The following is a 69,928-nucleotide window of genomic DNA, read 5'->3' on the forward strand; positions in this document are numbered from 1 at the left end:
TGGCAAAGCCCGTCCCAACCCCACAGCACAGAGCCGAGTATGTAAGTGAGGGTCTGGCGCTCAGACCCAGTAACAGGGCTATCACACCGACAGCTGGGAATCCCATCCGCCCCACATCATTTCTCCTGAGCTGGCGAAACCAGCCCATGACTTTGGTATCTGAGCCCCACCTCACCTGTCAGCCTCTCAGTGAGAGCCTCACTGGCACAGCCCCTGGAACAATCAGCTGTAGTCTTGGGTTGAATTAATTAAGACACCTTGGTGTTGGATTTCTAGCTGAGGTGTATAATAAAAATTTCTTGGTATTTTCCATTCTTGCCATCATTCCTGATATATAGCTGGTACCCCTGAGATGTTTCTTGAATAAAACCAAAGGTATTCACATGTATGCTAATTAAATCAAGATGCTTTTTTGCCTATTAAAGTATTGGCTATCTTTTGAAATAATAATATGTCAATGTTGTTTGAGTGTGGCATTCAAATTAGGTCAACCCTTTAGAAAACAATTAGCGGGGGCGCCTGGGTGGCTCAGTTGGTTAAGCAACTGCCTTGGTTTCGGCTCAGGTCATGATCTGGGGTTCCTAGGACCGAGCCCCCATCTGACTCCACGCTCAGCCGGGAGTCTACTTCTCTCCCTCTCCTTCTGCCCCTCCCCCTGCTCGTGTGCCCTCTCTCTAAAATAAATAAACCTTTAAAAAAAATAGAAAACGATTAGTGAAAAACCTTATCTATGAAGACGTTCATCATTGTTTATATATTGTTTCTATAGCCTGAGAGAGGGAGAGAGGGAGGGAGGAAGCAGCCCACAGATTCTACAATAGGGGAGTAGTTGAGTAGGTTATGAAACAGTCCCTCATGAGTATAAAATGCCTGCATTTAAAATCGGTTATGCAAATAGTGTTGTGCTATGGACAAAAATACTTAACTTTCAGAGAGAGTGGATAGAGAGACACCTGGGTTCCAGTCCTAGAAGGGTCACTTTGCACTGTCTCCCTGAGCCTCGGTTTCTTTATCTCTAATATCAGAAAAATAGCTACTTCGCAAGATTACATTAAGGATTAAATGAGACAGAGAAAACAACCCGTGCAGAGCCTAGCACACACTAGGGTATTTCATACGTAGTGAATGTTTTTCTTATTGCTTTCAGTAAACATGCAGGATGGGAAGGTATAGCGTTTCAGTTCTAATTATATTTAAAAGAAAACTGAAAACTGAAAGGAAATACGCTAAAGTCCTAAACAATGGTTGTATTCAAGTGGTAAAATTATAGATAACTTTTCTCTTTCTGTTTCCCAACTATTAACCACGCAGTTTGGCACTTTAAAAACGGCAAAATATATATCATTTTTAAGGACAGGTGTTGAACAAAACCTTCCAAAGATCAGAACAAGTCATAATTTATGAGCCAGTAAAAAAGTTCAACGTGTTGCCTGCCTACCTGCCTGCCTTTCTTCCTGCACAATTCAGTCCCACGCTATTAGACAGGGGAAGCAGGCATCCAGGCCAGGGTGCGGTAGGGGGTTTCCTCTCCCAACACAGAAGACGGCATCTCTGCTGGGGACAGTGGCTGCAAGGGGAGATTGGTTATACACACAGGGATGATGGAAGGGGAAAACTAGAATGAACTGTGTGGTACTGAAATTGAGATTGAAGGTGTAAGTGTGGACTCGTGGCCTTCAAGATTGACAGGTAGATGAAAATACATAGATTTAAACCATGTCTGTGTATATACATACACACATAGACCTATATGTACATATATTCCTTAACTCTCTCCACTGAAGATGTTTTAGATTCTATAAAATATTACATTTACTTGATATATCATGTATTTCCACTAAAAGTCTCTTTATTTCTACATTGTCCACTACCTGAACAGATTTTCGAATCACTGGTCTGGAACGTTGGTCCAGAGTATTGGAGCCTGAAGGCAACACTCTTTCCTGTCTTAAGGGTCCAAAAATCACTGGCAAGATTTCAAAAGCTATCAGCCCAGATCGTGGTTTCTAAATACCATTCCTCCCAAAAGGAACCAAAGTTCCTTGGAGAAATGGCTAATTCCGGTGCTGGCGCAAAGATACCACAAGATGAGTCAGGATCATCTTGTTCCAGAAAGTTAGGAAGCGTTTCAAGAATGGAGGAGGTACGTCAAAAGAACACCAAAGCCAGCTTAAAGAAGCACCCACGGACCAAAGCCGGGACTATCTGAGCATCAAAATAAATGAATAAAATAGGAATCCCTGAATCTATACTAATATAAATAAATAAATGAATAAATAAGCATGAAGAGAAACAATTTTTTTTCCATACAGAAGATGCTAAACTAACAGATGTAGAAGTAATCATGGATTCGGCAGACATCATAGTAATAATTAAGCCAGAAACATCAGCGATTTTAGAACCAGCAGGAGGTTTAATGAGGTTCGAGACATGTACACAGTCTCAAAGTATCTCTCCACAACATCATTTTAATTACAAAGAGGGAAAAAAGTAATTTATAGTGGTGGAAGCTGGAAGATACCATCTGAATCGAGTCATCAAGTGAAGATCACCAGAAATGGGACAAATTGAAATCTCACACTGCGTGATAAGATGCAGTCACTTCTGTGATATTCCTGACGAAAATGCATAACCCAAGTCTAATCACGATGAGACATCGGACAAGCCGAAACTGAGGGACATTCTACAAAATCACTGGCTTATCATCCTCAGAAGTACCAAGGTCATAAAAATCAAGACTGAGGAACTGCTCCAGACTGAAGGGGACCAAGAAGATTGACAACCAAATGCACTGGCGCATGATTCTGAATGGAGTCCTTTTGCTATAAAGGACATTATTGGGCAACTGGTAAAACTTGAATGGGGTCTCAGTGTTAGATGGCAGTAATGTATCCATGTTAATCTCCTGATTTTAATGGCCATCATGTGACTAAGTGAGAGAGAGAATGTCCTTGTTTGTAGAAGATACACACTAAAGTATTTGGAGGTAAGGGGGCATCAGGTCAGCAACTAACTCTCAAATGGTCAGAAAAAAAAAGTTCTTGGTACTATTCTTACCACTTTTCCATACATTAGAGATGATTCAAAAGAAAGCAAATCCAAAAAGTTTATTTCAGCTGTGGCCAAAAGCTCTGACTCTGTCTTTATCTCACTAAAAACAAAGGCTGTAGCCAGTTTGGTCAGCCAAACCTGTTCATCCTGATGGTCTGGGACAGGCTGCCAGGTGTGGGCTGGGCAAACAGCTCTGTCCAGAGGATCAGGCTGGAGGCTGGGAGGGGGAGGGCTGGAATGGCAGCTTGGGCCGTGGCTTACGCAAGGAACCTCAGCACTGAGCATTCAGGAGGACATTAGAAGCTATGGCCTCTAGGGCTTGGGATAGGAGGAGAAGCAAGCCAGTGTTCCTTCTACACCCCACTAGGACCAAGGTCATCCTATCGGGCCCCAAAGGCTCAGAGAAGGGGGAGCCCAGGGAAGAGAAGGGGAGAGGGTGAGGGAGAGTGAAGAGAGAATATAACCTTTGATTTCTGGTATTGTCACACTGTTGACACATCAGTATGTATTTAATCCACAGAGTCATCAAATTCTGTTGTCCTTGGACCTCCACGCCATTTCCCTGGGCTGTGTCCCCAGCAGGAACAGGCAGGGGCCCTGCTGGTGCAGTAGCCAGAGAAGCCAGAAGAGGGCTGCTGGAAGCAGGGATTCTAGCCACTAGTCACAGGGTTTACGAGGTTTGTTTCCACCCAGCAAAACTGCTGCTTCATTTTTTTGCATATTTTAACAGTTTTCCAAATTTCATAAATGGGAACGCTCAGTGAATGATTTTTTTCTGCCTGTGTGTGTTTCAGTTGACTTTCTTCATGTCAGGGTGGCAGGGACAAGTCGAATCACTATACCGCTTCCCTCCATTTTTCCACCAGCAAAGGCTGTCTGAGGCACCTCATCCTAAATCCCATCATGTATGTGAATGCCTAGAATGGTGTGTTTAGTTACTGAGAGATGGATAAGCCATAGTTAGCTGTCCTAAGAAACCAGTAAGTTCTGGCTCCGGAGATAAGAAGCCAGGCGTTAGTGGATACAAATAGCGTGGCTAAAATATTGACTACTGCAAGGAATGGAGACCCTCCCCACGGGGTGCTGTCCGTTGTGCTGAATGGTCAGTTTGCAGCCACAAGGAAAGATTGACCCCCTGCTTAGAGTCAAGAGTATAGGAGAGTGAGCTGAAAGTAGGGTTTTCCCATCTTAGATACCCACTAAAGCCTGGAGAAAGCTCATCTGGGCCCTGATTGGAAACTGCTAGAATCTAGATAAAGAAGAGAGGCTCTCAGGGAACTAAGATGGGGCTCCAGATCCGGCGAGCTGGATTTGGGAGCTCTGAGGGAGGTAAGGGAGTCCTCAGGGTTTGCTCTGCCCCAGGGCTAGAGGTCCTGTAGCAACAGCCACAGCCATGAGCACAACGCCTTCTAGGGCATGGCCAGGCCCTTTTCAGACTGTTCTATCTGAAAAGCATCTACATATCACAGAGCCCGAGTCAACAACACCTTCAGCCCACAGAGCTGGGGGGTGCTCCGTTCCGCCCCAGGGCCTTGCCTACCCAGCCCTTGAGATCCAGTTACTGGCAACGGACATCACATCCGATCGTGATAAGGTTGCAGCCAGGCGCGTGTCTCTTCCTGCCTGGGTCCAGCATCTGTCCCCAGTGTGAACTTTCTCCTCCCCAGCCTGGTCCTGACTCATGCTTCCAGAATGGGAACCCAGGGATTCCTGCTGCCCAGCAGGAGCTGACTCATTGCTGGTCCAAGGGTAGCTGTGGAAGGGGCTCAGGGCAGCCAACAGCGATCAGGGAGGAGACACCTCTCATTTCCTGAGCACATACCATAGGTCACACTGCCACATTTCATTAGTATAATGATAGGGGGGGATTCTGCCCCTTTTTGGACAAGAAGAAAGTGAGTTTCTGGGGCGCCTGGGTGGCTCAGTAGTTAAGCATCTGCCTTCATCTCAGGTCGTGATCCCAGGGTCCTGGGACCGAGCCCCACATCAGGCTCCCTGCTCGTCGGCAGGAAGCCTGCTTCTCCCTCTCCCACTCCCCCTGCTTGTATTCCCTCTCTTGTTGTCTCTCTCTGTGTCAAATAAATAAATAAAATCTTTTTTAAAAAAGGAGGAGGGTTCCTGGGTGGCTCAGTTTTGGGCATCTGCCTTCGGCTCAGGTCATGGTCCCAGGGCCCTGGGATCGAGCCCCACATTGGGCTCTCTGCTCGGCAGGAAGCCTGCTTCTCCCGCTCTCACTCCCCCTGCTTGTGTTCCCTCTCTCGCTGTGTCTCTCTGTCAAATAAATAAATAAAATCTTTAAAAAAAAAAAAAAGAAGTAATGTATGGGGATTAACATAACAATAAAAAAATTAAAAATAAATAAATAAATAAAAATAAAAAAAGAAGAAGAAGAAAGTAAGTTTCAGAAAGGATCATGCAGAAGTGAATTCAAAGGCCAATCTCTCAGCACTAAGCAACACAGCCACCCACTTAGCCTCAGGGGATGGGACTCCCTGGGGCAACACCCCTGGGAGCTGCCATTTGCTCTTTGTTCCTTAGCCAGCATCTGTGTGGGGCTTCCTGCCCTCTGCTTCACGGCTACTCAGTCCCTGAGGGCAGCCTGCACAAGGCCCACCTAGCTCTCCTGGAGAAGCCACGCTTGGCTGGTGAAGGGGGCACCAAGACAGAGATAGGTATACCCCTCCTTGCTGGCCCGCTGCTCCGGTGGTCGGGGAGGGGGGTCTCCGGTTGGGACTGGAGCATCAGTTGGGCAGTGCGGCCCTACACCCAGCAGGTGCTTCGAGGCAGGAGATGTGCTTGCTCTCCCCTGGCCTTGGCCTCAGCCTGCGGAGGGTGGGCAGGTGGGGGAGGCAGCCTCCTGTCGTTCCTATGGCTTCAGGTGCCTGAGTGATGTCAGGCGTGGGACTCACTGAGTCTGGGGACCGGTTGGAGGCTGAGGCATTTCTTTAAAAGCTTATAAATCACTACTTCCCCTTTCAGCCCAGCCCTACCCCTGGCCTGGGAGGACTCATCTCCACATACACAAAGACAGCTTCCCCCAGGCCCCCCAGGCTGCTCACACGTGTGCTCACGGAACCAAATGGCCACCCTCCTGGCCCCCACACCACAGTGAAAACACATGTACCCGTCAGCCTAAGTCCCACAGGCAGGCCCGTGTGACACGCAGGTGTTGGCGGTGAGCAGCCCTCTCCCTCCTTCACACATACACTCATGTGTCTTCATGCTGTTCCTTGCTCACCGGTGTCCCCAGGCAGAGATGAGATCCCACTGGGCAGTGCCCTCAAGCTCCTGCAGGCACCCACAGAAACGTGTGCCTTTCCACTACTGAACGTGCTCTCGAGTGTACACACTCATAAGTAGACAAGGGGCTTACAGGCAAAGCTCCGCAGAGCCCCCATTCCACTCCCACCTGCAGTGTGCGCTCCAGACTCGCACACAGATAGCAGGCGGGACGTACATACCCGAATCCCACTACCCCACCGGACACACACATGCATGCATGAATGACTGCGCACCGTTCCCACACTCACGTGCATCCTAGACATACAGGTGTGGCCTTGGGGGTGCCTGGGGTGAGAACGGGAGCAGGGAGGGACCCGAAGCTGGCAGGAAGCCACCATCCCCAGCCTGGCCTCCAGGGGCTCCGGAGAGTGAGACCTGGTCTCAGCCGAGCCCTCCCTCTGGCGGGCCTAAGGCAGCAGGCGGCTGGCTGGGCTTCAGGAGGAGACAGACATTCTGGAGAGAAGACAGCCAGACTCCCTGTCTTATGTTGGCTGACCTCCTGCCAAGATGGGCTCCAAGAGGGGAGAATAGGCAGCTTGAACTTGGGAAGGGGAGAGTCAGAGTCGGGGCAAATGAGTAGAAGAGAACCTGAGGGAACAGGGAGGAGATGAGAAAAGGAAGATGAGGAGGTACTCGGGGGGACAGAGAAGCCAGGGGAGGGACGAGGGGAAGAAGGAGAAGAGAGAAATTAAGAGAGCTAGAAAGGAAACCATAGAAAGAGAAGTAAAGGAGGGGACTGGGAGAGAAGAGGAGGGAGAAGAAAAAAAAGTGGAACGAGGATTCACAGAGATGGCGCAAGGAGCCTGAGAGAGTGCCTTTTCCAGAACCAGGAGCCCCTCGTGGGGGTCCTCCCTTTCCCCTCTCCTGGGCTAGACAGACTAGACCACCCTCCACCTTGCCCCACTGGCCTCTATGCCCCGGGGGCTGCATGCTCCCTCAGCACCTTGGCCGGCCCACAGGAGGACAACTGCCAAGGGCCCCAGGAGGGGGGCCGGGGTGCTGGGCCAGAGCATCTTTTGACCCCACTCACTCAGCTGCTCCCCCGGGGTACGGAGAAAGCTGGGACCCCTAAGATGGAGCTGGAAGTTCTTATTGCCTGAACCCACCCCTGCCCCGCTGCAGGTGGGCCTTTTTTCCTCCTATTCCCGGTTCTGTAGAGTCAGAAGACAAGCAGTAAAATGCAAAGATTTGGAGACTTTCAGAGCTAGGTGAGTCCAGGTTCCTCACTTTTTCATGCCTAAACCATCACCCCATCTTCCCTGCCCTCCCAGCCCTGGGGGCCTGGGTAATGAGAGAGCAGCTCAGGTCCCAGAGGGGAGAAGGAGGCCTTGGCCGGGACCGTGTTCACTGTTCTTCACCCTAAACGCTCCCCCAGAACCCCTGTCCTCCAGCCCCTCCCAGAGCACTCCAAGAGCTCGGTCATCATGCCCAGAGCCCACCTCGAGCCATTTTATGGCTAATGGGGAACTGTATGGCCATGGGCTCTGCCCCTCCCCCTTTCTGTACCCTGGAACCAGGCCCAGGTAGAGAAACAGTGTTTTTAATTGGATACTCCAGGTGGCAGGGAGAAAGGGGTTGCACTCTCCATCTCTCAGATGAGAACACTGAGGTTCTGAGAAGCAGCATGTCTGATCTAAGGCCCTGTGGAGCAGACCAGCCTTTGAGGCCTACAGCGAAGAGGTGATGTAGGCAAGGCCACGGTCAGGACACTGGCTTACTCTTCCTCCTCTTCTGCCCCCTGCCTCAGCCCTCCCCTCCATCAGAGCCTGACTCAGCCCCTGCCCCATCCCACCCACACACCTACCTACCTGGGCTCCAAACCCCCTTCCAGGGGAGTCCTACTCCACCCATGTCTCCCACCTGGGCAGGCCCACCTCAGCTCCCCGTTCCAGATTCATACCCACTCCACAATCATCCCACCCCCTCCCCCTCCCCCAGAGCACCCCATCCCCCTCATCACTCCCTCCTCCATGACCACCCCATCCTTCCCCAGTCCCAGAGCACGGCAGCCCTTGTGTCTGACCACATCTCTGCCCTACCTAAAAAGCCTTCAATGGCTCCCACCTCCCCTTGAGACATAGTGCACACTCCTCAGTGTGTGTATTTTACGTAATAGCCCGCGTAATTTTCTGGCCTTACCTGCACCCACTCCCGCCCAACACCCCCAATGCCCTCCAGCCACACAACTGCTCTCAGGCCCCTGGCTCAATCTGCAGAGCTCGGCTACACCTGACTCTTCACCACCATCCTGGGCGGTTCAAGGGCAGCCCTCCGAATGCCTGTCTGAATCCCCCTCTAGGCAGGTAGAACTCCTCAATCTTTGCCCAGTGACTATCCTCAGCACCTGGCACACCGCTCAGCACCTAGTAGGTGTTTTATAAATATTGTCTAATAATGGTTAGACTCTATTCCAGTGATGGTGTGTCTGGCTCCCCTCTCCGCCAGTGCAGACCAAGAAGATGCTCGGCGGGTAGGGTAGCTGGCAACCAGTCTCCCTTCAGCCCCCCACCCCATGCTCCCTCTCTGGGCACCGAGCCCGCCCCTCCTCACGGGCTTCACAAGTGGTGCAGGCCCACCACCAGTGCCTGAGGCCCCGAGCCCTATACCCGGGAGAGCTGACTCAACAGCCCAGCAAGAAAGTTGGGGGCACACCTTGTCAACACCAAGCTCCCTTCGTACCTTAATCCCCTGGGACACTACAATGGGTGGCCAAGGGGGCCTGAGACTCCCCTCCCACCACCTGGCTGCAGGTCTCTGGGCCTCTGCAGAGCCCCCTAGGGGCCCGAAAGGGTAACATCACCTTCTTCTCAAGAGCTCTGCCTTCCTTCACTTCCTGCTGGAGCGGGGAGATGAGGCGTGTGGGTCCTGCCCTTGGGAAGCTTCCAAAGTGAGGAATGAGGCTGTCACCCTGGGCCCAGACAGAACCAGGGACAACACCAGGCCAAGATGCAGGCGGACATGGCATTTGGATGATGACAGCCCACAGTTCTAATGGCTACTCCTCATTAAGCACTTACTAAGTACAAGACTCCAAGCTAAGCAATTTATAGATGTTTTCGCACTTAATCCTTCCCACAAGTCTATGGTGTAGGCATAATCCTTATTTTTGTAGACTGGAAAAGGAAGCTCAGAGAGAGCTAGGAATCTGTGAGGCATCACAGAGTGGGAGAACCGAAATTCAAATCCAGATCTGCCAACTCCAAAGCCTAGGTGCCCTTCTGACCCCATTTCATGGCCACCCCAAACCCGAGGTGGGGGGTTTCCCTAAAAGCCTCAAGGACTCCTCACTGCCAATAGCAGAATGTGTCCCAGCTGAGGTGCCCCACAACCCGGCCCCTGTTTGCCTTCCCACCTTCACCCCCGCCCACACCCACCACACCTCAGATTTCACTCTTGACGTTCTCCAAGTCGGGCCCTCTGAGCTTGCTTCTGCTGTTCACTCAGGCTCAAATGCCTGTCCCATCTTACAGATGAGAAAACAGAGGATTAAGAATTTGAAGTACCTAGCCCAAGGTCACACAGTTGGTTAAAACCCAGGTCATTAGAGCATCAAGTAATAAAGCATTAATTTGTGTCACAGACAATTAGGGAATGGGAAGTAGCAGGATGTGCTGCTCGTGTTGCCAAAGAAAGTAGAGGAGAGAGATTCGGTGAATTCCAGAGCAGAAGGCAAATTCCAGAGCGCAGGGCACCTGGCTAAACTCTGAGGAATGGCAGGATTCGGATGGGCTAACTTGGGAGAGAAAAGTGTAAGAAAAATACAGAGACAGAGAAAAAAGAGAGGGAGTGGAAGGTGTGTCAAAATTAGGGAGGCAGTCGCCTGGGTGGCTCAGTCAGTTAAGCGTCTGCCCTCAGTTCAGGTCATGACCCCAGGGTCCTGGAATTGAGTCCTGAGTCTGGCTCCCTGCTCAGTGTGGAGGCTGCTTCTCCTTCTGCCTGCCGCTCCCCCTGCTTGTGTTCTCTCTCTCTCTCTTTCTCTGACAAATAAATAAAATCTTAAAAAAAAAAATAGGGAGGCAGTGTGACATGGGGAAGGTGCTGTGGCATGGGGGCCAGGAGACTTAATGTGTCCCAAGGATTACTATGTGATGTTGGAAGAGGCCTTTCCCTCTCTGGTGGATGCCCTCTCTGTAAATGAAAGACCGAGGAGACCTGGTGGTCTCTGGAGTCCCACCAGGCCCCGACATCCTAGGATTTTGACTGTGTATGTTGCTACTGGAACTCAAAACCCAAGGTTTAACCCCAGACTCACTGATGTGGGGCACAGACTTGGGTTCCAAGAGCAGGCAGGCGCAACATGGCACCTGACGGGACACAGCTGAGGGTTGGCCCCATACACACCAGGAAGGGTCCAGGGTTCCCTCTTTTCCACTCATCCATGCTAGAAGTATGTTTGGGCTCACCACAGTGGGTCCAGTTCTGAAACAGTGGTGAATGAGTCAAGGTGGAATTGTGGGCTCATGGGGAAAGAATGGGCTATGCCCACCAGTAGCTACAAGCCTCGCCCCAGGGAAAGGGAAAGAAGTGGACGTCCTTGGAGAAGGGGCAGAGAAAACTTTCTGGGAGTAAGGGTGGGGGTGTCAGGACTAGAATAAGTGGTCTGCCAAGTTGGAGGACGTTTGGGGAACAAAAAATGGCCCCCAATTAAGACAGCACTGCTCCCAAATAGAGACTACATTCCAAACCACCCTCCCTTGGTGTCTGCGACACAACACAGGATGCCGCTGGGGGGCTCAAAGCCAGCCGGGCCAGAAAGGGCTTCACTAGAGACTGTGGACACGTGCACACACACACACACACACATCTGCACTAAGACCCCCAGATCAGGTCACCCATCTCCCCCCCTCCAAACTGAGCCCGTCAAACCTCTCTCGCCCTCCAGAGGACATGCCCGTCATGTGCCAGTGACATGGCCCTGAAGTCAGAAGGTCTTGCCGCCCCGCCTTGCTCCCTCTTGCTGCAGTTCTGATGTGATGCTTCCTTTCTGACTCAAGAAGTGCCAAACAGAAACAGGCCCACCCGCCTCTGCGTGGCTGACTCCCACTGTCTGGAATGTGAACTCACCTCTTATCTTTCCTGCCTGTTTGACCTCCAACTCTCGCCCTCAAGAACGCTGTCTTATTCACCACTGAACGCTCAGTGAAGGAATGAGTGAGCACTTGGGAGCCCAACTCACTGGATCCTCATGATGGATCAAAAAGCTGGAGACTCAGGTGCAAGTACCAGCTCCCCCATGTACCGGCTGTGAAACCTTAGTCTGAGTTTCCATGTTCTACAACGTCATAGTGAAGACTATGTAACTGTCTGCAGAGTGCTTAGCACAGAGCCCCAAGTAAGCACAGAATAAGCCTTCGATGAAGAGTGTTACCCTTATTATTGACATGTATCCTTAAATGGAACTCTTCCTTCCTTTGTCCCACTTGCCCATCTCTTGAATGGAAAGTCCTTCTTGAAGTCTAATCTCAAGCCTTCATGACATGGCACAAGCCAGTGTTCCACTTGTGTTAGAATCTGTGGACTGAGGCGGACCAGACGAGGCTGGTTGCTTAGAGAAGCCACCTCCCTGGAAGGGGATGGGGCCAGGAGGGAGATTACAGAGGCGCCGGGCCCAGGGCTCCGCCATGCACCTGCCACGGCTCCAGTGAAGATGAGAAACCTGACAACTTACCCCACCCCATGATCTCATGGCTGTGCTTGCCAGGGCCTGGCTCAGGGAGCAGGTGCTGATGGCAGGGCCTGGGCACAGAGCCCAAGGACAAGAAGGCGGGAAGTCTGTGAGGGACAACAGAGCTGTCTCCAAAGGGCTCAGATGCAAGGTCCCTCTGGCCTCCGTGTGCCGCCTTTAGCCAGTGACCCTCCGGGCTCCTCCTCCCAGGGGCCCACCCGCTGCCCAATCCCCAGAGACAATGGATAAGGGGAGGAGAGGCTCCCTCTTCTTCCCCAAGGGTCAGTCTCTCCTTTGGCATCTCATTCAGCTCCTCTCTGCTCCAAACTGTTGGCCTCGGGCAGGATGCCACTGTTTTAAAGCTCGGAGTTTGTTGGGTGGGAGACAGATGGCCAAATCCTGTCATTCCTGAGGCTGCTGCAGGCACGCATCTAAATGCCAGTTTATAAAGTGACCTTGCAGCCCCAAATAGATGCGTCTGTCCCAGTCTCAGGGCATCCCTGGAGGTGAGCACAGAGCAAGAGTCAACCTCAGTCCCCACGTTCTCCCGTGTCTTGATCCTCAGCCACTCCTTTCCCGGCCCACCCCGAATGCACCTCCCCAGAGCTCCCCTCCACCCACCACGAGATCCACAAAATCCACGGCTGGCGTCAAGAGATGCCTCCACCCAGCCCTGGTTGGATAGGCTGCAGCTTGCAGAATGTAGCATGGGGAAACCTGGTGCTGAGCTCAGCCTCGGCCCTCCTGCTCCCATGGGTGAAGAGTCATCAGGGGCCTGGACCCTCCGGGGCTCCATCTGCCTCTCCATTCAAAGGTGAAGCCCTCAGCCTGGACCCAGAGCTCTGTCCCTCGAGGTGCTCTTTCCGCTCCCCACCTCACTTTCAGCCAGGCTCCCTACAAATCCTCCCTTTCCCCACCAGGGAGCTCCTATCCAACCCTAGGGAAGCCCCGAAAACCACAGCGGTGCTCTTCCTCAAACCCTGGCTCTGTCCTTATCCCCCACCCCCACACACAGTCCGTCCTCCCCTCCCCACTCCTGCCCTCCAAGTCCCTCTCTGTAAAGGAAGGGGGTAAACTGAGGCCCCTCCCGCTCAGGAGCTCCGTGAACCTGGGGTTTCTCTCCACTGCCCCAGGCCCAGGCTCAGCCCGGAAGCAGCCGAGCATGGAGACAGGCTGACTGTGGGTCTGCTGTCTTCCCATTAGCCCCCTGACCCCTTGAGAAAGAGGCAGCAGGCCTGATTAGCAGCCGCGGCACTTCTCAGAATCCCTGTCAGCCTCCCCAGGGGCTCCACACTCCTCCCGCATCTCTCTCCCCAGATATCCCAAGAGAAGATATCTGGATGGACTACAGGCCAAACTGGGCCAAACTCCTGGAGAGAGGACCTGGCTCGAGGCCACCCTGTCTTCCCATGTCATTTCCAAGTGGCACCAAGTGGGCCGGGCAGGCATGTGGCCGGATGATCCTCACCCAGGAGTCAGGGCAGATTCCCAGGGGAGCAGGTCACGAGCCAAGGCTCTGGGGCACGGCTCCTAGGAACTGGCTGGTTCCGGAATGCTGCAGCTGCTGCTGGGGTATGAGGTGCGTGCTGCTCCCCCTGCCTACCCGCACCTCAAGGAAAGCCTTGTCCCTCCCCAGCCTGGTCCACACACACCCCCACCCTTCTCTGGGAAGCTTTCTGCAGCCAACCCCACCCAGCTCTTACCACCGCTTATTCCGCGTCCCCTTGCCACAGATCCAGAGTTTTCCCTGTATTCAGTTGCCCTTGGTTTATGTGTTGCTTTGCAAATGTTCTCATAAAGCTTCATATTCCACGGTCATCACTAGTGTGAGTCCTTCTCTCTGTTAATTAAGCCCATTTTGCTGGGATATTAGTCCCTGCCCTTAAAAGTGCCAAGAAGACTCTGGAATCTAAGTCACATCTCTCTTCCTACATTTTTTTCCTCTTGATAATCAAGCAATCTCACCAACGAAATTCTCAAAAATAAGCAGCTTCTCCCCACGTCCGAGTTCTTGCCTTGGTTGCCAGAGAGACCCCAGACAAGGTGGTATCAGGGCAGGAATCTCTGGGGAGTACCTGGCGGAGGTCAGCTTTTCCTCAAGGGAAGCTTCTCCCTCTGGAGCACTGCAAAGCCTTCAGAGTTCCCTCTTCCTGCCTTCTGGAGCCAGGCATTATTTACGTGCTCTGGACCTTAGTTCCCCCATCTATTTAATGGGCACAATAATAAGAACACTTGAAAAGGTTAGTAAAGACCGGAGTTGATATTCGTAAAGCCGCCTGAAGCAGGCACTGTTGCACCCCCATTTTGCAGAGGACCACGGTGCAAGTCACCTCAAGGTCACATAGCCAGGTGAGGGGGTGCATGCATTAACCCGGAAAACCTTCAGCGAGTCCCCACTGAGCCCGGCAGAGTACTAAGCTCATCTGCTTATCTAGATAAACTTACAGCGGGAGGAGACAGAGCTGGTAGGAACCATGGAGGATGGAGCAGGCTCGAAGCTCACAGAGAGCATGAAGGAACAGGCTGTGGGCTCACAGAAAGCCACCAGCAGCCCCTCCCCAGCTCCCCTATCCAGTCCCAAAGGCTATTGAGTTTCATTTCAATCCTAAGAGACGGATCAGTGGGGTCAGCAAACGAGGCTTCGGCGCTGGGACGCCACACGGGGTGGTTTGCCCTGGACCCTGTGAACTCCTGGGCCATCCAGACGCCCTCATCGTCCAGGGGAGGCCCCAGAGCAGAGCCTCTTGGGCACAGCGGGGCCCGCTCAGTGGCCACCTGCCTTTACAGAAGCGAGGAGGGGCTGGGGGTCTGAAGGGGGAGAAGCCGGCTCTGGTCTATGGGAGCTGATGCAGCCGGGCTGCTGGGGCTCCAGGGCACCTTGCGGGGAGGGGCAGCAGGCGCCACCCAGCCCTGCCGGAGACGGAGGGCAGGGCGCAGAGCTGGAGCTGCCCGCCCAGGAATGCCATCCGCCAGCGGCCGGGATTCCCAGCCCACACTGGGCACCCTGAGGGCTGCGGGGGAGGGGGGGCTGTGCTCCTCCCCGCCCCCTCTGACACCCAGTGGGAAATGTGTTGAGCTCGTCAACATCTCTCTGGCCACAGGCTGAGTGCTCCCGTGGCTCCTAAATGATGGGGCAGAAGCCAGGTCATTAGACAGCGGAGACTGTCATTAGTACGGGTGATGCCACCGCCGCACAGACAGTGACAAACAGTCATTAGTGGCTGTGTCACGGGGCTGGGGCAATGTTGGCGGCGTGCAGGGAGCCGGGCTGGAGGGGCACACGCTTGCACACGCACATGCTCACACCCACAGACAATGAGGAAGGAGATACACTCACGCAGTCACGTGGGGGTGAGCAGACACACATCCGCACACCTGCGTAGTTACACACTTAAACGTTCACACACTCCCAGAGGGGCCTAGGTAGGCAAACTGGCGTGATTCCAACTGGCACGTTTACAAGGGATGTGAATAGACACATGCTGCCACACCTGCGTGCTCACACGGAGACACCTGGGTGCGACTGCACACTTCCCTGCTCACTCGTTTATGTGGGCGTGCAAACAGACACACACTCTCATGTGTTCACACTCACGTACGTGAACATGAGTGGACACACTTGCACACGCACATGCTCACACAGAGGTGTGAGTAGGCACATGTTCACACACTCACATAGAGGTGATACACTCACACATCCATACACTCTCACGGGGGCACAAGAGACACATGTTCTCACACTCACACAGCCGCACAATCATTCATACACACAAGGTATGAGGAGACACACACACCCCTAGGGGCATGGGGAGGCATACTCACACACTCACACATTCATACAGGGGTGTGTGTGGACACACATTCACACACTTGCACAGTCACATGTTCTCACACACACACACACACACACACAGGCGAAGAGACACACTGCCCAGGGGGGCCCACAGGATCTGAGATGCCCCCACACACACATGCCAGAGGGGCAGGGCCCTAGATCCTCCTACAACCAGGTACCCAAATACACAGATATCTCCCCACTGCCTTGAGAGGGACACACAGGCCATCAGGGGCCCCAGGAGAGACTCTCAGACATCCCCTCCCATCCCCCCCACCCCCCGCTTCAAAGGACCAACACCCAGGATGGAGAAACCGGGCAAAGCGCAGAGGCAGACAGGCTATGTGTGCCCTAAGGGAGGGGCCAGGGTTGTTTTAACACTGTAGGCCCCCACACCCCAGCCCTAATGGCTAGCAATGCCCTGCCTTACTTGAACCCTCCAGGAAAGGGGCTACCTTGGGCATGTTTCCAAGAACTCCTGAGCCCCACGGTAGGAGAGACGCAGGAAGGGGAGGCTGGGATCCAAGGAGGAGGAGAGCTCCTATAGGGGAACCTCCGGAGGAGATCTTTGTCCCAGTTTCGACTCCCCTGCCACCCTCCTCCTCAATAGTTTCCCGTGTGCAAGCCGTGGGCCCAGCTTCCAGCTCCGAACCTGAGGGCAGGGATGGGAGGGCAGAGAGGCAGCCTCGAATGGTGGGCAGAGCTTACTCATCAGAAGTGGATGGTGGAAGGGAGCCGAGTGGAGGCTGAGTCCTGGGTTCAGATCTTAGCTCTGCCCCTATTTGGGCATGTTGGTTTCCTGTCACTGCTGTAACTAATGGCATGGCCATGAACTTAATGGTTCCAACCAACAGAATTTCATTATCTTACAGTTTGAAGGTCAGAATTCCAAAACGGGTCTCAATGGGCTGAAAATCAAGGTGCCAGTAGAGTTGCACCCCTTTGGAAGGTATTAAACAAAGAGTCATTCCCTCATTTTTCCCAGCCTCCATCACGAAAGCCCTCCATCATGTGGCCCTCCATCACGAAAGCAGTGGCCAGATGAGGCTGTCCCATAGCGTCGCCCTTCTGCCGCCCTCTTCACATTTAAAGGACCCTTGTGAGGACCCGGGGCCCACTTAGATAATTCCGGATAATCTCCCCACCTCAAGATCCTTAACTTCATCACATCAGCAAAGTCCTGACAGGCTTGAGGATTAGGACAACGACCTTTGGGGGCGTGCACTATGCTGTCTACCACACTGGGAGATCTTGGACAAGTCATTTCACCTCCCAGAGCCCCAGCATCTTCAACCGTGATCTGGAAATCACTCCTACCACATGGGTGGTCATGGGGATTTAGAAGGCCACATGACCAGGAAGGACTGTGCCTCACTGGGGGAGGTAGGGACGGAGAGGGCCAGGTCAACAACACTACCTTCTCCCTTTTGGGCTTCCTGAGGACAAAAGACTCAGCATGCTGCAGGAGAAAGGTGGCTGAAGGGCCGCAGAGGCTAGTGAGGGGGTCTTTGTGGGCTTGGGCAGGGGCTGACATTTGGAGCAAGGACTGGGAGGAGCTGCGGGTGTCTATGAGGGTCCCCGGATCTGGGAGGCCAAATGGGAGGGAAGACCATGAGGGGAGCCACCCCATGAGGCTGGGGGCACACGCACCAGCTGTGACTTGAGCTAAGGAAGCAGGGTGGGGCTGGGCCTGCTGCACCTGCTTGTTCCTTCCTGTCCCTCATCTGCTGCCATCTGTTTGCAGGGCCCCCGGGGCCAGCGGATGGGCAGGAGCCCCAACCCAGGCTGCTATTACCCTGTTAAGTGCAGACGGCAGAACGATGACCCAGGAAGATAAACCCCACATAGAGGAATCGCCCGCTGGAAAACACTCATTAGTCCCCAAATTTGCCCAGTGCTGTTTGCCCGCTTGGGAGGGAGGCAGCAGTGGCATCTCAGAGAGGAGCTGAGGTCATCGGATTCCCACTGGCCGCCCTGCTCCAACCAGTGGCCCAGGCTGGGGGCTGTGTCTAGAATTCCCCCACCTCCACCGCCCCCCCACCCCCGACCCCACCGGCACCTTACTGGCTCAGCCCTACACCCTGCTCCCTCTGCTCCTCTACCCACCCTCCCTTCCCCTCTCTAGCCATGCTACCCCAGCTCTTCTCCCAGCCTCCCAGCAGCACCCCCCGCCCCCCCATGCTCCTCCCAGCTCCCGCCACAACCTCAGGGTTTAACCCAGAGACTCCCATCGGCAGGAGGAAGCCTGGGCTGGGGGCTGCGCGTTTGGAGGCAGAAGATCTGAGTGCAAATCCCACATCCCTGCAAGCAGGCAGCGCAGGGATGGCCGGCCCACTGAGTAGCATCAGGGAGACAAAATCGGGTCACCTGTGTGAGTGCTTTCTGTAAGCCCGAGTACAATTGGAGTTATGGGGGCATCTGGAAGGACTTCGCCCTCCTTTGCTCCCTGAGACACAGCAGCCCGGGCTGGCCTCAGGTCAGCTTTTCACGGACCGTTGCTTTAGAGACTCCCCACATCTACCTGCCTCAGAAGATCCCCAACAGGTGCTAGAGAAGGACACGGAAGAATGGGGAGGGGGAGGACCCAGCAGCGGGCACATGGTAGGTCCCGATAAATAGGTGCTGAGTGCATCAAGTGCAACCACTAAGCTCCCACTGGATGCCAGGCACCGTGCTCAGCGCGGGGGAGACACAGATGGATGAACCAGAACCATCACAGCTCAAGCTTCCGTTCTCTGAGAGCCCCACGGCTCTGAGGACCCCTGGATGGGGGGGCATCCCTGCTGCGGGGCGGCGTGCAGGCGGGTGGCTAGCCGTCCGGCCGCAGCTGCCCAGGGCTGGCAGGCCTCCGGCAGCTGGTTCAGTGCCCAGCGCCACGGCGGGCTGCTGCCGTCCTGGCAGGCTCCCAGAGGCCGGGCACCGATCGCTCGACAGAGAGCAGAATATGGTTTTGGTCTATTATCAGAGCAGATAAAGGGAGCCACTGAAGCTCGGGGAGCAGCCTGGGCTTACAAAGGAGCATCTCCAGATGCCCTACCACTCCCCCATCCTGCCTTTGCCAGCCACCCCAGCCTTCCAGTCCCTCTTTGTTCCTCTCTAAAAGCAGCCCCAGGGAGGGGGACACCTCCTAAATAGCTGTGTGTGGTGCCAGGAAGGGCAGGCTGAGGAGGCTGGAACCAGCCAGGCAGCAGGCCTGGAGGCAGGGGCTAAACAGGAAGATTCCAGAGTTCACAAGGCACTGGCCCCGGGGAGGCAGCGGGGGCCCCAGAGTGGGGGGAGAACAGCCAAGTCACCACCCTGCCTCCTTTGTCTTTGTATTGGCCCCACGGCTCAGCACAGCGACAGGCGACGGGCAAGGCACGCAGGAGAGATGCGGGACGCAGTTCCTGAGTGAAGGCACAGACAGGCAGGGGCAGACAGGGAGGGGGGCTTTCTTCCGGTGACCAGGATTGGGCTGGGGGGGGGGGGGGGACTCGAAGGAGAGGAAATAGGGCTCCAGAGCTTGTCTAGTGGGAGAGGGAAGAAACCTTTGCCCGAGTGAGCCAGAGAAACAAGTGCTAAATAAGAGAAGGCACGCTGGGCATTCGTTCAACAGCTATTTCTTGCACACCTACTATGCGCCACTGATGATAGTGCAGTGGACAAAGTCCCGCCATCCAGAAGGCTGCTTTTGAGAGGTCTCCGGCTCAGAGGACAAGTGAGGGGGCTATTGGGGAAGACTTCCTGTGGGGAGGGAGCTGCCTGGGTGGCGGGGTGAGGCTCTGAGCAGACAGAGGGCTGTTGGAAGAAACTGTCCTCAGGGGTGGAAGGGCCAGACACAGTGGGTGGCAGAGGAGTGAGGGGAGGCCACCAAGACCCCTGTTGCTGGGGGCAGCAGGCGGCAGGTGACAGGGCAGGGTTCTTCCCAGGGAACCAAGGGGCCCCTTGGCCCTCCCTGGGAGGCGGTGAGCCACGGAAGAAGCAGGGCCCTCCCAACAGCTTCCCTATGTGCAATTCTTCTTCCTGCTCCTCTCCACCCAGAAGCAGGCCCGGCAACCATGCCGAAATGCCACTAGCATGAACCCAGCACCCACACAGCCAGACACGGGCTGGGGTTCCCCAGGCAGGCCAGGCCTCCCCTCCCTCAGGACCAGGGGAACCTAGGGCCATGCATCCCACCCTCAGACCCTACAACGAGGGCAGGACTGGGGAGTTTATGGCTTCATCCCTGCTCTTCCCCAATGCATGTCTGACCAAACCCGAGGCCTAATGGAGCTTCTGCCAGCTTAAGCAGGCTTCTTTCTGCCTCTTTCTTTTGCAGGGAGGGCCATCGATCTTCTCGCCCACCTAAGGCATTCGGCCTGGCAGGAGGGCATCAGAGTTTCTACCCAATGCTGAGTGGGAACCGAAGGGACAGGAAGCCAGGCGTCTGGGAGTCAACCCATGGTGGGATGTGGGACACCCCAGGCAGAGAACCCAATGTGAACCCATGAACCCATGCGCCCATCCCAGTCAGCCCAGCTCAGCCTGGCAAGGAGGCAGCCAGGTCCTGGAGGACAGGGGCTCCGGAACCAGCTTCCAGAAACGGTCATCGAGCCCCCACTATTTGCCAGGCACTGGGACACCGAGGGGACAAAACCACCACACACTTCCTGTGCTCACAGAGCTTGGCAGGGGAAGCAGGGACAAATAAACAACCAACAACAAATAATTACAAATTGGGTTAAGTGCTATAAAGACAGGAAAGTGTAATTAGCCTATGCTCACCTCTCCCTGGCCCCCGAGGCCTGCCCTCATTATAGAATACCCACAACTCTGCCTGATCTCTCCAGCACACTGCTGACTGAGAACCTCGCTTCACCCAGCAGAGCGAGGGAGTTGACAACAGTTTGAGGAACATTTGTTGAACAAAATGGGAGGGGAAAAAAAACTTTTAATTAAAAAAACAGCAATCGTCCACGTAGCTTATACAACCGAATTTGAGAGCCACTGAGGCCCAGAGAGGCCAAACATGTGGCCCCAAACCACACAGCTGGCGAGTGACGGATCCCAGACCAGAAACCAGGTCTCCCGTGCCCAAGTTCAGGGCTCCGCCACCACCATGCGGCCCTGCTAGCGTCTCCTGAACCCCTTCCCAGCCTGAAGGAATCTGCAGCCTCCTGGCCCATTCAGATGCCTACTGGCAGGGCAGCACCATCCAGTAGAATCATACTCGAGGATGGAAATGTTCCACACCTGCGCTCTCCAACACGGACTCATGGCATCACTCAGCAGGTTCTGGGGAAATGGGGCCAGTGTGGTGGGGGTGGAACTTGGCAGGGGCTGTGGGGAGAAGGAGGGTAGGAAGGAGATGAGACACAAAGAAGAAGGGCAGTAGGAGCAAAGGATCTTGTTTGATGTCCCAAGGAATCTTCTAGACTTTATCCCATCATCCACAGGGAGCCACTGAAAGACTTCATGCAAAGTAATGAAATGCCTGGAATGCAGCCTCCCTGGGCCCCCAAGGCGGTCACTTGCTCCTCTGAGCTCCGTGGCACCTCTGGAACTCCAGTAATAGTGGCTGTTGTCATTGCCACCGTCCCCGACGCCATCCCTTACGCCACAGCTCTTGCTGCTGTCTCAGCCTGAAACAGCCTTCCCTCCCCTCCTGGACAGCTCTTCCCCTCCCTTCAAGTCTTTGCTCCCTGCCCCCTCTGGGAAGGGATCCCAGACACCCTCACACGGGTCAGGGTCTCTCCCAGGTCTCCGTAGCCTGCCTGGGGTGTGAAGGAGGCGTAAACAGGCATTGTTTTAATTTCTTCATCCTTGCTGTTAGGTCCCCTTTCTTGGCCCTTGCCCCTCCCAAATCTACTCGCAGCTCCCCAACCCCCAGCTCTGGAGCCCTCAGAAATCCTTTGCGCAGAGCCTAGGTCATCCCATTCCCGAGACCTGCCACGGGGCAGGGCCTCCCTCCTGCAGCCTCGGGACAGGCCCGCTCAAAGGGACAGTCCAGAGAAAGGAGGTCGGAGTTTCTAGCCTCATCGGGCAAGAGGGCCCTGACTCAGTGCACAAAGATGTGGATGTGCCTTTGGGAGAGAGGAAGAGACACCAACAGGAACCTGAGCAGGCTCATCTGGGAAGTCTTCCTGGAGGAGTGACCTCGCCTTCCCACCAGGCCACGGAGTGAAACGAAGATTCTTCCCTGCACAGAAAGTCCCTGCCTGTCTCCCCAAGAGCCACATCCCGCCCCAGAGCCCCAGCTGGGCTAAGATGTGTTCACTGGAACATTCATCCAGCAACTATGCATTGCTATTCTGAGTTATTCCAAGCTTGTTGGCTCCAAGGGCCAGGCCTCGGGCCAAACGGGGAGCAGAGCATAGAGCAGAAACTGAAACTGTGACACACGATGCCATCCCCATAAGGCCACCTAGCCAGCCTGTGTGGACCAACTCAGACACCTCTCCTCCCCAGGGCCGAGAGGAGGTGAAGGAGCCCTGCACCTGGACTCTGAGTGGGCAGGACACTCTGAGCGCAATGCGTGGGCAGGGAAGCAAGAGAGAAGAGGCGGATGACAAAGAGGGAGACAGACCCGAGGTTGGGAGGGAGTGCCATGGAGAGATGGAAGAAAGGAAGAAGCAGAGAAAATGAGAAAACCCCCCTTTTCTTCTTTGAGGACCCATTTCAGGGGCCTGCGGGACAGCCCAGCCCGAGCCAACCCCATGCCCTACCTTCAGCCAGCCCTTGCCTCCTGGAGGAGCAGAATTACATCTGTCACCAGTTCCAGGAGACCGGGGGCAAAGGAGGGAGGCTCAAGGCAGAGGGAGGGGGACTGAGATTTCTGTCCCTGGACCATGTAAGGACCAACCGGGGCAGGCCTCCAGAATCCCAGAGGGGCCTGGGACATCCAGATGCTGTCTCACCTGAAACCCAAAGCAGGTTTGTTTGTGAGTACATCTAAGAGGGGTGTGGAGACTGTCCAGGCACCTGAACATCCCCACAGAGACTGAAAATTCCACCCACCTTCCATGTTCCCTCTCCCAACCCCTCCCCTGCCAGGCTTCCTGATCCCTGGGAGGCTTGAAACCCTGGGTGGTTCGGCTCCTAACCAAGGCCAGCTGAGGGTCACATCGGGGCCCCAGTGAGGCTGGGGGCGTGTACAGTCGTCCCCCCGCCCAAGGATGTCAGTGTGGGGCTAGAGGCTGGTGTGGGTGGGGCTCGGAGAGGGAAGGGGCAGAGGCGGGGGGGAGGCGGAGGGGCTGGCTGAACACAGGAGTTGTGTTCAGAGCTTTCTCGCTGCCCTTCCTGTTCGGCAGCCAGAGCTGTGACAGCCAAAGACACCTCCAGGACTGCACCCAAGAGAGACTGCGGGGCCAGAGAGAAGACAGCAGGACCCATGTCCCACCCCCTCCATGCCTCCAAGAGGCCCGGCCACCCCAAGGAAGGCCATGCAGTGCTCGGGGGCCCCAGAGACGGCCCTGGCATGCCGGCCGTGAAGCTCGGCCATTAACTGTGACTTGTTACAACTCAGAGGCTGACAGACGTCAGCACAAGTCAGCAAGAAACGGCAGACTTCAGTGATGCAGAGGCGCTTTTGAGAACTGGGGCATCAGCTCAAAGAAAATGAGGAGGTCCAGCCAAGGCCCGGACAGCGAGAAGACAGTTCCTCTTGTGTCCCCACTGCCCTTTCCGGGGTCTCCAGGCTTAGAGGCTAAGATAAGAGGGAGGGCTCATAACTCCAATGGTCTGCGTTCGAATCTATCCCTGATAAACGATATGACCTTAGACAGGCACTTAACCCCCTCTGAGCCTCAGTTTCCTCCTCTGTAAATTGAGGCTGATGAGAACTAACTTGTCCACCTCGAGTGTCATAAGGACTAAGGGAACTAATCCAGATAAAGCACCGGGGACATACCTGACATGTCAGCCATTGCCTGCCTCCCCTGTCCCCACCGAGCACGCATGGCCGGCCGGGGTGGGGGAGGGTAGGCCACTGAGGTGAACCACATGCCATCCAGATACCAGGTCAGGGAGGCTGCGGTGGGCCAGGCAATGGGTGCTGAGTGGAGAATGGGGCAGCATGTGTCAGAAGTGGGGGACACAGACACCATCACAGTGACCCGGTCACTCAGAAGTACCTGATGCCGGGGACTCAGGCTCAGGATAGAGTCACGGTCTCGGGACAGCTTGCTGTGCCCTGGGGAGCCAGAAGTACCCACTCTGTGGGAAAGAGGGCTGGCCTGGGAGGCGGGAGGCCTGGACTGGGCCACGTGATTGGGGCAGTGGCTCCCCATCTCCAGCCTGTCTCTTCCTCCAGTCCCAGAGGGGCCGAGAGCTCTTCCACCCCTGACCACCTGAGTCTCTCCCTGCTGTGGCCCCACCACCCCAGAGTGGCATGCCAGGCCCAGGGAGGGCACACAGGGCCAGCTGGCCAGGGCAAGAGTATCCAGGGACATCAGGCCAGGGAGGAAGGAAGAGCAGGCCCCAGAGAGCGAGTGACCACGGAAGTGAGAGAGAGGGGCCTCCGGAACCGAGGGAAGGTGGGATGGAGGGGACACTGTGGGCTCACTGAACCTTCTGCCGCCCCACCTGAAGCTCTGTGGGAACCACGTGGCATCTTTTCTATAGATCCTTCATTCTTAAGATGAAACAGGGGAAAGAGAAGGGAGGACAGAGGAAAGGAGGGAAAGGGGTGGATGGGGGTCAGGGACCCTTTCCCATAGCCCTTGAGGAAGAGCTGCATGCAAGCCCCGCCATCCCCCCACAGGCAGGCCCCGGGTCTGAGCCACCATTCACCAAGGGCTTCGTGTCCCGCCCTCCACTAAGTTCTGTGCATACACTGCCTCCCATGGCGGGGGTTGGGGGGCGCCTTTCCATCCCTGACATGGAAGTCAGCTAACCTGCCTGAGGTCACCCCAGCAGCGAGCAGCCAGGCTGAGTCTGGAGCCCGAGTCTCACCTGTCCAAAGCCAAGGGCTCTTGGTCTTGGCCATCTATTTCCTCTCCAGCCTCTGAGACAGTGGGATGTGCTAGTAGGTGCTCAATAAACCCGAGGTCAAAGGAAGGAAGGGGGGGGAGACAGGAAGAGAAGATAAGCCAGGGAGACTCTTAGGCAGCTAGAAGATAAATAAAAAGGTGTTGTTTCCTAGTGCCAGATGGCACGCCGCCCAGGACGGCTGCCCTGCACTCTGGGAGCGCACAGCCTGCGCTTGCCTCATCTTTTCCAGAAGTATGTGAGCCCAGATACGTCAGCCTTCAGGTATGCAGTGAGGTCTGCAGAGAGAGGTGCTCTCTGCACGCCTCTCTCTCCTTCCTCCTGGGGTCTGCCCTTGCTCTGCCACCACCGCACCCCCACCCAGCCCGCTAGCCAGCCCAGCCTCGCCGCCCCCCTCCCTGGAGCCAGACCCAGCTCGATAGGGGGGCCTGTGAACAGCCCCCTCAAGCAGGCAAGTCTCAGGCCCCAGGGAGGAGATGTGTGCGTGGTGCCGGGGGAGGGGCAGGAGCATCGCATCATCTAACAGGTTGGTCGGGCTGGGAGGCGTCCCGCCCTCCTGGAGCTAATGAGCACTGTAGGACAGGTGTTTGCTCCTCAGTCCCCAGCCTGCCCTGCCTGCGACCAGAGCCAGCTGTCTGCCACCCCGCAAAGGCTCACTCACACCCCCGTGCCCTCCCGCGTCCCGGGCCCGGGGGCCGCGATGGCCTGCCGCTCCTGCGTCGTTGGCTTCAGCAGCCTTAGCAGCTGTGAGGTGACCCCTGCGGGCGGCCCCCGGCCTGGGACCTCGGGATGGGGCAGCTGCGGGAACCCCGGGCCGGGCTTCAGCTCCCGCAGCTTCACAGGCTGCGAGGCACCTGGTACCATCCCCAAGGTAACCGTGAACCCCAGCCTGCTGGTGCCCCTGGACCTCAAAGTGGACCCAGCCATCCAGCAGCAGAAGAACCAGGAGAAGGAGGAGATGAAGGTCCTCAATGATAAATTTGCCTCCCTGATTGGCAAGGTGAGCTGAAGTAGGGGGGTGGCGCCTGAAGTAGGACGCCTGCTGGCAGAAGGGTTTGATAACTGAAAACTAAGGACCTTCAGACCTGCGCAGGCGGCTGAGCTCTGTATTTCTGGAGCATCATGCCACACCCCTGACCCCAGCCAATGAGGAGCCGGCAGGCTAGCTCTGAACAGAGAGCTGGTGAGAGAAGTCTCTGAGCCATCCTGGCACTGGGGGAGAAAGAGGCCCCGGGATGGCTCTGAGGGATGTCTGGGTAATAATGTGCTTCGTGGCTTGGGGTCACTGTCCCCCTAGGCTGACACTAGGGAGGAGCTCCAAGTGTGGCCAGGAGGATACCCCCTCGTAGGAATGGCTGATGGAGACATGGTTTGCCGTCCGACTCCAAGGCAGGCGGACAGAGGAGATGAGCTCCCAAGGGTCCGCCCTCCTTTCCAGGCCTTGGCCCTGCTCAGCTTCCGGAGGTCAGAAGTGCCAGCAGGGCCAAAGGGGCACCTGGAGCCTCCAGAAGGAGGCTTTGGATTAGGGATGCCGCAGTAGCATGTCAGGAGATAGGAATGTAGAGAATCGGTGTTGCGAGTCAGAAGCAGACAGGCAGCCAGGCCTCCCCGGCACCCACATGAGAGAGGGAGTGAGTCCCCAGCACCCAGACTTCCTAGACCCCACTGCCGTGGCCGGCATGCTGGTGCGAGGCACTCCTGCCCACCTCCACCCCAGGGCATTGGCTTCAAGAGCTCTGAGAAAGTCCTGCCCACCTCCCGAGCCCACTCTTCATTCACCTCCTCCAAGAGACCTCTCCAGATCGGCCCTCCCAGCTCTGCCCCCCTGCCCTGCCCAGAAACAAGGATCATAATACTAACAGCTGCATTAATTGCTAACTACATGCCAGGCACCGTACTGGATGCTCTACATATTTACCTCAGTTTCCCTCAACAACCTTATGAAAGAAGTCCTTTTATGCCCATTTAACAGATGAGGAAAACTCAACTTCTCCCTCCTACTCAGTACACCAGAGCCCAATCCTTCTGCCCTCACCCTGGTCCTTGTCTGCACTTGTCCCCCTGCCTTGGTGTTCCCCTGCATGTTGCTAGGGTCCCCCGTAAGGCGGGCATCCATAGAGAGGGGCAGAGGGAAGAAGGTAACACGTATGGAGCATCTGCTTGTGCCCAGCTCTCTGCGGGAACTTCACAAATGAGTGTCATTGGCTTACACGGCCACACTCCCCAGTGGCTATTTCCCCTACTGTAGAGATGAGGAGACAGCATCCCAGAGGTTAAGTGCCTTGCCCAAGGTCACACTACCACCAGGCATACAGTCTGGACTTGAACTCAGGTCTGTGGGTTTGTTTTCCCCTCCCCCCAACTCATGTGCCCAGACCAGCGTTCCTGCACCCGCACCCGGGGTGTGACCAGGGTCGGGGCTTGAGGAGGGGAAATGACAGCTGGAGAAGGACAACCATCCACTGAGGTGGCGCGTTCCCTCCCCCGGCCCCGGGCCTGGCCGGCCGTGCAGAGCCCTGCACTGCTGGGCTGTGTGCCCTAGGAAAACAGCCTGCTGCCCTGGGAGGCAGGTCCCTGCAGAGCCACCTCCTCTCGAAACCGCTTTAATCCCTTAAAAGGAATGCTTCGTGAGCTATGTAATTTGGCTCGGATGGGCGGCTTTTCTCTCTGAACGCCAGGGCTGATATCACCCTGTGCCTTGGCCTTGGGGACAGGAAAAATATGTAGGCACAGGGAGGGGGCCCAAGGGGCTGGGGTCCGGTGCCCGGGGGCCAGGGCGACACCCTCTGAGGTCTTTAGCAGAAGTGGAGCCTCCCAACCCTAGAGCCTTGGCCTTGAGACAGATGCTCTTCAGGGTAGGACGCTGGAGCCATGGGAGCCTGCCTCTTGGGGACCCTGATCGCTGGGGCCAAAAAGCCCCAGCTGATCCACCAACCCTACAGAGAAGGTCGTTAGCTCAGTCTGTTAACTTATGTCCTCCCCGTCTCCTTGTAAAGGCCTCAAGGGCCCGAGGGAAAAACCCCATTCCTGGAATTGAATCCGGGTTCTACCTCTGACCAGCTGTTTAATCTCAGGCAAATTATTTGACCTCTCTGCTTCTCAGTATGCATCCGTGTAATGGGCTGGTCAGGATCAAATGGGATAATTTTTGAAAAGCATTTAAAAAGCACTTACCATGTGCCAGATGGGTTCTGTTTGTTAAATAAAAAATATCATAAATGGGCCCAGCCCAGGGAGCTCTTGAACCTAGGTGGCCCCTTGCAGGCAGGAGCCTGAGAAGAGCCTGAGAAGAGGGTGGGAGAGCTTCGTGGGTAGCAGTGGTACACGGGGCCGGGGCCGGAAAGAACTGTATGGGTCCAGGGGCAAGAAGCCATAACCAGCACAGGCCTGGGGGTCTCTAGGCAAAGGGAAGAAACAGACAGGGGCCCTTCAACTCCTCGTCCCCTCTGGGCCCTCTGAGGCACCAAGAGAAATCAGAGCGCACTGAGGAGGAGAAGGAGGAAGTGAAGGAGGAAGAGGAGGATGGGGGTGTTGATCCCCAGGAGTCAGCCGAGGGTCCCTGGAGCCATGTTGGGTCTTCCCTCTGCAGGCTGTGTTTCCTTGAGCAAGCCACTTACCCTCTCTGAGCTTCAGATTCCGCCTCCCTGCTCTGCTCCTGCTCTGTAAACAGCCCTGAGCTCATGCCAGAGGCAGGGTGGGTAGGGGCACAGCCCTGAGAGGAGGGGGAGAGAGTAGCAGCAGTAGGAGGGGAGGTTGAGGCAGGCCGGGAGAAGGCTGCGGTGCCATCCCACAGAGGCACGTGCAGACCGTAGACGGGATGGAGATGGGACAAGAGAAAGGACCGCCAGCAGCCCACCTGAGGAGGCTGTGGAAAGGGGACCTAAGAGGGGCGGTGAAAGGCCCGGGGACAGAGGGATGGGCACAATGTCTTCCCGTGGGCCTGTGCGGCCTCTGGAAGTCACCGGAACCACCACGCAGCGGGCACCTGCTGGCGGGAGGGTCTGATAACCGACAACCACCCCCCATGCCCCTGGGGTCACTGCCGGCGTCTGAGGCCTCCCTCCCCGGGGAGCCCCCAGCCAGGAGCTCCAGCCGCCTGGGGCTGCTCGGTTCCCAATACAGAAAGCACATCTCTCCCCACCCCGGGCTGGGCCTGCTTTTCAGCTGGGCGGTGGGGCTGGGTCACAGTGAGTTCTGTGTTTGTGGGCTTCAGTTTCCTCCCCTATAAAACGGGAGGCAGGTAGACCAGGGGTTTGCTCTCTGAGGCCCCTCCTAGAGTGCTGCCTATGATCTCAGGGCAGGGGGTCAGTCAGAACGGGGAGGAAGGGCACTAAGAGGTGAGTGATCAGCAGCCTTGATAGGTTAGAGCGATGAACTGCTTCCCCAGCCCTCCCCGGGCCTTTGTTCCAGAGAGGGAGGAGCCTTGTGCTGGGAAGGTCCTGGATGGGGGTGACTTTCCATCCCCACCCACTGAGACAACAAGAAACTACCCCCCCCCCCACACACACACACACACACAGCAGCAGGGAAAGGGCTGCCCCATGTCTCACAACCAAAAGTGCTCTCTGGCTGGACTGGTTGGCCAAACGCACACCATCCCCCAGCGGCTGGTACTGAAGCATAGGAAACTGAGGTGAGACTAAGGGAAGGACTTCCTGGCGTAAAGGGTGTTTTGTTGCTTATGGGTGGAGGAGGGAGCCTCACATCTCCCCTCTCACCTCACCCTCAATGTAAACACAGGGCCCTGGCTTGTCAAATCGGAAGGAAGGTGGAGTGAGCAAGGATCCTCCCCACCAGACATCCCTCTCACACACGCCGGTAGGACAGAAACCCTCTTGACTGCCATCCCTACGGAACCTGTTTGGCTGTGACAACAGCAGACTGTAGGCTTAGGGTGGCTGTGAGCTGAACGTCCCAGCACAAATGGGAGCTAAGCAGGGCGATGACAAGCCCACAAGGCCATGGCCCAGGGTTCCTGGTGGCGTTGTCTACTGAGAACGTCAAAGGGGACTTCTCAAGGATGGGAGGGTGTCACGGGAAAACCCAAGAATGTGGGCAGGACAGGAGGAAAGAGGAGGGCCCACCTGGCCCCCAAATTCAAAAGAAATGGGGAGTCCATGAAGGTCCAGAGTGGACAGCGGCCATCAGGTGGGCCTGCCTGAGAAGCTTGGCCACCAAGTCCCTTGACCGCCGTGGGCCCTCACCTCGCCCTCTGTAGATGAAGAGTACAAACCAGTGACCCGAAAGGCTCCTGCTTATGATTCTGGCTCTTTCAGCCGTGATCGCGGGAGCTAGAGCCATCAGCGGGCAGGGGGCAGCCAGCAGCCTGGGGAACCCCCCGGGGCTGGTTGTCACAGCACCCTCGTGACCACAGCCTGACCAGGAGCCAGGCCCCAGCCGTCTCTCGCAGCTGCCCCTGACGTGGGCACCAAGTGGTAGGGATCCCAAGAAGATAGCAGGTGGCTCCCCATCTGACGGGGAGGGTGGGAGGTCCGGACAAGTGAGGAGCAGATAAACTGAGGACCTCAGAAGGAAGGGAGGAGGGGCCTTCTTCTGAGCTGCGATCCTTTTTCTTTTACTTTTCTTTTTTTTTTTTTAAGTTTATTTATTTCAGTAATCTCTACCTACGCTCAATGTAGGGCTCAAACCCACCCACAATCCCAAGGTCAAGAGTCACATGTTTCCCCCCCACCCTCCCCCAATGAGCCAGCAGGGTGCCCTTGAGCTCCGATTCTTGGAGGCTTCCTGCAGGAGGGGAGCTGGGAGCGCAAACGGGGAGGGACGGGGATGGTAGAAAGGACAGTCAGAGGAAGGCTGGAGCCTGGAGAGAACAGGCAGCCTGGGCAGAGGCAGGGGGCCCCCCAGGCTGCCCTGGGCTGGACTGGGTGGAGGGCAGGAGAGGATTCAAGAGGGATCCTGACAGCGTGCAGTGGTTGGGCCGGGAGCCGTGGGAGGCCCTGCAGCAGTGTGAGCGGGGCAGAGGGAAGGAGGCAGTTTGAGAGAAGCAGCTGTGCCCAGAGCCCTCCCCGTTGTCACCCTCAAGGCAACGCCGGCCGGCCCCAACTAGAGGCAGACGTCAGTCCAGGAAGGGCAGGTGGGTCCCAGGGCCGCGGTGACTCCAGCCACAGACAGGAGCCCCATGTTGTGGGGGTTAAAAGAGTCTAAACCCCCACTGCCTTGGATTCCACACCTGGCTCTGCCACTTGCTAATTTTGTGACCTTGGGCCAGTTATTTGGCCTCTCTGTAAAGTGCGGCGGACGACTACACCTAGCCCATCAGGACGTGGGGACTAATGAGGCGAAGATGTCCAGCATCTAGAACGAGGCCTGGCTCACAGCAGGGAACACATAAACACTTGCTAGTATTACTGTTCCGGAGCACGGCCCCAGCTTCCTCTCCCAGACAGCCCTGAGAGGCGGCCAGGGCAGGCCGTGTCAGCCCCGACTTCTAGCTGGGGAAACTGAGGCCTGGAGAGGCTACAAGTCCAGGGTTGTCTGGAGCATTAACAATGAAGTCCTCGCCAGGCCCTGCACTGCTGAGCTTCCACGGCAAGATGAGACTAGGCTTGTCAGGTTGGGGGGGTGGGGGGGGACGGCAGACAGGCCTCTGACACCCTGTGTTTCCTGGGATCTCCCACCCAAGCCCCAGGCGGGCATGGAGGGCCTGTCACCTCATGGGCCCACTCAGCCCCTTCCCTCCTCTCTCGGGCCCCGCTCCTCCCCGAAGAAACCTTGGCTAATTGGCTCCACCCCTTTCTGATTCCCTCCTTATCTTGCCATCTTCTGTGTGAACCATCCGCAATTGGAGATGTGATCCGGCTGCGCCCAGTGAGGCCCCGGGGGGTGAGCGCAGAACAGATGAGCCGCCACTGCCCGGGGAGGCCCCCATGCGGGCCCGCTGGCTGTCCGGGGGCCTCCGCGCCCGACCTGTCCGCGCCAGGCCCTCTCACCGCCGCTCCCCTGCTCTCCCAGGTGCAGGCCCTGGAGCAGCGCAACCAGCTGCTGGAGACCCGCTGGCGCTTCCTGCAAGGCCAGGACTCCGGCACCTTCGACCTCGGGCACCTCTATGAGCAGTACCAGGGCCGGCTGCAGGAGGAGCTGCTCAAAGTGAGCCAGGAGCGGGGACGGCTGGAGGCCAACCTGCTGCAGGTGCTCCAGAAGGTCGAGGAGTTCCGAATCAGGTAGGGTGCGCCCCACTGGGGCTGTGGGCAGGGGCCGAGGGTGGGAACCAACCTGCACCCGGATGCAAGGCCCCGGGCACCCAAGCCAGAAAGCGAGAAGACATCCTTAAAGAACATCTCTTGACTACAGACGTGCTTACTGGGGACCTACTATGTGCCAGCCAGTATTCTAAATATGGGGAGGAGATGGCTGTGAACCCACAGCAACCCTCCCAAATAGTGCCCCTGGCAACCAAGTCAGTCTCAGGTTGACAGACAGCTAAGCCCTGTGCTTGCCGGCCCTGGGCACCATTGCAGTCCCTGTGCCCTGTGCCCTCCTCCCGTGCCCATAAACACACTTGCTCCCGCCCACACATCCCACTGGCAATGGGAGATTGTCACCAGCTAGAACAACAGATGTTTGGAAATTTGATCTCGAGTGGGCTGGAAAGGGAAGGCAGGGGGCAGAACGGGGGGCGGGGGGTCTGTTGGAATAAAGAAGCAATCCCCTGTAGGTAATGCATGCCTGACCTCAGTGGTCGCCTTGGGATCTAGAGAGATGAAAAACCACAGCCCCAGCCTGTGAGGTGCCCATAGACTGGAAGGGGTTCACTCCTGGCCTCCACTCCTCACTAGCTCTGTGACCTCGGGCAAGCGGCTCAACAACCAAACCTCAGTATCCCCCTGTGCGGAGTGGGAGTGATGGTGCTGAGCCATCCTGAGGCTGCCATGAGGAGGAAGTGGGGAGCTCAGCATGGCACCCGGCCACCATAAACGGCAACTCTTCTACCCCGTAGAAGGCTAACAGTAGTCCCTGTTAGCTTGCTAACACAGGCTTGCTGAACTGAACTGGGCAGTGAGGAGAGGCAGACCAGGTGCTTGGGTCCCTCAGAGGACAGGTGACATCTCTGACCAGACAGCAGGAAGGGCTTCAAGGACATGGAAGCTGAGACAGAGCAGAGAGGCTGTGTCCCTGCACTCCTTCCTCTGGTCTGGTGTCCTTTTGAGGAGGCCCTCGGCCTGGGTGAGGGAGGGTGGGATGTACCTGAACCCCTCCCCTCCCTTCCTCCAGCGCTTGGCCCAGCCCCAAGCTCTGCCAACCCAAGGTGAGGCCTGCAGTCTTGGGAGCAGCCAAGGGACTGGGGCAGCCCGTCAGGAGTCCAGTTCTGCGCTGTGGCTCAGCTTGCCCACCACCTCTCCTTATGACCTCCCCTGCTCAGGCCATAGTCAGAGATGGTCACGTGGCAAGTTCTCCCCACTCTGGGGGCTTCAATATCCTCATCTGTGGATCTATCTGGAACTTTCTGGCCAACAAGCATGATCTGCAGCCCTGGCCTGGGCTCCTCCTCATGGCTGGGCCCCTCCATGGCCGAGGGGCCCTCTCCCCCAGCCCGCCTTACCAGTTCCTAACAGAAACCCATGGGGAACCTCACTGCCCGTTCCGAGCTGCCTAGCTTCAACATCTGACCATGATGAGGGGAATCGTGTTGGCACACCAGAATCCAAGAGTTGTTTCACTGATGTCTGGCAGCTCTTTGGCTCTCAAAAAACCAGAGAATGGCTGGATGGGGGCCTGGGATCATCCTTTCATGGGGAAGGAAACACAGGCCCAGAGAGGGCAGGGAGTTGTCCTCAGTCACACAGCCATGTGCGCTAAGCCCATCCGTAACCCCAGCCAGCCGCGGGAGGAGGCTGCTCCTATGAGCCCAGCCAGATCACATCCATGGAAGCACTTTGTAACTGGAAGTTCTGTGCAAACACTACTTGTTGTTTTAATCTGCTTCAGCCTCCTCCGTTGGCCTGTTGCCTGGTTTCCATCTGTGCCTGAGCTTGCTGTTTTGGCTCAGAGCCTCTCTTCCCCTCTCTGGGTAGGAAACCCACCAGGCTTGGGGGAGGTGAGGTTGGAGGGCTTCTAGATCCACAGGCCACAGCCAGGGAAGCTGCAGCCTGGCTGTGTAGAGCCGGGGGGGCCCCAGGAGCCGGGAGACGCCAGGCCAAGCCCTGACAGGGAGGGGTGTGCCCTGCCTGTACAAGGCTGATGAGATCAGCTTCACTCCTAGAAATAAACAAGTGGGGGGGGGGGGGGGGGGGGGGGTGTAACAAGCTGAAAAGGGCTGAGAATGGGTTTGGGAACTGGTGGCTGGCAGACTGGCAGGGGATTGGGAGTGGAGTGGGGGAGATAGCATTTACCTAAGTCTCTATAATGACAGAGACTTCCAAAAGCTTTGATGTAGCCAGGACCCCAAGGATCAGCTAGCTAACCCTTGTATTTATTAAGAATGAAGCAGAGGCCCCACAAGGGGAAATCATTTGCCCAAGGCCACGTAGCAAGTGACTAGGGGGTGCCATATACTGTTGTGCAGGAGGTTCACTGCACAAGAGCTTCTGGTTGAGGGGATGAACTAGGGCTGAAATCCAGTGGAGTTGGTGAAATGGGAGGAGGGAAGGCTATACAAAAGGATTGGAAGGACAGTGAGGGGTAAGGAGGAGGTTTGACACCTCAGAGAACCCCGACCGGACAGCTCTCTCCAAGGTCCTGCCCCCAAGCAGGCAGAACTCTGCTATCCAGATGGGAGGGGAGAAGGGGAGAGCCTTGACCACTGGGCTTACACAGGGAGGGCCAGCCAATGAGGGGCTTCTCAGCTTGGGGCTCTCTAGACCCCCACCCCCAGGGCAGGGAAGTCCTCAGAGGCCACCAAATTCCCAGTGGGAAGTCTGGGATGGAAGTGCAGAGAACCATCCGCTCTCTCTGCCATGAGGCTTCCCATGGTTTGTCTCCAGAAAGGCTAGAGGCCAAGGCAGAGGGAATGAGGGCCAGAGCCTGATGTTAGATAGAGCAGAGCTCAGGTAATAATAATAGCTTTAGCAGGTGCCATGCACTGTTGTAAACACTCCGTGTATTAACTTATATAACCCTCGTGACATCACTATTGTCATGACTGAGGCACGCACAAGCAGCTTAGCCAAGGTCCCACAGCTAGTTAGCAAGGAGCCAGGACCTAAACCCAAGTAGTGGGGCTCTGGAGCCCACTTGCACAGAAAAGGGAGCAAGAAAAGCTTCCTGGGCATATTTTTGGCTCTGGTAGGCCCCAGACTGCAGACCAGTCCCCCTGGCCCACCCTCCACACCACGCCCGCGACCCACATCCTGAGAGCCCCTTGCAGACTCTGGGAAGCCAAAGCAGCAGCCGGGAGTCCGTGCGCTAAGCACACTGAGTCTCAGAGACCCAGTGCCCGGCGGGCTCTTAGCTGGGGCCTGCTCCCCTCAGCTTCTCAGGTAAAGCCTGGTGGAAAGCAAGGCCTGAGTGGTGGCAGGCCCAGCCAGCTGACGTGGGCGAAGGGTGACGCTGCCCCTGCCATGAGGTCAGGGAGCTGGGTGGGCAGGCGACTGTAATTAGAGCCGCCAGTGATTCAGGCATTCCCTGGAAGCCACAGAATCCCCACATCCACGGAGGCAGGCAGGGCTGAGGGCAAGAAGTCTGCGCTGGTAGACACCCACCCCGGGGAGGGCCAAGACAGAGGTTTGATTAGAGCAAGGGGTGAAGGTCAGAAACCCAGAGATGCCGTCTCTCGTCCAACAGTGTCCTTGTTCCAAACACAAGGTGGAGTAGAGAAAGGAGGAGGCAAAGCTAAGAGAGGGAACCCACCTTTGTGGAGTATCAACTATGCACCTCTGTCACTGTACCAGGGGTGGGCTTGGTCCGACCCCTGCACGTGCACACACACACCCCTAACAGACGGGCGAGCCAAGGAAAGAGGGGTGCAGTTACCTGCCCAAGAACACACTGTAGGTCTATCTGACTGCAAGGTCCACACTCTCGCCTTGGGAGGGAACATGATGGAATGGTGTCCTACCAGCTAGCAATGCAGAGGGGAGGCGGGGAGGTAGGAGAGGATGGACCGTGGGCAGACAGCTCGGAGCAGACTCGACCAAAGGCACAGCTTGTAGGAAATGGAGATTCTTGGGGGAGGAGATAAGGAAAAGATGAGAGAACAAAGTTAGGGAGACAGGGCTGTGCAATCAGGAGAGGCTTCCAGGAGGAAGTGGATATGAGGAAGAGCCAGGAAGGGGACAGATGAGCCCTGGAAGAGAACTGGCTGATCATCCAGGAGTGAGAGAATGGTGTCATGGGCTTAGAAGGGATGTGTCATAGGTGAGGGGCTGCATCCACCCGAGGCAAAGGCCACTTTTTTTCTAATTGGCATAAGGCACCAAATGGGACAGCAGAGGCCCTGAGCCCCACTCCAGAGGGTTAATCATACCCCAAGCTCCTGCCACCTGCAGCTGAGCAGCCTCTCTCTCTCTTTCTCTCTCTGCCGCTGCCTCGCTCCCTCCCCCCTCCCAGGTATGAGGAGGAGATCTCCAAGCGCACAGACATGGAGTTCACCTTCGTCCAGCTGAAGAAGGTAGCCTGCCCAGCCTGCCCCAGGGGCTCCGTCCTCATGGACCCTCTGCCCTCGTTCCCTCAGGCTCCCCAAGCAAAGCCCTCAGAGGCTTGAGTCCCGGGACCACAGACAGACATGGGTACCTGTCCTCACCCTGCTGCTTCTCCCAGGCACTGAGCCAGGGCTCCCTTGGGAGTCACCCCCATCTCCCTCAGGAAGATGAGCACCCCACTCCCGCCCTGAGATGCCCCCTCCCCTGGCACTCACCACTGCTCCCACCCCCAGGACCTGGATGCAGAGTGTCTTCGTCGGACCGAACTGGAAACCAAGTTAAAAGGCTTGCAGAGCTTCGTGGAGCTGATGAAAAACATCTATGAGCAGGTGAGAAAATGAGACCAGTGTCCCACAGAACCAAGAGCTGACTCGTCCCCAGGTAAGGGATGCAAGGGAGGGAAGGGTGTCCAGTGAGGCGTGGAACCTTCGGCAGTCATTACAGACATAACACAGACATAACAATCTCCCAACCCCTTCTCGCGCTGCGGTCAATAACCCAACACGTCCCCTCATCCCTCCATTCATGGAGCACTGGCAAGTTCCCAAGAGGCCTCGCGCTCAAGGAGGACCTGTTTCTTTGAGTGTGCTGGGGTGCGGAGGGCATGTCGGGGGCCGGTGCATCCAGGCAAGGGTTGGGAAGTGGCCTGAGAGACAGGGAACCAGGGGGCCTTGAACAGCTGTTCTTATTGAACTCATCTCTCCCCATACCCGCAGCCTAAATGGCAGGCACCCACAGGCCTAGCTCGGACGGACATGCCCTTGGCCCTCCCCTGTTTGGCAGAGGAGACCTGTGGTCAGATTCTTGAGTTCCCAGACAATGCTAGCTTCTGCCGGAACAAAAAGGACCCAGTAAATGCAGAGGAGCCTCCGGATCCCTTTCTGATTGTGTCCCTAAGTCCTTGCCTGAGCCTAGGGGGACCATGACCCCACAAGGCCTAGCCCACGGCCAGGTCAGTCCACAGATGGGCCCTGCTGCTGACTGCGGACGCTCCCCTCCCCTCCACTCTGCCCCCGGGCACCACATCCCCTGTTTCGGGAGTCAGGAGCTAGAGGGGCCATGCTGCAGGTGACCTAGAAGCAGGCCGAGCCACTGTGGGGACGGCAGGACTTGGCAGTCTGTGTGCCGCAAACTACTGGTGCCAAACTATGGCCGTGCGGCCAAGATCAGAGCAGGGATCAAAGTCATCACTGCCATCAAAAAGTTCTGCTAAAATGGGGGCACCTGGGTGGCTTGGTCGGTTAAGGTTAAGCATCTGACTCTTGGTTTTGGCTCAGGTCATGATCTCAAGGTCGTAGGATCGAGCCCCTTCTCCGCTCCGCGCTCAGCAGGGAGCCTCTTGAGATTCTCTCCCTCCTTCTTACTCTGCCCCTCCCTCTGCTCTCTCTCTCTCTCTCTCTCAAATAAATCTTTAAAAAAAATAAAAATGAAATGAAGAGTTCTGCTAAAGTGGCCCTAGGGGTTGCTGACCACAGCTTGGCGGTCTCGTCCTGTGGAGAGGGAGATTGGGCCTCGTAGCCGCATATGGGCCACACTGCTCTCCAGTAGGCTCGGCCCCCGGCGGGGGCTTCCATGGGCCTGAGACCTGTTTGTGGCCATGGGAGGCGGCCTGGCGGAGAGAACAGCGCAACCCTGGGGAGCAGCAGGAAGGTAGCCTTTCCAGGCGGACCAGGACCTCCACCGCCCTAAGAAGCTTCCCGCCCCCGGCTGAGCCCTCTGGGGCTGCGCAGGGCACCCAGCCCACTGACCGGCCTGAGAAGTGGGCTAGGAGTTCCTCTGCCCACACTCCCTATGGAGCCAGGCAGACAGCAGCAGGGCCAATGTTTCAGAATCCGCACTGGGCTCTGGCTCCCAGCCAGGATAGCGGCCCAGCCGGCGTGGAGACTTAACTGGAGGTAGTCCAGGCATGGCCAGCCATAGGCCTGGGCATTGCCAGAGTCACCCCCACAAAACTTCGTGGCCCCTGCTCCATCTGGATTTAGCAGCCCTTGGACCCCAATCCTGGCTCTATCTTCTTTTCTGTTTCTACGACTTTGGGCTAGTTATTTCTCCTCTCTTTGCCTCAGTCTCCTCATCTGTAAAATGGGGAGAGTCATAATACCAGGCTCATTGGGTTCTGCTGATGACTAAATCCGTTCATCCGGGTAACAAATGTTTATTGCTCCCCTGCTGGGTGCCTGGCACCAATATAGCAGTGAGTGTGATGGGCAAAGTCCATGTTCTCGGGGGCTGCCACTGAGCTAAAAGGGGAGACAGGTAATAAGCAAGTCAACAAACATCTCAGCAAGATCATTTGGGAGGGTGAAAAGGGCCGGGCTGCGCAGAACCCGATGATGTGGTAGTGCTGGAGGGGAGGGGAAGTCAAGGTCAGGGGGCATCTCAGAGGAGGTACAAGAGAGGGAAGGCCCAGCCTGGGGAGGGCCAGCCCAGTGGAGAGCTGAGAGGGCTTCGGGCAGAAGGAGGGGCAAGCATCAAGGGCAGGAGTGAGTCTGGTGACGAAGGGGGGAAGGAAGAGCTCTGGCCGGGGTCAGCTCACAGAGGGCCCTGGGCCCCGAGTCGGGGTTTGGATCTTATTCTAAGTGTGATGGGCGGCTCCTGGGGGTACCGGGGGGGCAGGTGGTACAGACAGGGTAAAGGTATGGCAGTGCTGCGGAGAAACGGGACCGCTGCGGACGTGGGGTTGTTCGGTGCATGGCACAGGGGTGATTACTCTGGGGGCAGCGAGGTGCCAAGTTGGTGTCGGGTCATAAGGTTTGCGTCTCTCTTCAGGCAGCGCTGCAGGCTGAGAAGGCAGCCCTGACCCTATGCTAAAAAGAGTCCCCACACCAGTGGGTCTCTACGCTGGCACTAAGAGAAATACAAAGTGAGCCACACATGTAATTGTTTTTTCTAGTTGCCACATTTTAAAAAAAGAAACAGAAAAAATTCACTTTAATAATACAATTTACTCAGCCCAATATATCCAAATGTGATTAGTCAGCAGGTAATCAATACCAAAAAAAAAATTTTTTTAAGATTTTATTTATTTATTTGAGAGAGAGGACAAGCGGAGGGGAGAGGGAGAAGCAGACTCCTTGCTGAGCAGGGAGTCCGATGCGGGGCTCGATCCCAGGACCCTGGGATCATGACCTGAGCCGAAGGCAGATGCTTAACCGACTTAGCCACCCAGGCGCCCAGTACAAAAAATTAATAGGCTGTCTTACAATCTTTTTCTCATGCCAAGTCTTCAAAATAGGTGCATTTTACACCTACAGCTCATCTCAATTCAGACTTGCCACCTTTCAAGTGCCCACAGCCTCATACGGTTCGTGGCTACCACATGGGACCAAGCAGGGCTCAGCAAAAGAAGGTGGCAGCCATGGCTACCTCAGGTGAAGGAAAAACAGGGCAGGACGTGAGTAGCCTCAGGAGGGCTGGACATTCTAGTTTCGACTCTGGAGCAGATACCAGGTCAGAAAAGCACGGCTGTGGAGGCCCACCTTGGCATTTCAGAAAACAGCCCTTTCCTCTTGCACACACACACACACACACACACACACTCACACGCATCACATGGCCAGGATAAATTCTCAGAAGCCAATGGCCATGGGCTGCTCAGGGCCTCACGGATACACCGCAGCTTCCTGGGTAACCCCTCTGCCCCCCACCTCCAGAGACACAAACCGGTGAGAGGACCCAAGAGCTCACACTTCCCCTCAGCTTCCAAGGTACACGCCAGCTCCCAGGTGCTTTTGGGGCCTGGCTGCATCCAGCCAGAATGCCACCTGCCCCACCCATCAGCTCCCATTCCAGGGAGATTAGCTGTGCGATCTCCCGACAACCCCCTGCAGCCGGGCGCACCTCCCAGAATGCCCTTCCCTGCAGAGCGAGCCTGGTGTGTCTAAGCTGCTTTGGCGCCCGCCTTCGTACTGCCAGGGAGGCTGCTCGGCCCCTGGACCCTTCACCCCAGCTTCATCACCTGTTACAATAGTGTCCTTAGCTACTATCTCCTGAGGACCTACTCTACCCCAGGCGCTGTGTGAACGGCTTTCCAGGTGTAATCTCATTTACTCCTCACGGCAACCCTATAAAGGTAGGGGTCCTGATTAGGGGAGCACAAACTTTAGAGCAGCTTGGATTTGGATCCTGGCTCAGTCATTATGTGAACCCTAGCACGTTCTTCTCTCTATATATATCTCAGTTTCCCCATCTGGAAAATGGGGAAAATGATAGAGCCTAGCTCACTGGCCTGTCGTGAGGATCTATTTTGTTAATATATCCTAAAGCAGTGAGAACAGTATCTGGTACATGGTAAGTATTAATAAATGTTAGCTGGTTTCAATTTGATAATCATACCCATTTTACAGATGAGAAAACAGAGGCTCTGAGAGGTTTAAAACCTGGCCAGGGTTACACAGCTACTAAGAAGGGGTAGTATTCAGCTCCTGGTGCCATTAAGCACTACATTTTACCGAGCAGCTCTAAATTACGCCTCAGGGTCACTGCTTCCCCTGAGCCAGAGACCACAAAGAGGGTGGTCCCACCCGCGGCTGTCTCCTCAGGCTCAGGCTCCAAAGAGAAGATTTAAACTTCACCTTGGCTCAATCCTTGCCAACCTGGAGGGCCTGTCCCGTAGTAGCTGAACACAAGCCGGCATTGTTATACCCTCTGCAGCCCAGCGGGGGCCGGCGTGCCTGAACAGGCCTACGGATGTTCTAAACCCTCCGTTTCCTACTCCTGTTTACCAAGCTCACGCTGACCCTGCCTCCTTCCAGAAAGGATCCGAGGCTGCTCCATCAGCTCTGTTTTGCCAATCCCTTCTCCCTGCTAGGAGAAGCCCTGCTCCAGTGCATTCTGACAATGCCCTGGCCTTTTCCTGGCCCATAACAAATGCCACCTCAGGCCTGGGCTAAAGGGCTTTCTCTGGAACTCTCTATGCCCACTGACCCCCCCCCCCCCCCCCCCGCATAACATGTTGACCAAGGAAGCCTCAAAGCTGCATTCCTCAAACTGTCCACAGCCAAGGCCTGCCTGGGATCCTGGTTCCATGTGGGAAATGCCAGTCTGTAAGCATGACCCGGGCAGCAGAGGTGGGACATGAGTCTGTAGGTACCATCGACCTTATTCTGCCAAGGGGCCAGGCCTTCCCCTGCTTTTGCCCAGAGATGTTTGCTAAGTTCTTTTGAAGATCAACCAAAATCCTTCATCTGGAGTCCTTAAGGGGCAGTTGGCCACTAGGCTCAGGGTCCTGTCAGCTCCGGGATGGAAACAGGTTGCCCCCAGCAGGCTTCCTTTTGCAGGAGCCGATCCTTGTCACCAGGGATGCGGGTGGGCAGGGTCAGGCAGCTCGCAGACAGGGGAGGGGCGGCCTTCCTCAGCAGGCCTCCGCAGCCGCCCCTGGGGCTCTAGCTGACCCAGGCCACCCCGCAGGGCACAAGCTGTGGGTCAGAGCACCAGCCTCACTGCTGCAGACTCCAGAGGCTCAACCAACCGCAGCCACTCTGCGCATAAAGCCGGACCGAGGGTCGGGAGGGGGCCCAAAGGTAGCACCCAAGGTCAGAATGCGGTCATGAGACAAAAACTGAACGTGGATGTGAGCAGGCCTCAGCCCCAGCTGCCAGGTCTCAGGACATGCCCGGGGCAGAAGAGCGGGTTCCACACCAGCAGACGGTGCAGCCAGTAAGGTCCAGCCTGTGGGCGCTGCTACGAGCAACCCAGTGTTTTCAGTACGAAAAATAGCAAAGAAGAGAGAGAAGGAGAGAGAGAGAGAGAGAGGTGGAGGCACAGCTATAGGATAAGAGAGACTTAGAGACATATGGACCGATTGCGAGATCGGGATCTGCTTTGGATCCTGATTCAAACAAACAGAAGAAGAACACACACATATATGGTATATATAAATACACACACATATATGAAGCAATCAGAAAAATGGGAACACTGGCCAAAACTTGCTGACTGAAGTACTTAAGTAAGGGTCAGGGTGAACTGTGAATACCAGTAGGAGTAATTGTGTGCCCCACACCCTCCCTCCCCCAGGTGAGCCCCACCCCTGCCTCCCGGGGTGCCTGGCCCCCTCCCTGCCACCTGACTCACTCTGCCAGTACAATGCTGGCCACAGCCCCTCGCTCCTCCTTCCCGCACCAGCCCGGCCCAGGCCTGGGTGGTTCGGCACCTCCAGGGGCAGCGGCCCAGGGCCTGAAAGGTGACACCTGCAGCCCCTTAGGAACACCCTTGTCCCCACCTGCCTCTCTACACACCCCTGAGCGTTCAGGCCCAAAAGCTGGGGCTAGGAAGACAGACCCAGTTTCCGGCTCCTGTCTCTGCCCCTCTAGGGGAGCTTGACGGGAGCAGCAAGGGCTCTGGGGGCCTGCTCTGCGCCCACAGCTGTCTCCCTAACCCCTCCGTGCCGCCGCATCTTTCCTCTCTGTAACCTGGGGCTAGAGGTCATGCGGGCCTGGCGAGGACAGCGGATAGCGGGAAAGCACTTAGCTCGGAGCCTGGCCTGTAATGAGTCCCCCGGGGAAATGAGAAGTTTACCACTTCCAGGGCTCTCTGAGGATGCGGGCTGGCATTTTCTAAGCAGAGAGATGGACAGAGAGGAGGAGGAAAGAGGGATCCTAAAGGATGGGGAGAAGATGAAAATATTGAGGCCAAATTGCGTTGTTGCAGGCGAGCTGGTCAGCCAGATGGGGAGGGGCAACGAGCCTCCAGGGTGACCCTGAACTCACCTTGGCCTCTGCCCCTGGCAGGGGAGCAGGGGGTACAGCCCCACTCCTGCCCCTCATCACTCATGGGCTCCCATTCCAATATGCAAACTGAGCTGCTCGCTTCCAGATGCGGGGGACCCAGAGAGGCCGTGGCTCCCCAGGCCCTCAGGGAGCTCCCATCCAGAGGGCGAGGCCAAGCTGCACACCACTGAACCATAATGGAGCAGAGGGGCCAGACCTCCTGGGCCTTTGCCACACCAGCCAGGAGGAAAGTGTCCCACCCTGGGAGAGGTGGGGACACTGAAGAGAAATCAATAGGCTTGTAGTGAGCCTCTGGAAGCAGGAGTCCCTCGCTGCCCTGTCCCCTCCACCCAGAGAGGGAGGCCAAGCTGCGGATGAGCAGGAGTGGCCAACTGCTTCCCAGGAGTCGGAGCTGAGGGCGCATGGCAGGGAGGCCTTATCATTGGGTCATCTCTCTGGGACACAGAGAGGGCCACTCCCCCTGGGGATGCAGGGACCGTGGCTGGCTGAGGGTCTGGTGCCCCCCACCCACCAGCCCTGAGCCCCCACTCTGTGCCTGGCCAGGAGCTGAAGGACCTGGCAGCCCAAGTGAAGGACGTGTCGGTGACCGTGGGCATGGACAGCCGCTGCCACATCGACCTGAGCGGCATCGTGGAGGAGGTGAAGGTCCAGTATGACGCCATCGCGGCTCGCAGCCTGGAGGAAGCCGAGGCCTACTCCCGGAGACAGGTTCGGGGCTCACGGAGCGGGGCTGACCAAGGGGGCAGGAGGCCGCCAGCCCAGGAGGCGCCGCCCCAGGGAAGGCGGAAGTCACCTTCAGCTCTGAGCGCTGAGAGTCTGTGAGAGGGCAGTGGGGAGCATGGGGCGACGGAGAATGTGAGAGCCCAGCACTGCGGGGGCCGAGGGGCCATGCGGTGGGGGAAAGGCCAGGGTCTGCGCCCTCCAGGAGCTCACAGCGGTGCCACCACCAAGTAACACCAGGCCAGGGGTGGGCCCAGCCAGAGCTGGGCGTGGTGGGTGTCGGAGGGCGAGGCTGGCCTGCGAGTGTAGGGCTGCAGAGGAAGAGGAGGGGCTGGGAGGTGAGAGAAAAAAGGAGCAGCAAGGGGCGAGGGGCAAGGGTGCTGGGAGGGACCCAGTGAACTGCCCCTCACTGTCACGTCCTGCATGCCCTCCAGCTGGAGGAGCGGGCTGCCTGCTCAGCCGACTTTGGGAACAGCCTCCGGAGCAGCCGCAGTGAGATCGCTGACCTCAACGTGCGCATCCAGAAGCTTCGATCCCAGATCCTCTCCGTCAAGAGTCATGTGAGTATCTGGAGGACCCACCTGGGGGTGAGGCAAGGAGGAGTGCAAGGGCACACTCTTTCTCTCTCTCTCTCTCTCTCTCTCTCACACACACACACACACACACACACTGAGTACATGCAAGACCCTGGGCAGGTCACTTACCAGCTCTGTGCCTCAGTTTCCTCTCCTGTCCTCCTAAGATGGCTGTGAGGACCGCGTGAGTGTCGCAGGTGAAGGTGGTCTGTAAACTGGCCAGGGCTGTGGGAACGATACAGAGCCCCACCACCACAAACCCCCAGAGCCCACCTCTTCCCTCCCAGGCCTCGGGCCAACAGTACTAAGAAGGGGCTGGAAGCCTAAGCCCAGCTTCCAGCCAGCACTTTAGAGGAGGCGCCGCCCTGTCAGGACAGCTGGGACAGGCTCCTCTGGGTGCTGTGCATCTTCCCTCCTTCATGGCCTCTGGCAGGGGTCTCCTAAGGTCTAACTGAACTCCCTCCTGCTGCAAGGCGACCCCCTGCCGCACCCAAGAACACTGTTGCTCAGCCCTCCCTGCCCTGCGCACCCCCACAGAGGGCAGAGGCCGGCTCCTGGCCCACTCTCTCCTTCCCCCCAGTGCTCATGAACCCCTTCCCTCTGCAGTGCCTGAAGCTGGAGGAGAATATCAAGGCGGCAGAGGAGCAGGGGGAGCTGGCCTTCCAGGACGCCAAAGCCAAGCTGGCCCAGCTGGAGGCCGCCCTGCACCAGGCCAAGCAGGACATGGCCCGGCAGCTGCGCGAGTATCAGGAGCTCATGAACACCAAGCTGGCCCTGGACATCGAGATCGCCACCTACCGCAAGCTGGTGGAGGGCGAGGAGAGCCGGTGAGGGCTGGGGCCAGCGGGGTGGGGCCGCAGGAAGGCAGGACCAGAGGGCCAGCCCCACACAAAGCCAGCCTCCGCCTCCAGCAGGATACTGTGAGCCAGGAAGACCTGGAATCGTGTCCGGCCTCAGCCACTTACAAACTGGGACCTTGGCCCATTCATTAAATCCTCAGTTTTCCTATCTGGAAAATGGGCTGATCATGACACAGACTATGGTGGGGAGGACTGATACTATTCTGCACACAAATATCTGTCACAATTGAGCGCTCCGTAAATGTTAGCCGTTTGTGCAGGGGAGAAGAAACAGAGGCCCAGAGAGGACAACGTGGCTAGCCAAAGTCACACAGCAGGGCAGCCTGGGGCTGGGAATAACAACCAAGAATTGCCCTCCACCTGCCATTCCGCAGGGCCCCCAGGCCTAGCGGGGGCTTGAGCCACAGGCCCCCTTCAAATGCCCCCATTTCCGTCCTCCCCCAGAATGGACTTGCCTTCAGCCGCCATGGTCAGCGTGGTGAAGTCCACATCCAGAACCGGTGAGTCTACTCCCCTAGGAACCCATGGCGGGGAAGGGGACATGGTGCGGGGAATCATGACCCTAAAGGCATCATTTTAAGTGGCCCCCCAACCTCCAGCCCCTTCCCTGCCCCACCCCTTATGTTCCCTGTAGCTGCCTCCAAGTCTAGCCTTTTGAGAGCCCCCTCCCGGAAAAAGAAGAACAGAAAAGGCCCTGTGATCAAAATCACCGAAATGTCTGAGAAGTTCCTGTCGCAGGAGTCAGAGGTCTCAGAGTAATGCAGCTGGAGCCCAGGAGCCTAGGTCGCCCCCCTGGAGCTGGAGGGACTTCAGCTAGACTCACGCAAGCAGCTTGGGACCTCTGGGTTGGGCGGGGAGGCAAACCTGATCCTGAACTGAAAGGGGGAGGGTTCAAAACCGGGACAGCTTTTCTGTGGGTGGCTGGGGGTGGTACAAGGCTGTCACCAGCTACTAAGAATCATGCCACTCCATCTCAATATCTCAGTCCTACCCTTCTAACCTTCTTGCCAGAGGTCCGACTGGGTAAACTGGAACTGGGGGTCACTTTTCTCTCCACCTCCTTTCTCTTCTGAGGCTCCTCCCCAAACAGAGGGCTTCCACCAAGGAACCTTTTTTGACCCTTTTCGCCCAACCCTTGCCCTAAACTCACTTACCAAGCCTTACCTTGCCTCTGCCTCAGGACCGAGGCTGGTGCCCTCGCTCACCCAGCCCCAGCCAGCCATGAATCAGGGGCTGAGGAGGACTGCCTGGGCACCCTCTCCCCATCTGGAGCTCCTGGGGAAACTGAGTGCTGAGCACCCCTGGGTTTCCCGCACCACCTGGGCACCTCCAGAGACCTGACAGTATTAGGGAGTGAAGGGAGGAAGCTCCCCGGGTGTGTGGGACCTGAGCATGGACCTCTGAGGTCAGCCCAGACCCTGTGCTGCTTCCGTCCTCCTGTGGGGCCCTCATAGAGGGCCAGTCAGAATTGGACAGGCTGCGCAGCCAGCTCCTGGCTCCTTCTCCAGAAGCTATTCTTGCCATGATAAACCCCCTGTGAGAGGGAGGCTAGATGGCAGCCTGAGACCAGGCGGGGGAATTTGGCCCTCCCTTCTCCTCCCTGCCATCCTGGGGTTCACCACCCTGCCCAGGATCCAAGCTCTCTGCCCCCCACCCTCCACACCCCCCTCCCCATGCCTAGGTGTTTCCCAAGCCTGAAACCTGGCTTTGGTAGACCAGGCCCTGGAGACCCCAGCCCCACCCCCAGCACCAAACGCTGGGCCACTTCCCATAAATCCCACCTCTCCGGGTCCCTGCTCTCTCCATCAGGCCAAACAGCCCGGCCCTCCCCTCCATCCTTCCTTGCATTTACTGAGGAGCCCAGGAACACCCCGCACCTGTGGGGTTAGAGCTGCTTCTTTTCTTCCCCTTCTGCCCCCTCTCCCCACCACACCCACTTCCCTGCCTCCCGAGCAGGGGCCATGAAGAAGGCACAGTCCAGGCAGGTCTGGGAGTTTCTGAGCCCTTCCGGTTGGGCTGGGGAACCCCATTGACAACCAAAAAGGAATTCTGCCTCCAAAGAGAAGATATGGTGCTGGGAGGAGCATTCCTCTTTCCTTGTCTTGGCTCTCACCTTTGAGGCTTGCAGGGGGATCCTGGCAGCTCCAGCCGCCCACTCCACCACCCACCCTCTCTCCTTCCCTCCCTGCTCCGTCCCTGTCCCTTGCCTCACTCCTCCGCTAGCCCCAGTCTTCCATTCCTTTATCTCACTTTCCGGGACATCGTCCCCCTAGGCCTTGGCCACAACAAGACCGCAAGGTCCTCCATGCCTGTGGGGGGCACTGAAGGGCTAATGACGCTCAGGCCGGAGGGAACTCGGACGTATACTCATCCCGGAAGTCCCAAAAAGGGCGCTGATTGCTGCTCTTTCTCTGCCTATTTATTGGTTTCCAAGGGAGCAAATCCTCAGTGGGGATACAAGATATATAAAGTATATGTATTATTTTTCGTAACTTATGTGGCTTTTAACTTATTGCTTCCCTTCCTGTTTCTGCCTAATCAGTGCTGTATTTACTCTCTGGGTAGACAACACATATCCCAGCCACTCCACCTGGCTGGCTGACTATCTTGGGGCAATGCCCCCCTTCTCCCTGCCAAGGGATGAATAAAGTGCTGAGATTTGTCCATGGAAAAAGCTGTGTGTTTTTGTCTCTCCTCTCAGGATTGGTCAGTCACTGGTCAAACAGGTTGACCACAGAACTTTGGGGATTCTCCAGTTATGGGGGAAGGGGCCCAGGGACTTAATTATACCTTCAGACCAATGCAACTTGGACACAAAAAGGTCTCCTGCCCCACCATCCTATAAGGAGATTTTCCCAGTGTGGACCTATGTTCCCAGCACTCCCTGACGTGTCCAGGCACCACGTGGCCGCTTTAGCAAGCACAGACATGGGGGATTCCCCAACTGGTGGCAGGTTCCTTCTCAACCACTTTTGCCGAACCGTGGCGGTTGGCACAGCCCAGAATATATTCTGATGGGTACAGGTCTAATCCTGCCAAACCAAATTCTAGATCAACAAACAACGACTGAGGATCTTCTCAAACCCAGCCCTGCACTAAGACGCTTACAACTGTACCCCACCCCTCTGCCTCAAGAAGCTCACAGTCAAGTTGAGAGATAAGCTATCTACCTAAGATAGCCACCCCAAACTTCCTAACCAAGGGAGAAGTTCAGGGAAGAGAATGGCTTGTTCTGGAAACCAGAGAATCAGCACAGGCCTCTTGGAGGAAGTGGGCTTTAAGTGAGCACCAAGGAGCTAGCTAGACTGAAGAAAGAGCAGGTGTCTCAATGACAGGAAGCTTGGGAGCAAAGAAGGGACTTCGAAGCTTTGGTGTCCTGACTCACCCACTCACTGAGACCTCAAACAAACGGAGTCTCAATTTATTCGTCTGCCAAATGGAGCATAAACCTTCCCTACCTATCTGATAGGGTGTTTGAGGATCTGATGAGATAGCTGTGTTCATTCCTATCAGGAATACCACACCTTCCATTTCCAGCACTCTGAACTGTAACAAGTGTAAAGGATTATTGGTGATATCTCTATCATTATGATAGGCACATGTTGTGGATTAAAGACAACCCACTAGTTTGTATACCAAATACAGGCAAGTTGGGCCTCGGGCTGGCTCTCTCAGGACACAGTACAGCCAGGCCCTGGGTCTGGAAGTTCCGAGACTTCTGCTCAGAGTTTGTCCATTCTTCTGAGGCCCCTGCGGGATGGGCCCTGCTCTCAAAACTCAGGAGAAACTTATGGAAAATCCACATTCCCCTCCAGGAGAGGCCTAGAACTGAGACCGACTCTCTACTTATTTTTTTCTGTGGATTTCTGACTTATGAATTTCTTGAATACTAATCTGAATCTGAATCTGAATCTGAATCTGAATCTCATAGCCAAAAAATATATAACATATTTGTTATTTCCTTCCTTCCACTTTCTTTGAATTTTTTTTTTTTTTTAAGATTTTATTTATTTGAGAGAGAGAGAGAGCAAGAGCGTGGGGAGAGGCAGAGGGAGAAGAAGCAGACTCCCCGCTGAGCAGGGAGCCCGATGCGGGACTCGATCCCAGGATGCTGGGATCATGAGCTGAGCCGAAGGCAGGCACTTAACCAACTGAGCCACCCAGGTGCCCCCTGAATTTATTATTTTTATCATTTTCCAACTTCCTGAGTTGAATGCTTTAATTTTCCATCTTTCTTCTTTTTCAATATAAGATTCTCAGAAGACCATAAATTTCCTTTTAAGAACCATTTTGACTGCTTCCTATTGTTGTCATATGTAGCATTTTTATTAGCATTTTGTTAAAACAATTTTATTCTTTAACTCATAAGTTGTTTTTTTAACTTGAAGATTTATTATAAGTACAAGAGTATTACAAGTACAATGATCAATACAATGTGATATACAATAAGGATAGACATATACACAAATGAAACTAAGTAGGCTCAAAGAATAGCAATGAGCACATAAGATATTCGATCATCAGATTGATACAACAGATATATGCAAATTAAAACCAGAATTAGGTACTATCCCATACCTACTAGAATGACTGAAATCTTTAACTCATAAATTATCTAGAAATTTCCCCACATCTGGGTCACTGATTTCCAAACATTTATTGAGCACATATTTAGTCTGTGCCTAGATCTACGGATGCTTAGGGAGACGTTAGATTCATCCAACACTTATCCCTAACCTTCTGCTTTAGCCATGTTTCACTTGCCTACTCTTGAGCCTTTTATCTCCAGAAGACTCTAAACTCCTTGGGGGCAGGGATGGCATCTTATGACCTTCCCAGGGCCTTGCCCAGGGCCTGGCACATAGTAGGTTTTCAATAAATGTGAAATTGATAAAAGAATGAATGAATGATGTACCTTCCCAACTGAGGCCTCCTAGCTTAGATGAGCCATGCAAGTGAGGGCACATCTCCCTGCCCTTTGTATCCCCAGGGCTAATGCAATGCCTGGCACACTGGAAGAGCACAGTTAGTGCGGGAAGGAAGGGAGGAAGGGAGGGAGGAAGGAAGGAAGGAAGGAAGGAAGGAAGGAAGGAAGGAAGGAAGGAAGGAAGGAAGGAAGGAAGGAAGGAAAGAAGGAAGGAAGGAAGGAAGGAAGGAAGGAAGGAAGGAAGGAAAGAAGGAAGGAAAAGAAAGAAAGAAAATTATTTCCCTCCCCAAACAAGGAAATTCTCCTGCCCCTTTCCCACTAGCTGTTCCTGAACGGTTCTCTGGGAGACTCAGAGTTGGCTTCCCCTCCTTGTGCAAGCTTCTTCCTTCCTCCTGCTTCCCACTCCTGCCCTCCAAAGTGATTCGTGAACACCTGGCCAAGGACGCCACCCCTGCTCTGAGTACAACAAAACTAAGCCCCTACCTGGGTTTGGCTCTTTCTTCTCCTTGATCTCTGGTCCTCCTAACTACCTGTGAGACAGACAGGACAGGTATCATTAGCTGAGGCCCAGAGAGGCCAATCACTGTAACTTTGGTCACCCAGCAGGTAAAAGGAAGGATTTGGGTTCCATAGAACTATTTGTTACCTGCAGACTGCCTGCCATAGGGCGGTACAAATGACCAAACCCCAGAGTTGAAGAATTGGAGGCCAAAGGCCCCATTCTCAGACACAAAGGGCGGGGGCTCCAGAGAAACCTTCCTCTGAGGGGGTCCTAGGGCCAGAGCCCAGGATAGGCCCTGGGTGCTAGGGGTGGACTGCACGACCTCCCCTTCCTGCCCCTTCTCCTGGACTATTTAGGTCTGAGAAAAAACAACTAGAAGGGAGGTGGTCCCTGTATTTGGGGAGCCCGAGAGGTTGATTGGGGGGGACACCTACACAGAAACAGAGAGACAGAACCAGAGATACCTGGGCAGAGCTCAAGACCTCCGCACTGAGGTCTACAGAGCAGGCAGGGGGGACGGTAGTCAAAGAGGGCTTGGGGAGGGGAAGGAAGCAGCTTGAAAGGAGGGGGTGTTATGGCAAGCAAGGAATAAGGAGTGGAAATGGCCCGGGGAAGGGAAGTGGAGCAGATTTGCTCCCTCCAGCCAGGGCAGAGAGCAAACTACAAGTTACCAGACGCGAACAGAGGAAGCCCACATTGACAGTGAGGAAAACTATGGAAGCATGGGTCATAATGTGGGGTAACCCCCAAAATCCCCCCTAGAGGATAAGCCAACAGTAAACTGTGTCATTCAACCATGCCCCGTATCTAGCAGGGAGCCAAGCACATAATCAGTGCTTACTAAATGCTGGATGAAGGAATGAAGGCGTGAATGGCAGGTGATTGCAGTTATGTCAGGATGAAAGATGTGCCCACCACGGAGGACTTTTTGAGCACCTACTGTGTGCTGCACCCTGCGCTAGGTCCAGCAGGGAGGGAGGAGGGAATAAAGGGTATAAAAGGAGTCCTTGCCCTCAAGGGGCTTCTGGCTTCTGGCCAGGATCTGGGTCCTGGTCCCCTGTTGTGCCCAACTCTCCTCTGTTGTGGTTGGCCATGTGCTCTCTGCGGGACCTTCGGCAAGTCACTGTCCCCTCTCTGGAATTGTTCCTCCATCTGTAAAATAAAGGAGTTCACTGGGTGACCCTGCAGGTCCCTCGGATGTCCACACCTTGACACCTGCCCATCCCCTCCCTACTCACTTTGATTCCATGGGCAGCTCACCCTCCTACAGAGGCAGCAGTCAGAGTAACTGACACATGGCCTGAAGAGCAAACCCTGCTTCTAGTTGTGTGGTGTTGGGCAACTCTGGGGATGGAGCACCTGCCTCCTAGGTCTGTTGTGCTGCTTTCAAGAGATGATGCACCATACAAGAATTTAGCACAGTGCCTGGCACATGCTATGTGCTTAAAAACAGCACTCATAGCAAACATGCTAATTATGAAACTCTTCCCCCTCATCCCAAGGGGAGCTGGCCTCAGCCCCCTACCTGGCCCAGGTGGTGGCGGGGAGCAGTTAGGTGAGGGTCCACACCATCTGCCCAGCCTCACCCGCACCTTACAACTAGCACCACCGCCCCGACCACCCCCATCCCCCACCCCCACCCCCCCGTCCAGGAGAGACCAGGGCTCAGAGCTCTGGGGGGGGGGGGAGGGGAAGAGCTGAGGATTAGAGAGGGGAGGGACGGGTCCCATCCCTCCGGTTCCCTACGGGAGCTGACAGCCCACATTCCATTGGGGAAAGGGCAGCGCCCTGCCGGCCGCCGCGCACCGCGGCAACCACTGCCCTCCGCCGGCCGCGGCGAGACCAGCACTTCTCCGGAGCCCGAGCCCGAGCAGGCGGCGAAGAGGGGAGGCGGGGCTGCGCTTCCCAACGTTCAACCGGGAACTCAGATCCCCACACACTTAGGTCTAATCTCGGGCCTAAGCGCCCTGAGGCTCCCGGGCATCTCTCTGCCCATCTCTGTGCCCAACCGGCAGGGGCAGGGGCAGCACCCTGCACTAGGGGGGCCGCCACAGCCCGCCAGCCCCAGAGAGCCCGTGCCCCCCAGAAATGTCACTCCCTCACGTGTCAGACCTCTCACGTGTCAGCTCAGATGTCACCTCCTCCGAGAGGCCCGCCCACCAAAAATAGCCCCCTACCACGACCACGTTGCTTTTTATTTCTTGCTTTACTATTACCCCATCTTGTGTTCTTCATAGCACTAGGCACGATCGGCTTTGCTTGAGTTTGCCTTCTCTGGTCTAGCAGTTGGTATCCAGTCATTTCACGCAGAGGGGATTCCATGCAAGTAGCTGATAGTGTGGGTATTGGAAGCTTAAAGAACAACGCGGTAGCAGGGGGTGGGGGGGTGCTGAGGAAACACGGGAGGCAGTACCACCTCCAGGGCTGAGACAGGTGGGCTTACCCACACCCAGGAGCTCAGGCGGGGGCCCCAAGGACACAGGAGCAGGGGGATTGGGCGGAGTAAGTGCTCTTCTTCTACTGGAACAGTTGGGACTTAAAGCCTGGGTGATGGTTCTGACAAGATGGCAATGGTCCCCTGGGCTTCCAGAAGGCAGCGGCCAACACATATGCCCCAGGTGGAGAATGTATAGCACCTGCAAATCCCCTGCTGGAACCCCTCTGTTCAGAAATGACAAACATCCCCCCCCCCAAATATACAAGTGGGACCACATGAAACTAAAAAGCTTCTGCACAACACAGGAAACCATCAACAAAATGAAAAGGCAACCCACGGAATGGGAGAAAATATTTGCAAAGCATGTACCTGATAAGGAGCTAATCCAAAAGATATAAAGAAGTCATACAACTCCATAACAAAAAAAGCAAACAACCCAATTTTTTAAATGGGCAGAGGTGGTCAACAGGTACCTGAAAAGGTGCCCAACATCACTCATCATCAGGGAAATTCAAATCAAAACCACATTGAGATGCCACCTCACACCTGTCAGAATGGCTAGTATCAAAACTACAGGAAATAAGTATTAGAAAAGGACAGAAGGAAGGGAACCCTCGTGAACTGTTGGTGGGGATATAAACTGGTGCAGCCACTATGGAAAGTATGGAGGTTCCTCCAAAAATCAAGAATAGAGCTTCCGGGCGTCTGGGTGGCTCAGTCGTTAAACGTCTGCCTTCAGCTCAGCTCATGATCCCAGGATCATGATCCCAGTATCCTGGGATCGAGCCTGCATCAGGCTCCCTGTTCCACGGGAAGCCTGCTTCTCCCTCTCCCACTCCCCCTGCTTGTGTTCCCTCTCTCGCTGTGTCTCTCTCTGTCAAATAAATAAATAAATAAAATCTTAAAAAAAAAAAAACGAATAGAACTTCCATGTGATAGAGCAATTCCACTTCTGGGAATATATCCAAAGGAAACAAAATTAGTACCTTGAAGAGATCTCTGGACCCTCATTTTCACCGAAGCATTATTCACAATAGCCAAAATATGGAAATAACCTAAATGTCCATCTATGGATGGATGCATAAAGAAATTGTGGTATACCGTACATATACGATGGAATACTATTCAGCCATAAAAAGAAGGAAATTCTGCCATTTGTGAACATGGATGGACCTTGAGAGCATTATGCTAAGTGAAATGTCAGACAGAAATCAAATACTGCATGATCTCACTTATATATGGAATCCAAACAAACAAACTCATAGAAGCAGAGAACAGACCAGTGATTGTCAGAGTCGGGAGGTGGGAGGAGGGAATGGGTTCAAAAGAAAGAGAGAGAGAGAAGCAGGAAGGAAGGAAGGAAGGAAAGAAAGAAAAAAGAGAGAGGGGGGAGGGAGGGAAAGAGAGAGAGAGAGGGAGGGAGGGAGGAAAAGGGGAAGGATCACCTACCATCCCCCTTTGATTGCTAGATTTTTTACATTTTTAATTTTTTTCAAAGGGAGAAACCTGCCTCTCAACTATATCCCAACTAAGACATGTGAGTTTGGTGGAGGTTAGTTACCATAGCCACTCAAATTCTGTCCCATAAAGAGCGAGAAAGAACCAGAATACTCCAGCCTTCTCCCCATCCCCCAGTCCCCCAGCCCCTAGCAGGGTTGTACCAGCTGTGAAGCCAGGCACCTCCCTCCAAGGAATGCGTGCTCCCATCACCAAGGAATGCATGCCACGTCAGAGCCAACACTCGACATTCACCTGACAAATATTTACTGATGCCTACAATGTGCCAGGCATGTTTTAGGCTCTGAAGACACAGCGGGAACAAATCTGCCCAAACCCTGCTCACATGGAGTTTATATTCTCACGGGAGAAGAGAGATAAGAAAGAAATGTATTGTAAAAGAGACAGTTGGCCAGATGGCAATAATAAATTCTCCAGGGAAACATAAAGGAGGCAGGTGCATGGAGAGTGCGGGGGGCGGGGGTTGTTGCTTAATCGGGAGGGCAGGGAAAGCCTCACCAAGAAGAGGACATTCCATCAAAACCCAGGAGGAGGTGAAGAAGCAAGCCACGTGGATGCCCGGGGAGAGCATTCCAGCAGAGGGAACAGCAAGGGCAAAGTCCCTGAGGCAGGACACCGCCTAGCGTGTTTGAGGACCTGCAAGGAGGCCAGTGTGGGGGGAGGGGGGCGGTGGAGGGAGAGGGGAGAGCGAGAGGACGACTGGCCAGACGCGAGGCCAGACTGTGCCAGGCCCTGTGGGCCACTGTTGGGCTCCAGCTCGGACTAGTTGCGGAGAGGGTCTGGAGTGGCCAGTGGTTGGATCTGACGCTGTGCTAAGAGGTGGAGGGCTGGAGCAGAACAATAAGATCTGGAACTCTCCCAGCCCTGCAATTGGCAAGAAATAAAAGAGAGAAAGGCCCATCTCTGCCAGTCTTTCTTTTAATCCATAATTTCCATTTTAAAACACCGAGGCGGGGTGGGGGGGGGGGCTAGTTTTCATTTCAGCAAGCTTAGGACACCTCCCTGCCATCAGAATGTTAGCTCGAGGCAGGTGCCAGCCTATGTGACTTGCTCATCACTGTACCCCCAGCGCTTCACAAAGGGCCTGGCACTTAGCAGATGCCCATTAAATATTTGTCGAAGGAAGGTGAGGACATCCCCGTGAGAGCCTGCTCAGGCAACTTGTCATAACCTCCACGGCCAGGTCGTCTAGCACCCATTTCAGGAGAGGTTGAGTGACTTGCCTAAGGTCACTGGGGACAGAGCTGGTATCTGCCCCAGGCCTGTCTGACTCCAGGGCCCCTGCAGTCTCAAAGCTGTCACATTGTCACAAAGGCCCAGCACCCCTGTCAGGTCACTCCCACCGCCGCCCAGCTCCCCCCCCCCCCCCCCCCCCCCCCGCCCCTTCTAACACCTGCCGGGAAAGCTCCAGAGGGGGAGGAGACTGTCCCTGTGCCTGTCCATCTAAGTGAATCTATCGGTGGAAGGATTGAGTCTGTTCCTCTGGGGAGGGGATGTACATCTGTCCCCCTGGGAGTCTGCCCCAAGTGGTGCCAAGTCCCTGCTCCCACTCCTATCCCCACCCCACCTGCGGCCTCGTTGGCCCGGCCTGTAGCGCTGCTCCCCGCCATCCGCAGGCCCCGAGCGCCCCCTGCTGATCGCTGCCCCGCCGCGCCTCTCTGCCCGCAGGAGCAGGAGGGCGCAGTGGGCTAGAATTTGGCTTCAGCCCTTCTCCCCCACACCCGAGAACCACAGGGGAGTCCCTTCTTGGCCCCCCTCACCTCTCCGTTCCCTTGGAGGTTGAGGGGGATTACCTGGCACACAGATAGGGGGACAGGACATAGCCAAGTCCCCTAGGCCCTGGGACTGGCCTGCGGTCTCCGGGAGCATTTCCCTAGGCGGGGGGGGGGGGGGGGGGCCTTGAGAAAAGTGGGCAGAGGAAGCGGGACAGCCCAGATCAGCCCAGCCTTAATCCCTCTCATTCTAGGCACCTTCCTCTTATTCAATCCCGTCCCTACCCATCCTATCTCCCCCAAATCCCCTTCCTTCAAATCCTCCGAAGTCCCCATGCCACCCACAAGGCCGTCACATCCCACTGGGGCGCTGACGCCTATGCCAAGGCAGGAGCCCAAGAAGGGGACAGAGGGGGGGTGAGCTGGCGAGTGAGGGCAGCCTTCGAGAGGACCACGTGGGCACAGGCACAGGGACGGGGCCGTGCGCAGACGTGCACAAGTGTGCACACAGGGATGCAGGTGCACTCGGCACACACGTGTGCTTGTGCACGCGAGCGCACACGCGCACCTGATGCATGTCACGTGCTCCTCCGTGGGCACTGTGCGCACACTCCAGGTATGGGCGCGGGTGTCTACCCCGAAGCAGGCACCCTTAGGCGCAGACCAGTGCATGTCCACCGTCAAAGCCCGCACCCCAGGCACATCCCCCGCGGATGCTCCTGGGCACACACATCTAGGGGTAAGACTACACTCTGCAGTCAGACAGACGTCAGTGTGACCCCTGGCTTGGCTTTACCACTCGGGTGCTCTGTGCCCTTGGGAGCGTGTGACTTTCCAGAGCCTCCGTTTCCCTGTCTATAAGAGGGGTGCCTGTCGGGGTGTAAGGATTAAAGGAGCTAATGAATGGAGCAGACCGGTACACGGTGAGTGCCCGGCAAGTGTCGGCAGGCCGATCCCCCACCTCGGGCCTGCGTGTGGTTGCGACTATAAAGCTGCAAGTTTGAGGCGACGGGTCCCCTGAGCCCCGAGGCCCCCGGCACGGGCACACACATGCGCACGCACACAGGGGCTGCCTGTGTGTCTCTGCTGTTTACACAGGCTGCTTAGCGACGGACGAGGCGGGCTGAAGAGCCTTCTCACCCCAGCCTGTTGGGACAGGGCCTGGCCAGGATTCCTGCATTCCTGCTGCCTTCCCTCTTCCTCTTGGCCACAGACACGGGTACAAAATGGAGGACTCGGGGACCCACTCACCCTCCAAGCCACCAGGGGCTTTGCCCTGCCCACTGCAAGTTGGGGATGCTTCAGGGGGCCTTCCCTGAGACTAGAAAAACTGGGGGTCCTCCTGGGGGTTCTCCAGCCTGCCTGACAGCCCCCTCCCCAAATCCATCGCTCCACAAGCATGAGGCTGCTGAGACCACGCCTCGGGCAGGTGAGAGGTGGGAGGCCCACAAGCCCACAGTGCCCTGCCCCACACACATGCTGCCCCCGTGACCTCCTGAAAAAGGGAAGCCAGCCAATATCCCCGAGACCTCCTCTCCCTAGGACCCAAGGCCCCTCACAAAACTCTAACAGACCAGGTCACCCCACACCCCATGGCCACCCCAGTTCCTGGGCCCAGAAGGAGAGGAGCTCCTTGGCAGAGAACAGCCACATGGCAGGCCACCCCTTAAAAGTATGCCATTTAGTCACCAAGCCCTCAACCTATCAGGCCCCAAAGGACTAATCTAGGACACTTGCCCCAGCCCATTATCACCCCCAGGTGGGCTGGGAGCACCTAACAGGAACTGCTGCCTCATTTAGCGGACAATGAGAGCCACTTTCTTTTGTCCTCCGGAAACTACACTGGCCCAAAGATAGGCTGTGTGACCCATTTAGGCGCTTCCCCTTCCAGGTCCCTCCTTCCAAAATAGTTCCAGGGCACCCCAGATGTGGGGGTGTAGAGGGTAGCACAGGCATCCCAGGGGTGATATCCCAGCACCGTAAATATAGCCTACTGCCTCATTTTACAGATGGAGAAACTGAGGCCCGGAGAGAGGAGGGGCCTTGCTAGAACCACACAGTTGAGGTGAGCTTTAGGCCAGGAGCTGGGCCTCCTGACCACCCCCGCCCCCCAATCCCCTCTTTGGAGACAGCCAGGGCTCCAGGGAATCTTTCTGAGCTTTGCTCTATGTGCTGGGACCGTCCAGCTGGTGGGGTAGAAAGGTAAAGAGGGGACACACACGCCAAAATCCGTGGGTATTCTGTTGGGAGGAGAAGCAGACTGCAAGGAGACTTCTTCCCAGGGCCTAGCCTTAGAGCTGACAGGGTTAACACTGCCCAGACAGGGTCCCTTCTGGAACGTCCGGGGCCTGGAATATGGCCAGAATGAGCAAGTCACTGGTGTGACCACAGACATACCTGAGTTTGGGAAGGAGGACCCTGAACTTATTCTGAGATCCACGCCCTCTCCACCACTATGGCTTTGCAGTTTTAAAACAACCCCAAAAAGCGTGGAGGGGAGGAAATAAGAAAAGAGTCTTCATATACCTATCTGTCAAATGGAAATGGGGTCTGTACTCTCCCTGCCCCCCACCCCACACCATGCTGCCAGAGGCTGCCCCCCTCACAGTCTGAGGCCCTCCCTCCAAGCCAGGAATGAGCCTCCGCACTCCTCTGTCTTAGCCCTGCAGGCCAAGGTCAGGGTCAGCAGGAGTTGAGGGGCTGAGCCACTGTCCAGCACCCTCGGGGCTCCATGTGCCCTGCCTCTACTCAGAGACACCAGACAGAAAAGACTAGGCCCAGCCTATAACCAGAACAGACCAAAGCTTGCACTTCTGTCTTCAGCTACCCTGCGTCCCCCACCCCCACCATCCATTCCAACGTGAGGGCCACAGCCAGCTATGGGATAGGATGGGGGGGACCATGAGGCCCTATTCTGGGGAGCTGCCTGATCAAGCTGCCAGTCTGTTGGGGAAGTGGGTAGGGACCACCATCCTTTGTTACTGTCCTGGACCACTGTCCATGAACATCTATGGGTCCACAAGAGTCCTGCAAGATAGGGTCATCGCCCTCTTTTAACAGATAAGGAAAATGAGGCCCGGAGCCAGGACTCCCACAGAGCTCCGGCTGCCTTCAGCAGGACAGGTGGGAGGCCACTTGAAAGGAGCCACCCACCAACAGGGCAGGTGTGTGTGTTGGGCCGCTGCCCGAGGAGGGTCCCTCGGACCCTGAAACTCAGTAACTGGGGGCCCATGGCCCCGGCAGCCATGCCAGCGCCAGGGCCCCCCCCGCACGGCGCCCGGACGCGGGGGAGGGGAGGGAGGGGGGGGAGGGGAGGGGAGGGGAGGGATGGGAGGGTGCTGGGCCGGGTGTGGCGCCACGTCCCGGGGCGGGGCTCGGAAGCCTCTGTTCCCGCAGCGCCGACACCTGGTGTCCGCCCAACCGCGGGTCGGCGTGCCCGGGCAGGGAGGCCGCTCAGGGCCGCCCGGACCGGACGGGACGGGACGCGGGCGGCGCCGCCACATCTGAGCCCCGCCGCATTCCGGGGCGCCCGGCCGGGGGCGGGCGGGGGGGGGGGGGGGGAGGAGGAGCTTTCCAAAGCCTGTCGGGCACCGCCTCCTGCCGGCCGCCGCGGGCTACTGCAGGTCCCGGAGACGGTGGCCTCCAACAGGTGGCGAGGGGGGCCTCCAGCCCTGCCGGCCTCCCTGGTCCCATCACCCCCACCAGTCAGTCATCAAACACTTCCTGCTCGTGCCTGGGGCGGAGGGTACTACAGAAGGACAAAGCCAGAGCCTTGCAGAGGTCTTGCCCTCTCCCGTCTTTGACTTGCCAAGGCTCCGAACCAGCCCCCCAAGACCACACTCGCCACACCCTCTGCACACAGCCAGGCGGCAGAAGTGGCCTCCAATTTCTGGACTCCCCTTGTCTCTGAAGGGAGCAGAGCTGGAGCCTCCTTCTCTCCCGGACTCTGAGCTGCTCAGAGACCTTCCGAAGCCCACCTGTCATGCTGCCCTTGACAGCCTGTACTCCTGCCCGCCGCAACCCCTGCCCACAACCCAGCCGGGCTTGCCCACCGGTCCTGGCCTGGCCGCACTAAGACCCCTCAGCGCACCCACAGCAAAATGCTGGCATAGCAAACGCTGTTCCTCCTGCTTTACAAATAGGCATTTAGCAAGTCTGCTCAGAACCAAGCCTGGGGGCGCCTGGGTGGCTCAGTTGGTTAAGCGACTGCCTTCAGCTCAGGTCATGATCCTGGAGTCCCGGGATCGAGTCCCACATCGGGCTCCCTGCTCAGCAGGAAGTCTGCTTCTCCCTCTGATGCTCCCCCCTCTCATGCTCTCTCTGTCTCTATCTCATTCTCTCTCTCAAATAAATAAATAAAATCTTTAAAAAAAAAAAAAAAAAAAAGAAAACAAACCCCCCCAGGGCCCCTCCCTTTCTCTCTCTCTCTCTCTCTCTCTCTCTCTCACACACACACACACACACACACGCTACTCGTGCCTGTCAGTAAGTCCACGTTCCTGGGTGGGCTTCCGTGGATTTCCTGTCCTGGGCCCCCCACCAGGGGCCCCTGTGCTTCAGAACGCTGGGCACCGCCTGTCTTTCCTCAGCCAGCGCCCCCTTCCCCGCCACTGTGCCCAGTACTCAGGCAGCACTGTGGGACCAGGCGCTGGGGAAGGAACAGGGACTCTCGTCCCAGCTACCGTGGGGGCTGTGTGACCCAGGGCCACGCATGACTCTCTCTAAGCCCCAGGTTCCTGAGCCGGTTGGAAGAGGCCATTTCTACAGCCCTGTCAGAGCTGCCCATCTGGGATTTAGGGTGGCCCTGGGCTTGTTGGCGTCGCAACCTGCTCTGTCTCCCGGGGTCATGGTGCTTTGTATACAGTAAATGCTCACTGCATGCATGAACTAACAGTTGTTCGCAGCCTGTAATCCGATCTGAGCCCGGGAACTGGGAGGAACATCACCCTCTGCCGCCCATGCCCTGGCCTTCCTGGCTTCTAGAACCTCCTGATAGATCCAGGTCCAGGCCCAGAGAAGTCAGTGTCGGGGAGGGAGTGATGATCTGTGAGCAGGCCTGGCAGTCTCCTCCTCCGTCTAACCCCCTAAGGGGCCTAGCACCAGCCTCCAGGCCAGGAGGGAAAGCTAGCCCAAGTTCACTCGTATTCAGATGCCCCCATTAGAGCACTATGAACCAAAGGTCCCTGTGGGCAGAACCTACAGGGTCTACCCTGGAACTTCCCATTTGGAAAGTCTGAGAGAGTCCATTGACCATGGTTTTCAGCATGTGTTTGGAGAGCTGCCCTTCATAAGCCTGTTACAAACACTTATTGAGCACCAACCGGCATCAGGAACTTCCCAAGGCACTGGGAACACAGGCTAGTTCGGGACACAGAGAAGATGCTGGAAACCAGCTCAGTGCAGAGTCAAGAAAAAATCCAAGGCATAGGCAGAACTTTCAGGAGAGGGGAGTGTGTGCAAGGGATGAAAGGCCAGGACAGGGCCAGCAGGCTGCAGAAGGGGCATGGAGAAGGGCATTCCCCATGGGAATTCAGAATGGAGCCTCAGGCTTCCCCTAACCCTGCAGGTGGAAGAGAGAAAGAGGGTACTTGCAATCCTGACCTCCGAACTACTGTGGCCTGAACACTGGGCAGTCTGCCACCTGCAGTGGAAATGGTAAGAAGAGACGGGGTTCAACACACAGCCGGAGAGACTAGAGCCAGACAACAGGCAGAACTTCCTGCTAGAACTTCTGAATCCCAAACTGGCAAGAGACTGTGGGGTTCCCTTCAAGAACAGGTGTCACCCTGGGGGCTTCAGGAGGGGTCCTTTCTGCACAGTTGCTGGGGGCCGGGGGCAGGACTCCAAGGGCTGCATCACGCAGGGGAGGCTGGGAATGGGAGAGGACACCTCAGCCATTCTCAGTGTTTGGCCTGGTTTTCCTTCACACAGAAGCTGCTTCGTCAGCTCCCTGGAAACCCTCAGAGCAATCACTGTGCTGGGAGGCTCCTCTACCAGAACAGACGGAGGAGAGGGAGCGACCAGGGGCAGGGCTCCTCCCTCAGGCCAGGCTTGGTCCCTGGCCCCCACCCTGTCCTCTGCCAGCGGGGCCACGTGGGTGCACTCACCAAGCAGAACCCAGTGCCCCTCAGGCCCAGGCCCAGCCAGACAAGGAGGGAGCAGGGAAAGAGCACACAGCCTGCCCCCCCCCCCAGAAACAGGCGAGACTGGGGGTCCGGAGCCCTGGGCTCTAGTCCCGGCTCCGGGCCTCAGTTGCCCAAGGCCCACAGTGAGAGGTTGACTTAGATAATAGCCAAGGATACTCCCAGCTCCGAAATTTCTAGGACCGACAGGAAGACACGCTCCCTTCCTTCACTGTGCCCACACGGGCTGCAGGGCCAGAGCACGGGCTGCCTCCAGGCCCGGCTCTGCCCCTGCAGTGCTGTTAAACCTCCCTGGTCAACGCCGCGCCACGGGTCCTGGTAGAGGGCTGTTGCGAGGGCCAAATCCAATCACGCTTGTAACGTGTTTTAGAAATTTCGAGTCAGTGCTTTTATCTCCAGGGTGAAATTCCAAGATGGTGCATGTGGCGCACACAGGACGGCCATCACAGGACGACACAAAACACAGTGCACCCAAGGGCTGGGGACAGCACGGCCGGGGGTGGGGTGGGGGCTTCGGGGGAAGGTCAGCTTCTCGACGGAGGCCCTCGCGGGGGGCTGGAGAGCTGGAGACAGGTGTATGGAGAGAGCGCCTGCGTCCTCGGGCTGTCTCCACCGGGTCCCATTGCTGGCAAGTCAGCAAGCTGAGGGAGGCCACCCCAGCTGAAGAACTGACCAGAACTGCCCTGGAGCCTCAGCTCCCTTGAAACAGTGAGGGTCAGCCCTTGCCTAGGGAGCCAAACAGTGCAGGGAAGGAAGCTCCCTGGCTTGGGGAAGGTGGCCGGGACTGTGGCCCAGAGTGGCTGGTGTGGCCCAGTCTTACTGAGTGTCTATAAGTGAAGGGACGCTCCATAGGGCTTAGGATCCTCACGAGTTGATTCACAGCCCCTGGCGCCCCCTCCCCTCATTGCACAGAAGAGGAAACAGGCTCAGAAAGGAGCAGTCACACAGCAGCCTCTCAGAGGGCTGCCTCTTCTGCTTCCCAGGGCTCCCAGGCCTCCCCCATGCCAGGTGCCCCCCTCTCGCCCCCCCCAGAGTCTGGGCTGGGAGCAGGGGCTCCATGAGCTAAGGGGGTGGGGGCAGGGGGACGGGCCAGAACTGGGAACCCTCCCCAAGCCTAAGCTGCCCTTCTGCCTGGGTGGGGCAGGGAGGCCTGGAGGCAGGGAGGCACCTGTCTCTCTCTGCCTGGAAGACGGCCTTTGTTACCTTATAAGGTACTTTCTCTTCTTCCTCAAACAGCTCCTGACAAAGAACCGGGTGGGGCTGTGGGGGGGAGGGGTGGGGCCAGCTCTTAGAACTGCACCCTATTCACCAGAGGAACCTTCTGGAGGCTGCAGCCACCAAAGCAGCCCCTGTTGGAGAATGTCCCCTCACCTACAGGTGGTCTCTCCAAGCTTAGCCTGGAGACAGGACCCGTGGGTTCCCTTCTTCGCCCCTGTGGGAAGGGGCTGTCCCTTAACCTGCACTGCTTCCCCCTCACCCCTGACTTACAGCCACTCTGGCTCTCCTGCCCCCTCCCATTCACTCACGGACATACACACGCTTGTGGGCAAGGGCCAGCGGTCGTGTAGAAACCACAGGGAAACCTGGCTCCACAAGGAGGAAGCCGGCCCTCGGGGGCCCCAGGGCCTCCTGCCCCTTGCCCAGAGAAAGCAGATGGGCACTGTCCAGGGGTAGTGCGGGGGCATGTCTGTCTCCACGCTCACAGGTATGGAAGGGCCCAGGACCCAGGCCCAGAGGCTGGCAGGGGCTACTTGCTCGCCCCAACCCTGTGGGACCCCTGCTTGACGCTGAGGGAGAGTTGGTATTGAGGGGGGGCCAGGCCACGGTGAACAGCCTGTAAGGAGGCTCAAGGCAGGCTGGCCACTCACTAGCCTCCTTAGCCCCCCTCGGCCCCAGTTCCTTCATCTGTAGTGGGAATAATCATTTCCTCCCCTCAGAGTTGTTTTAAGGGTCCGCTGGGTTGATGGTTTGCTTAGCAGCACAGAGTGGCCTGCAGATGCTCTTGACCAGGCCAGGTCGGGGAGGGGCCCCTCAGGGTCTCTGGCTGTGTCTGTGGGGGCCAAATCCCCTTCCAGCACCTCCAAGGCTCTAACTGGAGGGAGCCCCAGGGGCACAGGGCCCTTGGGCACCAAGGAGCTCCTTGGGAAGTGCTCGCAGTGCCACTGAGGGAAAGGCCCCGAGGACAGGCCCCAGTGCTGGCCGTGCATGTGGCTGTGTGTGTCTGGGGAGCCGCCAAGCCGGCCGGGCCACACCCCGGTGACTCACGGCTGCCGCATGCACCCTACCCGGCCGGCGAGGGGGAGAACAAAGCCACCAGCTCAAGTCCCCGACATCCAGCCTGAGTCACATGCAGACACACCCAGCCAGGTGCCCCCATGCCTCCCGAGCCAGACCCGCCCCAAGGGGACCCACAGTGGTGGAGCAGAAGCAGCCCCTGACACGGCCACCAGGGCCACGCCCCGGGTACAGCTGGCTGAGTCAGGAGCCGAGCCCAGGGAAGCCCGGAGCTCTCTGGCCCAGACCAGGACCACCAGCCCACCACTAGGCCCCCAGACTCCCCCTCAGTCCAGGTGGCAGAGCACAGCCCCCATGGAGCCACAGGCCCGAGGCTCACGAGGCTGGCTAGACTCAGGGAAGGTCACGGAGGAGAGGGGAGAGGCCTCTGGGACCTGGTCAGTCTGTGTTGGGGGCATGCTGTGGACACAGCCCTAACCCTGGGCTCCCAAGTCTGGCCCAGAAATGTGTGGGAATCATGACAAGGTGAGACCGCCCAGACTCCGGGCACCACTGTGGTTAAGGCCGAGTGAGGAGCAGGCCCAGTCCCCCGCCTGGACCTGGAAGGGAGGGTGGTCAGGACAGGAGCTAGGACTATTAAGCACCCCAGCCAGCCATGGCTCAAAGATGCCAAGGTTCCCTGACGAGCAACCTGGGTGAGAGAGGAGGCAGGAAGGCAGGTAGCCAGTAGGACAGGGGGACTGCATTCATTGGCAGGGTGTCACCCCAAATCCAGGCCCGGTTCAGTGTGAAACGGGGCCCCTGTGTCAGCAGATACCCAGGCTCTAGAGAGTCCAGGGCTCGGTTGCAGAATGCTGCTTCCTCAGGCCCTGGCCTGGCAGAGGCTAGAGAGGGTCCTGCCCCCAGGGGGGCCAGAGGACCTGGTCTCCAACCAAGGCCATGGCTGAGAGCGGCCCACCGAGAAGGAAGACAGACCTGTCAGGGACACCACAGAGCAGACAACCAGCTCTGCAAGACCCTCAACAGGTTCCAGCCATGCCTAACCCCAACATGGCAGGCCGACCCCTAACCCCAAATTGTGCCTCACGTGACCCTGTGCCTGCCCCGCCTCACCTCTGAACCCATCTCTGGACCTGACGTTTCACTACCCCAAACCCTACCCCCAGATCTGAACCATACCTCAACTCTACCCTAAATCCAAATCTGGGTGCTTCCCTATGGCCAAAGCCTCCCCCATCCCAAACCGCCGACGTGACCCGCACCCACCTTCAGACCAGACTTCTGCCCACTTTGGGTATCAGCCCTGCCCGGGCCCTAAATCTACAACATTCCTCCAAACCCTGCTTTCCCAGGCCCTCCCTCATCCAACCCCAGTCCACATCCCAGTAGCACCCCACACCTGCTTCTGCCCTCCCCCTAACCCTCCCCTAAGCCCCCCGCAGACCCACTTCTACCCCAGCTGTCCGTGCTGCCTGTCCCCCCTCTGACGACCAGGGCCCCCCGCGGGGGCGGGGGCCCCCCCCCCCCCCCCCCCCCCCCCCCGGCCAGGCGGGGAGTTGAGGTGGAAGGGCAGGGGCTGGAGTCAGGACACCACCCCCCCCAGGGTCGAGCAGCAGGCGCTCTGCCAGCCCCCCTGGTCTAGAGGCCCAGCAGCCTTCGTTTGAGGCCCTCCCGGTGCCGTCTGGGGAAGGGGGAGCAGGGCTGGCTGGTGTCAGCACCCCTCCCTCCCCCCAGGCCCAGGCTACATTCCCAGCAAGCCAGCACCCGCCACTCAGGGTAAACAAGGGAGCTCAGCAGCCTCCTCCGCCTGTCCTCCCAGCCTCCACGGTGGCCGCTCCAGCCAGCCGAGACCTCTCCCTCCACCCCGGCCTGAGGCCTTCGTGCTCCACTTGCTGCTACGAGACTCCCCATGACCCCTCTCAGCCAGGCCCAAGCACCCCAAACTCATCAGGCCCGCCTCCTCTCACTCCCTCAGCCCTGCACCCATGACAGCAGGATGATCTGAGTGGGGTCATCCCTTAGCCTGCCACCTGCCCACCGGAAAGCCCGGCCCGTGGAGTGGGAGAGTCGGGAGCTGCAGCTCCAAGACCGCACCGCCGTGTAAGGGAAAGGGTGACCCAGAGACGCCACAACCAATCCCATATCACCCAGCAGAGTTGGGGCCTAGACTTCCTCGCCCCACCTCCGGCCTCAGCCAGTCCAGGGCCCACCCCAGAAGCCTGGATAAGCAAATGGGGCATCTGGGAGCTGGGGAGAGGCTGAGGACTCAGGGAAGGGTAACACAGGGCCAGGCCCAGACTGGGGGCCAGGAAGTCCTTCCAGGCATCTAACCTGATTCCTTGCAGTCCTCGGGGAGAAGGAGTTTTCCTCCTCTCCATCCATCCAGGCGCCTCTGGCCTGGTGACCCCTCTGCCCCCACCCCCACCCCAGCTGGTGTCCCTGGCTCTGGCCCTGCCCCTCCCCTCCAGCCTCCATGCTGAGCAGAGGAATTTAGCCCTCCCTGCCCCAGGGGTCCAGGCTGCCCAGAGTCTTCCCGAAGCTCAGTGCTATCGGGGTGCCACGGCCCCCCACCCCAAATACTTCTCATGGCCTGCCACCTATGGAATTCAAGGCAGGACTCATCACTAGCAGCCAAGGACCCCCACGACATGCCAACCCCCTCCCCAGCAACCTGACTCCCGCTGCTCTCCAGCCACCCCTGCCCCCGGCCACACAGGGCCCCTGAGGCTCTCCAGAGGGGCCCAGCCTGGAGCCCACCCCTCCACTTCCAGACAGGAAGGACCCCCTTTCTGTCCTTGGAGCCCACCTCAGCTGCAGCCCCCACCTCCAAGAGGAGCTCCCTTCTCCAAAGCCTAGACCCCTGGGCTCTGCCTCCGATGGCATTTCCATGTCCCCTGTCCTGCAGCTTTGTGGTGGCTCTTTGCTGCCCCCTGACCTCCAGCTTCCTGTCTGGACACAACTCTTGCTCCCTGGTGCATCATCGAGGCAAGAGGTGGGGCTGTGATTTCACGGTGGTCTTGTCTGACACCCCTACCCCTCCCCAGTGGGCGAGGTACATAATGCCAGTTCTCATGACAGTCTCATGACATCTGTGTTATTGTCCCCAGTTCACGTCCAAGGACACTGAGGCCGCAACAGGGTAAGTTCTTGACCACGTGGCAGAGTGGGAATTAGACCTCAAAACGCACCCTCCATTGGGCACCTGGGTGGCTCAGTCGGTTAAACGTCTGCCTTCGGCTCAGGTCATGATCACAGGGTCCTGGGATCGAGCCCCACGTCGGGCTCCTGGCTCAGCGGGGAGCCTGCTTCTCCCTCTCCCTCTGCCTCTCTCCCTGCTCATGTTCTCTCTCTCTGTATCTCTGTGTCTCAAATGAATAAATAAAATCTTTAAAAAAAAAATACATTTAAAAACGCACCCTCCAAAGAACTGAGGTCCTGCCCCAAACGGATGTGGAGGTGGCGTCCCCTGGGGAAGGGCCAGAAGGGGTGGCAGAGGTCAAGGCCAGACTTTCGCCTAAGTCCTTATAACCCTACTATGGGGTCCCCAGGCCCCCTGGGACAGCCAGGACCCCAAGGCACCTCCACCACAACCCATAAGGCAACTGATGCCCTGTTCCGAGCTCCCCCAACACACACACACACACACACACACACACACACACATTCCAAGCTGTATGCACAAACCCAGCACTCACAGTCCCACACCCCCTCCCCCCTGCCCCCACTCCTGGCAGACCTGCCAGACCAGCTGGGCCAGCTCAGACGGAGAGAGGCTCCAGAGGCTCCCCGCACCCACTTGACGCTGGGATGCAGGGATTCCGTGGGGCGGGAGCGCCCCCAGCTGACCAGTGTGGGACACGCAGCAGACTGGGACCCAATCCAGGCCCCAGGCCAGAAGGGGAGTCCTGTGTGCTCCAGGACCCCTGTCCAACCACCATTTCTTGACCTTCTAGAGCACCCAGGGCCAAATCAGAGGAGACGAGCCAGGAGCAGAGGAAAGGAAAGAGTCGGCCTGGGAACCACATGAGCACAAGCATTCAGGAGAGGAACAGCAGGGCCAGAGGCAGATGGGGCGTCTGGAGCATGGTTTTCAGCCTTGGACTTGGTGATGGATTAGGCCAGGCTGGAGAAGGAAGAGTCAAATATGACTTCCAGGTTTCTGGGACTGGGTGGAGAGTGAGACCAAGACTGGAGCCACAGGGGAGAACAGGTCTGGGAGGGCAGCTGAAGGGCTTGTCTTGAACACGTCGGCCTTGAGGGACCAGAGCCACATCCGGCAGAGACCAGCAGGAGGTGGACCAAAGCTCTGGAGAGTCCGTGGACGTGGCAGGGAAGGAGGGATTCCGTTACAGCACCGTTCCCCACTCTGGCTTCTGACCCCAGCCTTGGGCAAGTCTGTTCTCAGAATGGGCTTGGTGTGGAGAAGCAGCTTCTAAGGACCCCTCCTGCCCTGTACTTGTCATTCCCCAGGCCTCAGTCCCCTGCAGAGCCCTCCTGAGGACACAGATAATGTTGACTCCCATTTACTGAACACATGCCAAGTTTATTGAACACATAAAAGGCACTGTGCTAAGGTGGCCTCCCCAGCCTGTGTGGAAAAGTGACAACTTTCACGTCAGCACCCAAATCAGAGGGGCTCCTGGGCCCCACCTGTGTGTTGCAGGGGCCTCCCACTGTCCCCTGAAAGTCCCCCCAGTTACTTCCAGTCCCAGCTAGGGTCAAGGGTTCACCCACACCCCACCCCACACTCAAGCTCGTCCATTCCTAGGTATTGACAGGGACGGTAAAGGCCTGGAGCTGCCTCTCCCCTTCTTTCCCCCTCTTCCTACCCCCTCTCCACCCCTGATGAGGGAACCGGCCCCTCCTATTCCCCTCTGCCCTTCCCAGCCCCTCCTGCCTCTCACCACCTCAAGAGGGTGCCCACCCCAGCAATAGTTAATCAACATTTCACTTAGAAATACCACCCCCAGGGGCACCTGGGTGGCTCAGGCGGTTGAGCATCGGACTCTTGATTTGGGCTCGGGTCGTGATCTCAGGGTCGTGATTTCAGAATGGTGAGATCAAGCCCCGCATTGGGCTCCGCGCTCAGCGGGGAGTCTACTTGAGATTCTTTCTCTCTCCCTCTTCCTCTGCCCCCACCCCCGCTCACGTGCTCGCTCACTCTTTCTCAAATCAGTAAATGAGAAAAG

General features: G+C 56.8%; 1 protein-coding gene across 2 annotated transcripts; it reads left to right on the forward strand.

The window, feature by feature from the left end:
• Positions 1-25,482: 25,482 nt before the first annotated feature.
• On the forward strand, positions 25,483-46,024 carry KRT80 (keratin 80). 2 transcript variants are annotated; one of them, XM_032421071.1, is made up of 9 exons: positions 25,483-25,782; positions 31,755-31,963; positions 36,288-36,348; positions 36,613-36,708; positions 43,654-43,818; positions 44,265-44,390; positions 45,012-45,232; positions 45,710-45,765; positions 45,900-46,024. In XM_032421071.1, exons 1-9 carry the CDS (start codon positions 25,483-25,485, stop codon positions 46,022-46,024), a joined length of 1,359 nt encoding a protein of 452 aa, XP_032276962.1. The 2 variants fall into 2 exon arrangements, with proteins under 2 accessions (XP_032276962.1, XP_032276963.1); XM_032421072.1 differs by lacking the exon at positions 45,900-46,024 and adding an exon at positions 45,865-45,899.
• The last annotated feature ends 23,904 nt before the right edge of the window (positions 46,025-69,928 follow it).

This window comes from Phoca vitulina, unplaced genomic scaffold (genome assembly GCF_004348235.1).
Source record: "Phoca vitulina isolate PV1807 unplaced genomic scaffold, GSC_HSeal_1.0 scaffold23, whole genome shotgun sequence".
NCBI classification, from domain to species: Eukaryota; Metazoa; Chordata; class Mammalia; order Carnivora; family Phocidae; genus Phoca; species Phoca vitulina.

Bases quoted from the DNA above. Each gene is read 5' to 3' on its own strand.
- KRT80 (XM_032421071.1), top strand. From the start codon at position 25,483: ATGGCCTGCCGCTCCTGCGTCGTTGGCTTCAGCAGCCTTAGCAGCTGT. The intron at 25,783-31,754 runs GTGAGCTGAAGT...CTGCTCTCCCAG, and splicing joins TTGCCTCCCTGATTGGCAAG to GTGCAGGCCCTGGAGCAGCG. The intron at 36,349-36,612 runs GTAGCCTGCCCA...TCCCACCCCCAG, and splicing joins CCTTCGTCCAGCTGAAGAAG to GACCTGGATGCAGAGTGTCT.